Genomic DNA, 69426 nt, shown 5'->3' on the forward strand with positions numbered 1-69426 from the left:
TGGAAAGGGGAAAGAGGAGGAGTAGAGGAGAAGGGGAGGGGACTCTAGAGGAGTCTCCAGCTGCTCAGGTACCCCTGCCACCTGTCTGTATGGGACACTTGAGTCCCAGGGCATCAGGGAGCTCCATTCGTGGGCACAGCAGAGCTCATGCTGGGACGGAAGAGAAAGGTTCAGGGAATTGGTTCCTGTGTTTAGACCCCATCCCCAACTCTCACCCACCCACACAAGTACACCCACACACATGTACACCCACATACATGTACACACCACACATACACATGCACACACACACACACATGTACACATACACACACCAGACAACTTAACAAGAAAATTCTTGAGAAGGTCTCACTTGGCCCACCTCAGTCCCACTCTCATGAGCGCATTTTAGCATCCCAGATGCCTGCAAGGGCCCAGGGCCACACCCTCACCTGCCCCAAGACAGTGTCCTGCAGGTGCCAGTGGAGGTCCAGGGACACTTGGTAGAAAAAAGTCTGTGAAAGACTGAGTGGGGATGGGGAAGGCCATTTGTCTCCTAGAAGCCACAATTCTTTTCTTGAAGTAGAACCAGAGGGACACACCTGCTAAGATGTGTGTGTCTTGGTCCCCAGCACCCATAGCCAGAGTGAAACCCACAAAGCCCCACATCCATCAAGATCCCCAGAGGCCCCTAGGACTCCCCACCCTTGCTGGACTACAGTGCAACCCTGTTCCAACTGCCTCAACTCCTTAACTAGTCTCTCCCTCGAGCTTCAGTTCCCTCCCAGGCAAGTAATTTCACTCCCACTTTGCAGGAGGAGGTCCAGACCTAGCAGGTACAGGGAGCTTCCTGAAAGAGAGAAAGGCCAGAGCCAGGTGCTCAGTCAAGGACTTGAGCTCTGAGTGTGTTGTCCCTGAGCCCAGAAAGGAGGCCAGAATAGCTGCCTAGAGGCTACAGTGTAGGGTGTATGCATAGAGGATGAACAGAAGGATTGATGGATGGATGGATGGATGGATGGATGGATGGATGGATGGATGGATGGACAGAGAAAGAGAAATGGAGAGAAGGAAGGAAGGAAGAACAATAGCTGAATGGAGGGAAAAACAGATGGATAGAGGGAGGAAGGGATGGATGGATCGATGGAGAAACAGATGGGCAGAGAGATGAATGGATGGATAAATGCACAGAGGGAAGTACAGACAGATGAATGATAGATGAGTGAACAATAGGAAGGAAAGATGGATGCATGGATGGATGCATGGATGTGTGGGTGAGTGGGTGGATTATGAATGGATGGTAGATACATGCAGATAAAAGGATAGATGAACACATGATCAAATGGTGGATGGGTGCTGATAAGGAAGTGGACAGATGAAATTCAGCTGGCCATGGTGGCACACACATTATATAATCCCAACTACCTGCATGAACATAATTCCAGCTACTCTGGGAAGCTGAGGCTGGAGGATTGCAGGTTCAAGACCAGCCCCAGCCTGTTCAAGACTGTTTCAAACACTCGCTTAGCACATGCAGACTCTGGGTTCAATCCCCCGGACTGTAAGGGGTAGGGCAGATTCTCAACAGAGCCATTGCTGGTGGAAATATGACTAGAGTTTGTTTAAAGTCTCCTCCAGGGGCTGGAGAGATGGCTCAGCGGTTAAGAGCACTGAGTGCTCTTCCAGAGGTCCTGAGTTCAATTCCCAGCAACCACAGGGTGGCTCATAACCATCTGTGATGGGATCTGATGCCCTCTTCTGGTGTGTGTCTAAAGACAGCTGCAGTGTACTCATATAAATAAAAATAAATAAATCTTTTAAAAACTAATAAAGTCTCCTCCAGGGTTCAACTCAGCTAATCAAAGGGACAAAGCACATGAGAGTCATCAAGACATAAGGACGCCCCTTCTCACCCCACCATGTCATTCTCTCCCTCTCTGCCATCCACTCTCTTCCTTGTTTCTTTTATTGATTCTTCCATCGATGTCTCTGTTAATGTCCTGCTACCTCTCCAGCATCTAAATTCAAAAGTAAAACGCTTCCAAGAATTAAAAGGGCTGGAGAGGTGGCACAAGAGGTTAAGAGCACTGGCTGCTCTTCCAGAGGACCTGGGTTCGATTCTCATCACCCACGTGGCAACTCACACCTGTTTGTATACTCCATGTGATGGTTTGTATATCCTTGGACCAGGGAGTGGAATGTGATGGTTTGTATATCCTTGGACCAGGGAGTGGCACCATCTGAAGGTGTGGCCTGGTTGGAAGGGGTGTGTCACTGTGGGTGTGGGTATAAGATCCTCACCCTAGTTGCCTGGAAGTCAGTCTTCCACTATCAGCCTTTGAATGAAGACGTAGAACTCTCAGCTCTGCCTGTACCATGCCTGCCTGGATACTGCCATTCTCCCACCTTGAAGATAACAGACTGAACCTCTGAACCTGTAAGCCAGCTCCAATTAAATGTTGTTTTTTATAAGACTTGCCTTGGTCATGGTGTCTGTTCACAGCAGTAAAACCCTAACTAAGACAGGAGTTGGTACCAGGTCAACACAGTTCAAATCACTCCCAGCAACAAAGTCTTCCATATTCCTACTAGGATGACCCATTAAGCCCCATTTAAAGCATTCCACTGCTTTCCAAATCCAAAGTCCCAAAATCCACATTCTTTCAAATAAAAGCATGGTCCGGCCTATCACAGCAATACCCCACTCCTGGTACCAACTCCTGTCTTAGTTAGGGTTTTACTGCTGTGAACAGACACCATGACCAAGGCAAGTCTTATAAAAAACAACATTTAATTGGGGCTGGCTTACAGGTTCAGAGGTTCAGTCCGTTATCTTCAAGGTGGGAGAATGGCAGTATCCAGGCAGGCATGGTACAGGCAGAGCTGAGAGTTCTACGTCTTCATTCAAAGGCTAATAGTGGAAGACTGACTTCCAGGCAACTAGGGTGAGGATCTTATACCCACACCCACAGTGACACACCCATTCCAACCAGGCCACACCTTCAGATGGTGCCACTCCCTGGTCCAAGGATATACAAACCATCACACTCCAGCAGCAGATCTTCTGACCTCAACTGCCTTCACTTGGCATACATAGGGACAGACAGACAGACAGACAGACAGACAGATAAAAACAAAAATTAATCTTTAATAAGAATTTTTAAAGCCAAGTGATAGTGTCACATGTCTTTGATCCCAGCACTCAGGAGGGAGAGGCAGGCAGATCTCTGTGATTTTGAGGCCAGCCTGGTCTACAGAGTAAATTCTAGAACAAGCAGAGGTACACAGAGAAACCCTGTCTTAAAAAACAAACAAAACAAAGGAAAACAAAACAATTTTTACAATACCTATAGGTAAGGAGGTGGACCGGGCTCTGGCTATGTCCCCAGCTTTGGAAAAAGAAAACATCACCTGTACCCCAGTGTGCTTAGAAACAAGTGGGTCCTAGACAGTTAAATATTAACACTGGACATTAGTTAAGCCATTTGGGCTTCAACGCCAGCGCCAGCATGCGTGCATTTCTGCCATCCCTGTCCCCTGTTCCGCCGTTCAGAGCATTAGAGCTGACCCCTCCCCATCCTCAGGACTAATATTTAAAATGCAGAAATGGCTGTGGAGGGCTCTGCTCTCCAGCCTTGTCATGCAGTAAAAACATATAAACAGAATAAATTCCCTCTGCCGCTCTGATGAGGAGAGCGCTGGGTCCCTGACTGGAATGTTAAGTCCCGCCTCAGCCTCAGTCGCTGCGCCCCGCCCCCGCACAGCTGATTTATGTGGACCCGGGTGCTCCTCTGCATATTTCTCCTGCTCAGCTCAATGGCCAGGTTCCCCTTCCTATGCCATTAGCGTTATTAACACCTGGGCGGCCAATCACTGCAAATGGGCCGTTACAGTGATGGACGGAAACTTCTCCAGCCCTGCTGCCACCGTACCCTAGACAGCCCCATCCTGTTTAAGTTCAAGCGGAGAGCTGGGTCTGTCTCCATCTGCCCACCCGCAACACGGGAACTTTGGAGGGGCTTCCCTTACCCCCATCTTGTGCCTGTGGCTTCCTGGGGACGAGACGCATGTGGTGTGACTCTTATACATTTCTTCACGTAAATTTCTCTCAATTTTTCTATTAAGTTGTTACTTTTTAAAAAGATTATTTATTTTATGTATGTGAGTACACTGTAGCTGTACAGATGGTTGTGAGCCTTCATGTGGTTGATGGGAATTGAATTTTTTAGGACCTCTGCTCACTCCGGTCAACCCCTCTTGCTCCAGACGGCTCCAGATTTATTTATTATTATACATAAGTACCCTGTGGCTGCCTTCAGACGCACCAGAAGAGGGCGTCAAATCTCATTACCGGTGGTTGTGAGCCACCATGTGGTTGCTGGGATTTGAACTTAGGACCTTCGGAAGAGCAGTCAGTGCTCTTATCCGCTGAGCCCTAAGTTATTCTCTCTCTCTCTCTCTCTCTCTCTCTCTCTCTCTCTCTCTCTCTCTCTCTCTCTCTCTCTCTCTCTCTCTCTCTCTCTCTGTTGTGTGGGTGCTGGGAATCGAACTCAAGCCCTCTGGGAAAGCAGAAGCAGATCATTGTGCTCTTAATGACTGAGCCATCTCTTCATCTCCCATCTCCAGCCTTCTTACATGCTTTTAAATGTTTCATTATATTTGCTTACTGAAGGTGGGGGTTGTCCGAGGGCACATATGTGGTGGTCAGAGTGATAATCCTCTTTCCACCAACTGAGGATCAAAGTCAGCAAATGCCTTTACCCTCTGAGCCATCTCTCACACACACACACACACATTCCAAATGTTAATACTTCAGAGAATCTTCCAGTTTGGGGGGGGGGGGGGCATTTGATACACCCACTGGCCAGGGATGGAATTAAGGCCAAGGAAGGACAAGAGTGTGGCCTAAATTCTCATGAAGACTTCATGGTGGTTTTGAATCAGAAGAGAGATCTGCCAGCCTTGTGCTGTTCAAGCTATGACCCTTGGTGGTAGGAACCAGAACAACAGCTGCAGGGGACGTTGGGGGTGGGGGTGGGGGTGCGGACTGTGAGCTCCAGGGCAACCATAGGCATGTCATTGGATTATACATGCACATCCAAACATCACCTCCAAGCCCCTGCCATCTCTCTTTCTCTTGGTTCAGAAATGGCTCGGAATCCAGTCTGGGATGGGGCTCGGTGCGTAGAGTGCTCACGCGGGATGCATGGAGCCCTGCCCTCCATCCCCACCATTATATAAACCCTGAAATCCCAAAACTGAGGCAGAAGCAGGAGGATCAGGGGTTCAAGGCCATCCTCAACTACACTGCAAGCTTGAGGCCAGCCTGGGGTGGGTAAATGAAACCCCGTCTCATCAAAGAAAAGGGGTGTGGATGAGAACCAGAGAAAAAAGAAAGAGAGAGAAAACAAATGAGGTCTCCAGGCATGATGGTGCACGTATTCAATTCCAGCACTCAAGAGACAGAGGCAGGAGGATCTCACTGAGTTTAAGGCCAGCCTGGTCTCCATAATGAGTTTCACAACATCCAGGTCTATGTAAAGAGAACCTGTCTCAGATAGGTAGGTAGGTAGGTAGATAGATAGATAGATAGATAGATAGATAGATAGATAGATAGATAGATAGAAGATGAAAGATAGATATAGTAGGTAGAAAGATTAATAGGCAGACACAGACAGACAGAGTAGGTAGATAAATACATAGATGATTGATATATAGATGATAGATATAGTAGGTAGATAGATGATAGATAGATAGATAGATAGATAGATAGATAGATAGATAGATAGATAGCTGTCATTGTCAAGGTTATACGAGGCCACTTATATTACAGTCCTATCACAGAACCTCATGAGGTGGGCCTGCCACTGGGACCAGGTAGGGCTAACGATCTCCATTTGCAGTAAAGAGTGAACATTGCTGTCTGTTCAATTTCCTTCTTTGAGAAAATGCTTCAAACATTTTTAAGCCAGCACTAGCCAGGTGGGGCAGGGTGCACATATCACTTCTGCTCTCGGGAGGTTGGGAGAGGAAGGTCACCATGAGTCTGAGACCAGGCTGGGTGACACAGTGAGACCCCCCCCCCACTCTAAAATGATAAATGGAGGAAGAGTTCTCACCTAGCATCTACCAGGGCCTGGGTCTGATCTTAGCTCTGAAAAACAAAATCAGTAAATATGCAAGTGGCATTGCATTAGCTCCAGGGACCCAGTTAACAAGGCCCTAGCAATCAGGATCTTTTCAGAATTTATTTCTTTCCACTTTAGTCCCTCCAGGGGATATCATGGGGTGAACACAGCCTACCCCATACATTCTCTCTCTCTCTCTCTCTCTCTCTCTCTCTCTCTCTCTCTCTCTCTCTCTCTCTCTCTCTCTCTCTCTCTCTCCCTCCCTCCCTCCCTCCTTCCCCAGGGTGTCTCTGTATAGCTCTAGCTGTCCTGGAACTCACTCTGTAGAGCAGGCTGGCCTTGAGCTCAGAGATCTACCTGCCTCTGCCTCCCAAGTGCTGGGATTAGATGTGTGCTCCACCACCATCCAACACATTTATTTTCTCACTATTTACCTATATATGTCAGTTTATTGCTGTTCTTTATTTATTTGTGTGACCAAAATAAATACCCCAAACAAACAAAAACAAACTACTAGGGTTTCTTTAAAGAAGACAGATGCCCTATGCTGAGAGCCGCAGGCTCCCTGGTAAATGCTGGGCCATTGTCAGTTTCAGCTCCCAGCTACAGATAATGTCTGCTTTGCATGATGCCCCGGATCGTTGACATCAAAAATCAGCATCATCGGCTAAAGCCTCTGTTATCTGGACAACTGGGCTCCCGCAGGTGGAACAAGCCCCACTTGAGTGACTGGCATCCTCAGAAGGCCTGACACCCCAGAAGGAAGTCTCTCATCTCTATTTTCTGAGCCTTCTGGCTGCTTAGAGCAAGGCCCTGGCGGTGACAAGGTGTCCTCTGTGTCCCCAAGGCCTCCTTATCAAACATGCAGAGGGCTCAGCTTGGGAACGGCTGGAAGCTGTGAAGTCACCTTCCTCATCCTCCCTGTGTCTGATGTACAGGATTGCCGAGTTCTAGGAAGGTGGGTTTCCAGTTTCCAGTAGAAACAAAGCTTTCTTTCCAAAGGGTATGGAGAGGAGATCTACGGCTGAGACCATCAAAGATGTGGCTCAGTAGTTAAGAGCACTGACTGGTCTGACAGAGGACCTGAGTTTAATTCCCAGCACCCATGTGTCATCTCACAGCTGTCTGTAACTCCAGTTCCAGGGGGGTCAGACACCCCCTTTTGGCCCCCGAGGGCACTGATACATACTCAGGCAAACACTCATACACCTAAAACCTTCCAAAAGAATCTTTAGAGATGCTGCAGAGATGGACAAGTCTTTGGAGGATTCATGGAGGCTGGAGGTGACATTTCAGGAATGTGCCTGTTCAGAGAGCTGACCCCTAGGTGGTCCACTGTGCAGAACTGAAACTATCTCTGTGCTGACTCTCCAGTCCTGCGACATCTCAATTTGAGACTGACTTTGGCACGGTTGTGCTGTGTTGTATGTATCTCTGGTCTCAGCTAGAAATCCTGGAGTCCTCCCTACCTGCCTGTCTTAGTCAGGGTTTCTATTCCTGCACAAACATCATGACCAAGAAGCAAGTTGGGGAGGAAAGGGTTTATTCAGCATACACTTTCCACACTGCTGTTCATCACCAAAGGAAGTCAGGACTGGAAGGGCAGGGCAGGAAGCAGGAGCTGATGCAGAGGCCATGGAGGGATGTTTCTTACAAACTTGCTTTCCCTGGCTTTCTCAGCCTGCTCACTCATAGAACCCAGGACTACCAACCCAGGGATGGCACCACCCATAAGGAATCCTCCCTCTTGATCACTAATTGAGAAAATGCCTTACGGCTGGATCTCATGGAGGCATTTCCCCAACTGAAGCTCCTTTCTCTGTGATAACTCCAGCCTGTGTCAAGTTGACACACAAAACCAGCCAGTGCACCGGCCCTCACACTCTCTCTTAACTACTCACCCAAAACCAGCCAGTGCACCGGCCCTCACACTCTCTCTTAACTACTCACCCAAAACCAGCCAGTGCACCGGCCCTCACACTCTCTCTTAACTACTCACCCGGGGTCCTGCAGTATGTGCACAGGATGCTCCTCTGGCTCAGGATACATTCTTAACAATTTGGCCCTACTGCATTATTCAGAGAAACACTATAACCATGAATAGAAGGGGCAGTAGCTGCAGGTGACAAGAAAAGAGGGTGACACCCAGTGCAGCGGCACACACCTGTAATCTCAGAAGTCGGAAGGCTGAGACAGGAGGATGATGAGTTTGAGCATGAGCATCTATGTTGGGAGGATGCTCTCCTGCCCTGGCCTAGGGATGCTAGCTTTGGGTACCACAAAAAAAGTCAGTAAACAAGATGAGTTAACTTTAGAATACATTTTCTGAAACAACAACAAAAAAAGAGCAATCTAGCAACATTTTAAGCGAAGGGGAATCTGCTTGTCTAGAGTTGAGCAAAGATGTAAGGCTAGGCAGACCCAACTACAATGATATAGATAGATAGATAGATAGATAGATAGATAGATAGATAGACACATATATATGTATATATATATATATATATATATATATTAATCCTATTTACTGGGAGGGGGAGGGGATAGGGAATTTTCAGAGGGAAAACAAGGAAAAGGGATAACATTTGAAATGTAAATAAAGAAAATATCTAATAAAAAATCCTATTTGCACTCTTTAAAAATTTGGGGGGGGTTGTTTTGTTTTGTTGCTTGTTTGTTTTTTTCTTTTCAAGGCAAGGTTTCTTTGTGTAGCCTTGGCTATCCTGTAACTTCCTCTGTAGACCAGAGGTAGAGATCCATCTACCTCTGCTTCCCCTCCCACCCACCCCACCCCCAAGTGCTGGGACTAAAGTCTCATGCATCACTGCCTGGCATGCTCTTTTAGAGTGTGTGTATCTCTGGTCTCAGCTAGAAATCCTGGAGTCCTCCCTACCTGCCTGTCTTAGTCAGAATTTCTATTCCTGCACAAACATCATGACCAAGAAGCAAGTTGGGGAGGAAAGGGTTTATTCAGCTTACACTTTCCACACTGCTGTTCATCACCAAAGGAAGTCAGGACTGGAACTCCTGTGTGTGTGTGTGTGTGTGTGTGTGTGTGTGTGTGTGTACCATGTGTGTCCAGGTGCCCACAGAGGTCAGAGAGGGCATTAGATTCTCTGGAGCTAGAGTTACAGAGGGCTATATAAGTGCTGTGAGATCCTCTTTCTGCAAGAGCAGCCTGTGCTGTTAACTGCAGAGCCATCTCTCCAGCCTCATTATTATTTTTTTTTAATGTACAGTGTTCTACCTGTGTATATGCCCTCAGGCCAGAAGAGGGCGCCAGATCTCATTATAGATGGATGTGAGCCACCATGTGGTTGCTGGGAATTGAACTCAGGACCTCTGGAAGAGCAACCAGTGCTCTAAACCGCTGAGCCATCTCTCCAGCCCCAGGCTCATTATTCTCTTAATTCATTCATCAGGTTTGGGGGCCACAGTTGGAGGCTCCTTGTATTTCACTGCAGGACAAGTTGTCTCCTTGTCTCTCCAGATCCAGATCTGAGAGTCAGGCTGCAGGCCAGAAGGGTCCACAGAGGAGACACCAGAGCCAAGGCCTGAATGAAGCCAAGTAGACTTTGCTGGGACCTAAGGGAACGGTGTGTCAAACAGAAGAATCCATCTAGCACAACAGTTCTCAACCTTCCTCACATGTGGACCCTTTAATACAGTTCCTCATAGTGTGATGTGACCCCCCCAACCATAAAATTATCTTGTTGCTACTTTTTAATTGGGATATTTTTGCTACAGTTATGAATCACAGTGTAAATATCCAGGTTACAGGAAATCTCATATTTGACCCCCCAGGTTGAGAACCACAGCTCTAGAGTAACTTTTGAGGTCTTTGGTGTTTGTGAGAAGACTCCAGGCACGGCGTGGGCTACAGTTCTGGCAGTCTGAGAGTAGAGATGGTTGTGAGATCAAGGGAGGCTAGATTCAACACGCCCTGTAGGCCAACATCAGGGACTGCCCCACATACTCAGTACAATGGGGGGGGCCTTCTGTAAGGGAGGGGCATCCCCAGATCTTCCTTGGGTTTAAAGTTCTCTGACATGGGAGAGATGGCTCAGTGGTTAAGAGCACTGACTGCTCTTCCAGAGGTCCTGAGTTCAATTCCCAAGCAACCACATGGTGGCTCACAACCATCTGTAATGGGATCCAATGCCCTCTTCTGGTGTGTCTGAAGACAGCTACAGTGTACTCATATAACTAAAATAAAATAAATCTTAAAAAAATAAAGTCCTCTGATTGCCCTGTAGCAAGCAGAGAGGGGTACAGGCAATGTGTACAAGCTGCCAGTCAAGTCCCCTAGTAGGGGACACACTATTCCAAGAAGCTGTCAATCAAGATCTTATTTCTCACTCTGCAGAAGAGGGAAGTAGGGCTCTGAGGGGTTCATCCACCTGCTGTGGAAAGAAACCGTGGTCGGATTTGAACCCAGGTCACATTACCCAGCATGCTGTGTTTTCTGCCCATCTCCACGTCTCAGAAGAATGACCTGAGATGCGATGCCAGCGCGGTCTCAGTTTCCTCCTTTGTAATGGGAGACTAGTTGTCAAGCCTACCTCCAGGGGCTGGGGAGTCAAGAGACTGTACCAGGCTCAGCAAGATCTCCATCACTTTTACCTCCAAGGAATAAAAGAGAGTCTGCTTTCCCATCCCCAAGCCCCTCCCCTCCAGGCCGCTTGTAAAAAGAAGCAGCTTGGCCATTTGTTCTTCAAACACTGGATCTTTTTTTTTTTTTTTTCTTTAGATCTTTTTGGCGGGGAAGGGTTGGGGACGGCAATCAGTTTTCGGACTTAAGATAAAAAATCGCAGGAAAGGGGCCGCTTGACTCTCTATAATTAATGGGGCGGCCTGTAATAGGATTCTCCTGCCCGTGGCGCTCCCAGGAAACACCTTTTTACATAAGATATTGCCCACGCCGGAGTGGCAGTGGGTGATTTATGGGGTTCCCTGCTGCACAAAGCGTCTCCCGGGGTTGCCAACCGCTGGATTTATCAGGGAATTTGGAAGCCGGGCGCAGAGCCCGCCTGTGACATTTTTGGTGGAATTTAAACAGCACAAACACTGAGGAAGAGAGGAGCAGGTGAGGCAGGGAGAGGGCTCCGTGTAGACCACAGGGGCCAGAGCAGGAGAGTCCGGGCGGTGATTTATAGCCAGGAAGACACAGGCAAGAAAACCAAGCTCTAGACTGCGCATGCGTCTAAGACAGTGGGTTCTCAACCTGTGGGTCGTGACCCCTCCGGGATTAGAATGATTTATCAGAAGTGACTTCTCAAATATTTACTTTATACTTCATAAGAATAGCAAAATTACAGTTATGGAGTAGCAACAAGATAATTTTATGATGGGGCGTGGGGGTGGGTGGAGTCACCACAACAGGAGGAACTGTATCAAAGGGGCGCAGCATTAGGGAGGTTGAACCAGTAATCTAAGTCCTGAGTGAGTTGGCCTGGGTGGGGCCCCAGCGGCTGGCTGTTATTTCAGATCCTTGTGAGAGTGAGTGGTCATCCAGCCACTGTGGCCCACACATACCATAGGGTCACTCTACATTGCGTGCAGCCAGTCTTTCTAGTAGCTGAGAACTAACTTTACCCTCCTGTAAGGAGTTGGGGGGGTGTTATTTCTTTGTCCATTCAGTGGCCAAGTTTGCTCAAGATGGAGAATGAGTCCTAAGCTGGACACGGGGCTGAAGAAGGCAGCCCATGGGTATGGGTCTCTGCCTCAGGACCTTTGCACAGCTGTTACTACAGCTCTTCCCATCCCCCTCCCCCAATCCACCTCGTTGTTTTTGAGCCTTGGTACAAATTGTAACTTTTCAGAGCTGTGGGTGTGTCTCAGTGATAGGGGGCTTGCCTAGGATGTGTTAGAGCTGGCTTGGCTCCCTAGTGCTGTCAAAAGAAAAAAAAATCAAAATGGCTTTCCCTCTTACCTGCTAGAGACTCATATCAATGTAGGTTATGAGCTAGCCCATCAGAAGGTCAGAACTTATTTAAAGATTCCATCGTAACCAAAACGGCCTATGTGGCTTCTGCATCACCCCCTCTCCCATCTTCCTCTCCTTTCTTTAAAACAGCCATCAGTAAGACATTGTGTGTGTGCACATACGTGTAATGAAGAATGTGTGCGCGTGCGCATATAGAAGCCAGCGGTCACCCTCAGGTGTCATTTCTCAGGACGCCATCCCAACTGAAAGGGCCAAGCAGCTGCCAACTGGCTCCGCCTTCCTCCCTCCTCCTTCCTGCTCCAGGGTGACAACAGACCCTTTGCCAGACAAAGCTTGAAGATGAGACAGAGGGTCTAGATGAACCCTGGTGTATGAAGAGAAGAACAGTGGGCAGCCACAGCAAGGCCAGCAGGATGCATGTCAGCAGGAACACATATTTGGCAGACAGAGGATGCAATGGCCCTGGATGGCCCCAGGCAAATACGCTCTGACCTGGATCCATTCCCAGGCTCCATTCTCCTGAGAGCCCAGGGTGTCAGAGTCAATGTCCACCCACTGCCTGTGCCTGGCCCTGTCACAGCAAGTCCTAGTGGCAGGGCTGCAGTGTCCCCAGTTCCTTTGTCTCCAGGTCCCCTCCCTGCTTTCAAATACCTTGGGTGTCAACTGGAGAGTCTCAGCTGAGCTCAGGGGCACACGAGTTATCAAGATGGGTCAACAACCCTCTGGGGGCTCTTATCTGCAACTCCAGAGGCCAGGCAAGGAGCAAACAACAGCTGACAGGTCTCCCAGAAAGACAATCACCAGCTGAGGCCAGACCAGGGAGGGCTACCTGGGGTCTGGAACACCTGGACAGAGACAGAGTCTGCCACTCAGACACGGGGTCAGGGGAAAGGAGGAACATTGCCAGCCTGGGCAGTCCTGGGAGGCTTCAGGGAGGAGGTGGCCATAATGGAGGGCTTGAGGGATATATATGAGTCAGAAGCATAGAGAGCAAGGTCAGCAGGGGACACAGGCTGAGGCAAAGGGCAGGGGTAGAGGTGGGGAGAGTGCACAAGTAGAGAGTCTATACATTGAGCTGTGTGGCCCAGACAAAGTGGTTCAACTGCTCTGACTCAGTTTCCTCCCTTGAATGAAGGTAGCAGCTGTCCATGTCACATGGGTCATTATGGGATAAAAGTCCTGAGCACAGTACAGGTGCTTGGTAAGTGGTTGGACCCTGGGTCCTCCTGACTCCCACGGTTGGTCTTCACAGTGGGAAAGAACAGCCACTGAAGGACACATGTGGCGGATCCAAGGTCACCCACTCCTATCAGGCTGTGTCACAGTCCAGAATACAGGGACAGTGAGAGCAAGAGCGAAGGGGAGTAGGGAAGAAGGATGAGGAGGAGAGACAGAGACAGAGACAGAGAGAGAGAGAGAGAGAGAGAGAGAGAATTAATTAATTAATTAATTAACAAGAATAGATGTCCTCAGGTCTGTCCCCATCCAGCTTCAGGACTCTTAGCGCCAAAATCTCTATCCTGGCATAGTCACAATTTGTGGCTCCAAGGAAATGGGATTGGCTCCCCCAGGTGTCTGTAGGGGGATTCTTGGGAAGTGAGGGCCGTCTCTGGGGTTCAGGAGAGAACACAGCACAGACAGCACATTTGAGAGTGGAGGTCACTGCTGTCTGTGGCCTGTACGATGCAGGCCCAGAGAGGATAGAACACTTGCCCAAGGTCACACAGCCCATGGGCCCAGGGAACTGAGTCTCACCCTGGGTTGTGGTTACCCAAGCTAAGCTCTGTCACCTGGCGGGCTGTGAGGGGAATCAGAAGATCCCATACAAAGACAAGGTGGGTCCCAGCCACCTCTAAGGCCTCAGCACCCGCCCCCACCCCACTCTCGACACACACACAAATACAAACACACTTTGTGTTAGAGCCAAGGGGGATTCCAGGGTTGCGGGACACAAATCCACCTTGAGCCGGCTTCCCCATAGGAGACACTCTGCTGCCCCCTTGTGGCTTTAACAGAGTTGACGCCATCTTGTTTGCTACAAGATTTCCTATGTCTGGAGGGCCTGACCCCCACAGGGAGACACAGGACAGGACTCTGCCCCAACCCCCGCTACCGCCAGCACCCACGCTGATGTGACTAACCTAGTGACACTGAGAATTATTGTCTGCACCTGGCTGGGTCACATGACAGCCACATGACCTTGGTGCATTGTGTCACCTACTCACACATACTGTGGCAGGGTCTTGTTGAAAGAGGATATTGAGAAGGACTCAGGAGATCTTAGAAAAGTTCCTGAAGCATGTGAGGAGGGCTAGTGACATCACCTCCATGGAGGGACACATTTCAAGGTCCCGTGGAACGGCCCATGCTGTGACACAGAGGCATTTTTCTCAAAACCTACTTTCGGGTTGTGTAGCCCGAAGGAATAAAAACACAGAACCCAGGGAGCCACAAGCTCAGCTCAGTCAGGTTTATTCACTGGACATCAGGGAGCCACTGAGAGCAACCCAGGAGGGCTACCTGGAAGGAAGAGGGCAGGACCACTGGAACCGAGGTCCCGTGAGTGACCACCAAGGTGTCCAGGAACCTCTGGGGGAGCCCCTGGGATTCTTCAGCTGCAGCCCAGCTGGATTTTCAGCTCCTGAAGCTGTTGGCTACTAATGTTGTTGCCACCGCACACGATGACCACAACAGAAGCCAGGGTGGAGCTCAGGCGGCCCTCAGCCTGGAGCCTCCACAGGATGCCCGAGTAGATGGAGGCCAGGGCGGCACCGCAGGCAGGTTCCACCAGCATGCGCTCGTCATCTGTGGGGAGGACAGGGTTGGGGGAAGGAAGGGGGGAGAGCTGTCGTCAGTCTCAGCAAGAAGCATCCATCTATCCATCTCTCTCCTCCGACATCACAGGTCTGACTTTCTACAGATCTGCTCCATCACTTGTCTGTCTGTCCATCCATCAGTGTAGCCTTTGTCTGAAACACCAGCCATCCAACCAGGAGCCATTCACCCATCTCCTACCCATCATTTGATTGGTCATCCATCAGACTGTTCGTCAGTGTGTCCATCTACCCACCAATCAATCCACCCGCCTGTCAATCCACCCACCCACCCATCCATCCTCCCGTCCATCTATCCACCCACCCACCCATCCATCCTTCTTTCCCTCCACTGCCCATCTTTCCATTACTAATCTTCTCCACTCATACATTCATCTATTCATTCAACAAACACCTCACTCTCTGCCTGGCTTTGTGCTAGGAAGACCTAAGAGACATAATAGTGGCTAAGACACAAAGCCTCACCCCGACCCAGCCACACCTCATCAGAAGATTAAAAACTAGGCAGCTGTAGACAGCAGGGTTAGTGTATTGGAGCTCTCTTGTTAGTGAGGTGGTGTGGGGAGATCAGGGTGGCTTCCTGGAGAAGGCACCATAACGGATAACTCGTCATCACATGGGCAAGCAGTAGGGGATTGGGTCAGGACAGACATCTGGAGACAGGAATGTGGGAAGGGCACGTGCAAAGGTCCTGAAGCTGCTAAGGCTTTCTCCTCCTCCCATCCACAACTGGACACGCCCCCGTGACATCACCACTGGACACGCCCCCATGACATCACCACTGCCCAGCCAGCCCAGTCCCCAACACTGAGGACAAGGTTGAGTGAACAGAGTGCCAGGCCTCGCTCACCCAGGAACCTCTGCACAGCGCTGACAGCCTCCCGGTCTTCTACCACCTCAGAGAGGACCTCACACTCCTTTGCACACTCCAAGGTCCGTGCAGCCACCGTCTTGGCTCCGAGGCTCCTGGCTACACTGTGGGATGGGGGAAGGGGGGTGGAAGAGCAGACACGTCAGAGCCCCACCCTGCTGTCCCCAGGTCACCCACATCAGGTCAAGCAGACCTATGGGGTGCCTGCACCCCCCAAACAGCTTGGACGAATAGACCATAGGATAAAGACGCCCCATCCTCTACCCCCTCAGATGCCCACCCAGGCTTACCTGGTGATGTCTGGCAGGGTGACCGGCCTGCCTGCCTGCAAGGCCGCATTGAAACTGTGCGCCCCGCGGGTCTCCATGGCAACGATGGGCACATGCTGCCAGCCCACCTCCAGCAGGCCAGCAGTCACACCTGCCAGGAGCCCTCCGCCCCCCACGGCCAGCACCACGGCACCTGGAGGGGTCCCTAGTGACTCCTTCAGCTCCCGCACTAGGCTGGCATGGCCTTCCCTGTGGGGTTTGAGGGTGATACATGATGGGACTTCCGGAATAGGTGACCCCTCCTTTGCCACTCAGAGGCAACATGATGCAAGAGGGGTCCCCTGGACTTCACCCTTGCTCTCCATCCATTCATTTCTTCACCCACCCACATGTCTCCCCATTTTTCTCCCAGTCTTTCTTGCCTTTCCCAAGAATATCCTTATCAGTTAAGAGGGATCAGCTGGAGTTCTGGAAGCAGCCCCATGACCAGCTGTGTGCCCTCGGGCAAGTGTCTTGACCTCTCTGTGTCCCAATGGGCTTCCTAGTAGCTACCTATTCCTTACAGAAGAGAAGCAGGCAGGCAATAAGGGAATGCCAGCAGCCTGTGCACCCGGCCCCAAGGACATGTTCAACAGAGGATACTTCATGTTACAATGTCCAGTTCACCAATGGGGAAACTGAGGCACGGGCCATGAGGTGCTTTACATAAAACACAATTCCCAAGAGGCCAGGTTCGAACCCATGTCTGCCTGGCTTTGAAGTCTCTTCTCCTTTCTGGGCCTCAGTTTTCTCTTCGGTCCAGTGAGGGTCCTCCTACCCCCACACACTCTGGCTTCCTAAGAACATAGTTGCAGCCTTACCATATAAGGGGATGGTCAAACGGGGAGACGTTCACCCAGCCGTCCCTTGTGGCCAGTTCTTGTGCTTTTACATTGGCTTCATCCCAGACCTGAAGAGAAGTAGAGGCCCCACAGAGACTCCACAGAGACTGTGGTGAAGCCCCCCCCCATTTCCTATGGGTCCCCCTGAATGACACCACACCTCCCAGGATAAGAACGGCAACCTCCAAATGGACCAAAGGACACCACACATCTCCCTCAAACTCAAAGGGACCCGAATGCTGTGTGACCCACAGGGCTAGAACAGCTCCAAGGCTGGTCACATAGAGCCGACTTTAGACCCACAGGAGGGGACAAGTCTCTCACACCAACCCCGCAGATCAGCTGGGTCCCAGCGGCTGATCCATGAAAGTCTTTGTCTCCTGATGGTGGCCCAGGGTGAGCTGAAACACAGGCAAGCCTGACCCTGACCCCTGTGCCCACCCTAAGTCACCCAGAGGTCACCTTCTGGGCATCCCCTAATCATGGAGCTTGCCTGGGGTACGGCCAGGGTGGGCTGTGAATGCCGGGAACATGTGCCTGGGACAGACTCCACCCATAGGATTGAGGGTTTGGGAGAAGCTGCTGTGTCCCACTCAGGGCCACAGCCCTGCTGAGCCCAGAGGGATAAACCCCAGGTGTATAGACATGACTGCCCTGTTCCAGAATAGATGGATGGATGAGTGGGTGAGCCAGTGATTGGTAGAAGTGAGTGGAGCGTGGTGGCGCATGCCTTTAATCCCAGCACTTGGGAGGCAGAGGCGGGTGGATCTCTGAGTTCGAGACCAGCCTGGTCTACAAAATGAGTTTCAGGACAGCCAGGGCTACACAGAGAAACTCTGCCTTGGAAAGCCAAACCAAACAAAACAGAAGGAAGCAGAGGAGATGAGGAAAGGGCTGGGGTGGTGCCAGGGGCTGCACAGTGTGTTTAGAGGCTGATTTGGGCATTATAGCTCAGGCACAACTTCAAGGGAGGTCCCGTTATTTCCTCCTTGGGGTCTCAGAACAAGAAACGGCATAATCACTCAGAGGGTCTTGTCTTATCAACTGCCAGCCTTTCAGGTCCCAGTATGCCTGAGGACAGGGGTTAGGGGGACACTCCCAGGCCTCTGACAGGAGTCTTCTCGGGGTGGGGCAGAGGTCCGAGCCCTCAAAGTGCAACACTCCTGTCCTGCCCCTTCTCCCTTCTCTCTGCCCTCCCGAGAGAAGATTGAAGACTAAGACACTGTTTCTGGCCAGTGTTCACCCACAAATAAATGGAGGCGATGCCCTACAGTGGAGTAGAAGAGGACACAATCCCGCCCTCAGCCCCGCCCCAGCCCCGCACCACCTCCTTACTTTCCCAGTCAGCTGGACCTCGGCCCCTTCCCCCTCCAGCCGCCTCACCACCTGCACGGAGGTGCCCTCTGGGAGCACGATGGTGACAGGGATGCCCAGCTTATGAGCCGAGTATGCAGCCGCAATGCCCGCATTGCCCCCTGGGAACAGTGAGGAAAGGAGTTCCTCAGGCTTCTCGTGCCCCCCTTCTCTCCCCCTCCCTCCTTTCCCCAAACCTCCATAAGTCACCTGAGTATCTGTGCCCCCCACCCACCCACCCACCTTGCTGATTTACGTCAAGCCAATCAGAGAACGCAACCTCGGTGACTGCTACGGACATGAGAATGTCGCCCAGGCTACTGTGGGACCAGGACGAGAGGAGAGGGGAAAGGAGAAGCAAGAGACTGAAGGGCTGGATTCAGCGGGGCCTGAAAGCCATTTATCCAAAGAGTGTTCAGAACTTGGAGCCCCTGGTCTAAACCTCTGTGAGGTGGGTCTCTGCCGTTTGTGACCACCACAAGTCTCAGATTATGGGGAAGGGACTTAAGAGCAGATGGTATGGCTCTCTGAGACTTTGACCTGATGAGGCTAATCCTTAGTTGGGCCTGGTGATGGAGATCTGTAACCCCAGCGCTCAGGAGATGGTGACAGGAGAATCCAGAATCCTGTCAGCCTGTAACAAAGGGAGGAAGGAAGGAAGGAAGGAAGGAAGGAAGGAAGGAAGGAAGGAAGGAAGGAAGGAAGGAAGGAAGGAAGGAAGGAAAGAAGGAAGGAAGGAAAAGCCAAGCCCTGGATATTAACCTTTGCTCTGGCTGGCTCCCCTGCCCCAACCCCAGTCCCAAGGACTCCCAATAAAACAGAAAGGGGATGAGGTCACCTGAGGAGCACACCAGATGTCTGCATCCCCTCTTGGCCATCTGGAGAGAGAAAGGATGGAGTTGGCGTCACTTCGGTCATGGAAACCTTTATGGGATGTAGCCCGGTGCTCCACCCACACCAGACAGTCCTTTCCCCCACCCCCATAGGTTCCCGCACTTCCTCCACAGTCCTGTGCCCACCCTCCTTCACCTGCTGGCAGAAATGACCTATGCCCCGGATCTTGAAGGAGCCAGCTATCTGCACATTCTCGTATTTGAGGAAGACCGGCATGCCTGCCACCTGAGACAGCGCCCAGCTCTCCAGCAGGGGCGTGACCCTGTGGAAAGGCTCCGCCCCGACGCGCTCTGCCAAGGCCTCCTCCATTCCAACAGCGTGCTGACCACCTGCAAGGAGGCATAAAGGGTTTGCACCCGGTCAGACTCTTTAGCCATGACAGGGGGAGGAGAAGGACGAGGCCCCTGAGCCCGACCACCGCAAATCTTAGCCAGCATCCAAGCTTCAAGGTCCAGGTGAGTATCTGACCATCTCTGCACCCTGGTTTCCCAATCTGAACAAGGCAGATTGTCCTGGGCGCCCGTTACTTAATACCTATGACTGCCCATAGTGCTGAGGACACAGAGTGTAACCAAAGAATAGTAAAAAAAAATCATTCATTCATTCATTCTTCATTCATTCATTGTTTTGTTTTGTTTTGTTTTTCATTAAAACACTGGTTTAGCGGGTGCCAGGGAGTCCAGACCCTTCCGTACTCCTTCACCTTTGCCCATGGCAATCTTAAACCCTTCTCCCACTTATCCATTCTGTAGGAGCCACAACCCGTGTCTCTAAAAGCAAAGATGCTTTTATTATAGTTGCTGTTGAGGGATAGCCCAGGCTAGCCTGGAATCCACCATCCTCCTGCCTCCACCTCCTTAGTGTTGGGATTATAATGGTATGATACCACACTGACCCATAAGGTTTTGTTTTGCCTTTTAATGTAAATATGTATGTAGCTTTACAATGGTTCACATTGGTCCAAATGTGTGGAGGTGATGGCTTTATATTGGCTACATAACAAGTTTCAAGCTAGTCAGGGCAATGCAATTTGTCTCAAAAGGGGGGTGGGGGGCTAGAAACATGGCTCATCTGTTAAGAGACCTTGATGTTCTCGCAAAGGACCCAGGTTCAGTTCCTGGCACCCTTTGGGGTGCTCACAGCCTATGGCCCCAGGGAGCCATAGAACCAGTGGATGCCAACCCAGAGCAGAAGTGGGATCAAGTTGTGTCCAACCCCAAAAGTCTTGAGATGGGAAGGAGTTGGACCACTCCCTCCCTGCCTCTCCCCCAAAGGTTTAAGAAGCTGTTGTTCTCCCCTCCCCACCCCAATTAAAGGAGCTGCTCCCTGAAGCCTGTCTCCCTAGAATTCATCACCCTGGTTGTTCTCCGAATCCCTCCAGTTCTAGGGGTCTGGTGCCCTCTTGTGGCCTTTTCTGTCACTGCATGCACCTGGTGGGCAGACATACACACCGGCAAACACATGTATACATACAAATAATTTATAAAAGGTGTAATAAAAGGGGTCTGGTGAGATGGCTCAGCAGACATTCCCACAGGAGCCTGATAACCTCGGATCGATCCCCAGGAACCACTTTAAGGTGGAAGGAGGGAGCAAATTTAAAGGAGGGGAGAAGCAGCCGTAGTGAAGGATACCACCCATCCCACAGGAGGCAGGAGCAGGCAGATCTATGAATTCAGGAGCAGTCTGGGCTACAAAGTGAGTAGCCTCAAGGCTAGCCTCAGTTACGTACTGAGAAAACTTTGTTTCAAACTACCAAACTGAAGCTGAAGGGACGAGAAGAGAAGAGAAGAGAAGAGAAGAGGAGAGGAGAGGAGAGGAGAGGAGAGGAGAGGAGAGGAGAGGAGAGGAGAGGAGAGGAGAGGAGAGGAGAGGAGAGGAGAGGAGAGGAGAGGAAAAGAAGAGGAGAGGAGAGGAGAGAAGAGAAGAGGAGAGGAGAGGAGAGGAAAAGAAGAGGAGAGGAGAGGAGAGGAAAAGAAGAGGAGAGGAGAGGAGAGGAGAGGAGAGGAGAGGAGAGGAGAGGAGAGGAGAGGAGAGGAGAGGAGAGGAGAGGAGAGGAGAGGAGAGGAGAGGAGAGGAGAGGAGAGGAGAGGAGAGGAGAGGAGAGGAGAGGAGAGGAGAGGAGAGGAGAGGAGAGGAGAGGAGAGGAGAGGAGAGGAGAGGAGAGGAGAGGAGAGGAGAGGAAAAAGAAAAATTACCCTCTTTTTGTCTCTATAGCAGAAGATTGGTCAGGCCCTTTGCAGTTCCAAGGTCGGCCACCAGGGGGTGTGAGCTGCACCCCATCTCTCCTGCCCAGGAACCCGGACCTCTTATTTAAGTGACTTGACTGGGGGTCTGTTCATGAATCTGAACCTTTGTCAGGATGGCCCTGGAACTCCCCAGACAAGGCAAACAACGCAGACCCTTCTCATCCCCTTCAGCACCCCTCCCAGGGAAAGGGGCCTATGAGCTGTACCCAGTCTCCAAACTCCTGTGCTGGCAAGTTTTTATGTCACTTGACACAAGCTAGAGTCATTTTTGAAGAGGGACCCGCAACTGAGAAGATGATCCTACAAGATGGGAAAGCCCATGGTGTATTTTCTTCATAGGTGATTGATGTGCGATGGTGCAGCCCACTGTTGGCGGTTCCATCCTTAGGCTGGTGGTCCGGGATTCTATTTCTATTTTTTATTAAAGAATTGTGTGTGTTCACATGCACAAGGGCATATGTGTGTGTGTGTGTGTGTGTGTGTATACTGTAGCTGCCTTCAGACACACCAGAAGAGGGCATCAGATCCCATTATAGATGGTTCACAACCATCTCTAATCCTAGTCTCATAAGATCAGATGACCTTTTCTGGTGTACATATAGATGTATATACAAAATAAAGCATCCACATACATAAAATAAATCTTTTTTTTAAAAGTCTCCTTTGGGTATGGAGTCAGGAGAGACCTCTTGGACCAGAAAGATAAGAATGAGCTAATTATGTACCACACCACACACTGGGCAGCTCTGGGCAGCACAGGGTCCTTAAGAGGATTAAGTTCAACCATGAAAAGGAGGTGTCTGTCCACTGTACCCTGCATTGCTTGATAAGGGCTAACTGTTGTGTGGGGCTGGCTGGAAACTGGGCACGATGCCCAGCTCCTTCCTTCTTATCTCAGAAGGCACTGAGAAATCCTGACAGAGGCCTGTATTTAACTCCATTTTGTAACTGGTGACCCAGAGGGGTTGGTACACAAGGCCACAGGCTCAAAGTTCCAGTGCAGGTGTGGGGGTTTCCACACTGTATGGCATTGGTTTTTCAAGACAGGGTTTCTCTGTGTAGCCCTGGCTGTCCTGGAACTCACTCTGTAGACCAGGCTGGCCTCAAACTCAGAAATCCATCTGTCTCTGCCTTCCAAGTGCTAGAATTAAAGGTGCGTGCCACCACTGTCCAGCCACTGTGTGGCATCTTATCTACTGGACTGTTCTTTTTCCTCTCCCTCCTCCTTACCACCATCATCATCATTCATTCATTCATTCATTCATTAAAAATGAGACTATTTGGTACCATTGGCAATTATCCATAAGAGTCGCACACCTTCAATCCCAGGACTCGGGAGGCAGAGGCAGACAGTTCTGTGAGTTCGAGGCCAGCTTGGTCTATAGAGTGAGTTCCAGGACAGCCACACAGAGAAACCCTCCCCTGAACAAACAAAAGCAGCAAGGGAAAACTGCTGAGAGCTCGGCTCTGTTCCCAGGCCTCTCTGCTCCTCCTGAGGGGCCACTTCACCACTGTCACCCAGCTGAGCCAAGACCCAGGGATCCCACCTCTCACCACTGAGGCAGGTGCTGGAGCTGAGCAGTGAGGACCCAAGTTCAGCTCTCCAGCACCCACATAAAAGGGCTTGAACAGCTGGGGCCCTGCGACTTTCTTACTGGAACCCACTTGTAAGGATTCTCATCTGGTCTAGTCCTCACTCCGCTCTGACAGTCCTGGGGTCCTTTCCCCATGGGCCATTTAGTGGCACACGACAGCTAAGTCAGGAAAAAAAAAAAGACTAGAAAGCCAAGCTAACTGACCGCCCCTCCAGCCAGCACACCCTGCTAACTACCCTCAGGGACTGCAGGGCCTGCCTTCTGTGGGGTGACAAGATAGGGCAGATGCTACTCGACTGATAACCACCCTTACACCCACTCACTGCCCAACACACTGCCCCACGGTCCCCAGCCACTCCCACAATGCCTTCCTTACCTTCCTGAAGGACAGCCCAGCCAGGACCAACCTGGACTCACTGGCTACCAGATCAGCTTCCGGCTACCAGGGCCTGGCCCCTCCTCCTTGTTAAAGGGACAGCTCCTGATTCTGGGGTCCTGGTGAGAACTCACAACAAAAAATGACCAAGATGAACCCATGGGGGTATTCAATCCTCTCTGTCTTCCTTACGCAGCTCATGGCTCGTGAACGACCTGGGCTCATCTAGCAAGTGTGGAAATGGAGGTTCAGAAAGCATACATTAGCAGGGGCTGGCCAGCAAGAGGTAGAGTGTACCCCTCATCGTGGACTCCTTCAATAACATAGGCACACCCCAGATCTGACTTTGTGTTCAGAGCTGTTGCTGGGTCAGGCCACTTTGCCCGGGTTCACACTGGGGTCAGCTTATGTTTGAGACAAGATAATAAAGATGCAGGCCAGGCATGGTAGCACACATCTTTAATGCCAGTACTTGGGAGGTAGAAGCAAGTGGGTCTCTGTGAGTTCAAGGCCAAGCTGGTATATACAGCAAGTTCCAGGACAGTTTGGGGCTGCATAGAGAGACCCTGTCGAAACAAAGAAAGAAAGAAAGAAAGAAAGAAAGAAAGAAAGAAAGAAAGAAAGAAAGAAAGAAAGAAAGAAAGAAAGAAAGAGGAGGGAGGGAGGGAGAGAAGGGGAGAGGAAGGAAGGAAGGAAGGAAGGAAGAAAGGAAGGAAGGAAGGAAGGGGAGAGAAGGGAGGAAGGGAGGAAAGAAGAAAAAAGGAAGGAAGGAAGGAAGGAAGGAAGGAAGGAAGGGGAGAGAAGGGAGGAAGGGAGGAAAGAAGGAAAAAAGGAAGGAAGGAAAGGGAGAGAAGGGAGGAAGGGAGGAAAGAAGGAAAAAAGGAAGGAAGGAAGGAAGGAAGGAAGGAAGGAAGGAAGGAAGGAAGGAAGGGGAGAGAAGGGAGGAAGGGAGGAAAGAAGGAAAAAAGGAAGGAAGGGGAGAGAAGGAAAAAAGGAAGGAAGGGGAGAGAAGGAAGGAAGGAAGGAAGGAAGGAAGGAAGGAAGGAAGGAAGGAAGGAAGGAAAACAGAAAGGAGACAGGATGAGCCTAGCCAGCAGTTGTCCCGTTCTCCAGTCTGAATAGGAAGAGTGACTCTCACATCATGTTCCCGTCCCTAACATTTCACAGTCAGCAGAGGAAGCCTGGGTGTTATTTACTGTTCAGAGCAACAGCTGCTCACGCCTTCCTGCACTCAATAAATAAATATTTACCAGACACCTATCACCCGCCAAGTCCCAAGACCTTTAACCTCAAACAAGATAGTGTGTCCCTTGCCTTCCCACAGGCCCTTGCTGTAGGAGGTGGGAGCTGGTGGGAGGTTGGGGTGGGTGTTGTCAGGCAATGGAAAGCCATGCTGAGTTCTAGGGTCACAGAAGGACTGAGGAGAGTCTGAGGAGATGGCATGTGTGAAAACCCCAGTATGGCTCTCCAGCACCCATGTGACAGGGCCAGATGAGGTAATGTGTCTATAATCTCAACACTACTAGAGTAGAAGGAGAAAGATGTCTGATTTGATTGGTTAGCCTAGTCAAATCCGCGTGCTCGGAGCTCCACGGTCAGACTCTTGTGGCCCTTCTGAAGGCTGAGACCCTGGAGTGCACCCTCAGCCTCAGTTTCCCCAGATAAAAAATAAGAGGCAAGAGTCAGGAAGGACCAGACGACACAGGTGTCCTGTGTCTTCCTTGGGGTCTTGTGACCTCTCCCCTCCCAGGATTGATGGTTAACCCCTGGCTGCCTGGAGCGAGGTGGAGCTGCTTATCCATGACCTATAACTAGGACCCCGCCCAACTCACCTCTGCCCTCACGTCATCCCCTCCCCCATCCTTGATAAGCGGCCAGTCTTGCTCAAGTGCCTGTAAGATGGAATCTGGAAAAGGCTTCCTGGAGGAGTCCCTCAGCTGTAGACAAGAATCTGCACTTATTATGTGCCTACGGTATGCCAACAGCAAACTTCCAGGGCTCTCACGCATGAGACTCGCTCTCTACCACAAAGCCTCTAGGAATGGAGTCTCTTTAATGTTTCCTGAAACAGATCTTGTGTAGTCCAGGCTAGCCTTAAACTTGCTATGCAAATGAAGATGACACTGAACATTTTAACTTCTCACCTCCACCACCCACATGCTAGAATTACAACTACATACGTGCACTCACGTGCACACACCTGGGGGTGGGAGAGCGGTGCTGGCTAAATGACTAAAAGCTAGTGCTACCCTTGAAGAAGACTCAGGTTCAGTCCCCAGCACCCAGATCAGGCAGCTCGCCTGCAGCAGCCTGTAATCCCAGTTCTGGCGGTTCTGATACCTCCATGGGTGCCTGCACTCACGTGCACACAAACATACATGCCATACACATGGTTAAAAATAATAAACTAAGCCAGGCGTGGTGGCGCATGCCTTTAATCCCAGCACTCGGGAGGCAGAGGCAAGTAGATTTCTGAGTTCGAGGCCAGCCTGGTCTACAGAGTGAGTTCCAGGACAGCCAGGGCTATACAGAGAAACCCTGTCTCGAAAAACTAAAAAAATAAAAAATAAATAAAAATAAAATAAGCTGGGCTGGGGTGGTGCACACCTTTAATCCCAGCACCTGAGAGACAGAGGCAAGCAAATCTCAGTGAGTTCGAGGCCAGCCCGGTCTATATAGAGTTCCAGGGCAGCCAGGGCTGCACAGAGAAACCCAGTCTCCAAAAACCACCATCATCATCATCATAGGGGTGCAGGGTTTCCCTATATAACCCTGGCTGACTTAGAACTCACTATGTAGATCAGGCTGGTCTTGAACTCAAAGAGATCTGCCTCAGACTCTCAAGTACTAGGATTAAAGGCATGCATCACCATGTCAAACTAAATCTTTCTTTTTTTTTTTTTTAAGATTTTTTAAATTTATTTTTATTATATGTAAGTACACTGTAGCTGTCTTCAAACACCCCAGAAGAGGGAGTCAGATCTCATTACGGATGGTTGTGAGCCACCATGTGGTTGCTGGGATTTGAACTTCGGACCTTCAAAGAGCAGTCTGGTGCTCTTACCCACTGAGCCATCTCACCAGCCCAAACTAAATCTTTCTTAAAAGAAAAAAAAAATATATGTGCAGTTTGTTCTTCATGTGGGTCCCTTAACAATTAGAGTAGAGGCTGTCTCTGACTCTGTTGCCTGCCTTTGGATCCCTTTCCCATAGCTGGGCTGCCTTGCCTGGCCTCAGGGGGAAAGGATGTCCTCAATCCTACTGTGACTTGATGTGCCAGGGTGGATTGGTACCACAAGGGGCCTCCCCTTCTTTGAGGAAAAGGGGGGGTTGGGGAGGGGTGGGAGGGTGGGACTGGGAGGGAAGGAGGCAGGGGGCTGTAATCAGGCTGTAAATTGAATAAATAAATAAATTGGTGAGAGAATAAAAGAAAAGAGATTAAGTAATAGAACAAGCCAAGTGCTGGTACACCTGTAATCTCAGCACCCCGGAGGCTGAGACAGTAGGATTACCATGAACTCCACATCAGGAATTGCTGCATAGCCAGACTGTCTCAAACCCTCCCCCGACACACATATATATACACATATATTGAGATGGTTTGCCAGGTATGAATACATGTCACCAACCTGATGACCTGAGTTCAGTTCCCAGGATCAACATGGTATAAGGACAGAATTGATGCCAGAGAAAGACCTCTGATCTATGTGCACACGCGCGCGCACACACACACACACACACATACATAAACATGCACATACACACATGCACACAGACATACATACATATAAACACACATGCACACACATATACATACATACACACACATATATATACATGTACACATACACCCAAATACATACACATGTACACACATACATACAAATACACACATACACACATGAATATATGTATACACACACACATACACGTACACGCACATACATACAGAGAATATATAAACAAATGTAATTTTTTAATTTTCAATGAAAACAGAAATGAAACAGCAGACTAGGCACAGGGCTCCTATGGGGAGGCCATGTGCTCAGCATTTAGAACACAGATCTTGGAGCCAGGCTCTGCTGCACCACTTCCTGGCTAAGTAACCCTAGGGAAGTCAGACAGCCACTCTGTGCCTTGGCTTAGCTGTAGGGAGAGATACAGGCCCCTCTCCTGGGAGAGCTGATGTGTGTGAGACACTGGGGCTGCAGCTGGTGCTCCGTTGTCACTCTGATGGTCGTAAAAGAAGTCACCTGAGACTGCAGCAGAGGTGGCAAAGCCACTGTGATGTCATTCCTCCACACAACATACAACTACCTGGACGAAAAACATTCTGATGATCCGAACATGTTTGGAGAAACCAAGTCCACTGCTCAAAGTCACAGTTGCTGGCTGTGATGAGGGAGAGGAGGGGCTGGCGTGGACAGCCAACTCCTGTCCCTGACACCTCGGGCTACCAAGCAGCCTCCAGGTCCAGACCTCTGGGTTGTTCATTAATCTTCACCCCACCCCCGCAGCCCAGATGTGCACCCTGTTCCCAGGACAAAGGGACCTTTCTGCTGAGGTGGGTGGCCCAGATGTGCACCCTGTTCCCAGGACAAAGGGACCTTTCTGCTGAGGTGGGTGGAGCCTCTGACACCTGCCAGCCACCCTCGGTCACAAGCCTCACCTCATTCCCTTCCTTGCATGAGGTAAGAACAAGGTCCAGGCAGGTTAAGCCACCAGGGATCAAGATCTTCCCATACACAACACAGCATGGCTCCTTGGCCAAGTTCAAAGACTCCCCATCCCTAACCAAGAAGTTCGACCCCTGGAGGCCAGAGAATCCCACCTTAGGGCATTATTTCCATCAGCCACCCTGGGCCATACCATCCTCTCAGGAAGGCCACTGTCCTGGGGTCACCGCGTCCTCTCAGTCTCTTGCCACTCAGCCCCCTCCCAGGAGCCCTTGACTGAACTTGGGGTGCCTTTGAGTTTGAAACCTTTGCAGAGATACTTCCCCTACACAACTCATTCCCAGATCAAGGGAAGGAGTCAGGTGCAAAAAAGTTAATGTGACTAGTTGGGTCAGCCATCCCAGAGACCAGAGACTAAGCTCTGAGGGACATTTAATCCGGGTGTGCCTCCCAAGAGACTTAAAAACTCACTTACAGCTAAGCACTGGGTGTAGTGCTGCATGCCTGTAATCCTGGCACTTGGGAGGTGGCAGCAAGATAAATGGATATCCTTGGCTACAAAGGAAATTCAAGGCCAGCCTGGGCTACATGGTGAGATCCTGTCTCATAGAACAAAACCTCTTGGACTTTGGAGAAATGGAAAGAGTTTGTGACAGAGTTGAAAACAACTCTGGGGTGGAGGGGCAGAAGGGGTCCCCTGAAGGGGCAGCTTGGGCTGGAGGAACAGAAGGTCCCCAGGTAACTGAACAGTTACCACCCAGCCACTCTGACTTCTGTATGTTGCTGTAACCCCTAGGAGGAAAGAAACAACAACAATAAAACGACAATTTTGTCACCTCGAATTAAGCACCCACCTTACCTAAGAACGAAGCCACGTGAGACAGAATCAGGAAGGCCTCTTCTGCACGTGCTCTTGGGGTGTGAGGTTTTCTGTCAAGGTCTTCACTTGCCAGTGAGCCGTGGCCCGGTCTCTCACAGGGCGTTTGACCTGGTTGGCTCCCCACATCCATCGTGGGGTCACCATAGATCATGATAACCGCAGGGAGAGGCTCCGGTGATTGCCAGGTCCTGACCTTGGCTTGCTGGCTGATTTTACACATTAGCAAAGACTGTTTGTCCCTGGGAATGACGCACGGTGGGAGTCAGGGAGTCAGTGCCACCAGGAAAACCCAGGAGTGTTCTGGGAGGTCCCCACCTATCCAGTGAGGGTTGCAGCAGGTGACCTCAGGGGAAAGAACTTGACAGTTGCCTGGTCCTCAGCCAGTGCCACCGATTTGGACACGGAGTCCAAAACAAGGAAGGGAGAGAGACTTCATTGTTCATTTGACACAGAGTCTCTCTGTATAACAGCCCCGGTTTCCTGGAACTCACTCCATAGACCAGGGGCCTCTAACCCACAGAGATCCACCTGCCTCTGCCTCCTGAGTGTTGGGATGAAAGGCGTGTGCCACCACGCCTGGCTTCTTTTCCCTTTAAAAGAATGTTTTAAAAAATGGTTTTTAGTCAGGCAATGGTGGTGAACATCTTTAATCCCAGCACTTGGGAGGCAGAGGCAGGTGGATCTGAGTTTGAGGCCAGCCTGGTCTACAGAGTGAGTTCTAAGAACAGTCAGGGCTACACAGAGAAAGAAACCCTGTCCTGAAAAACCCAATAATAATCATAATCATAATAATATATTTTGTATTTATTTGTCGGGGGGGGGGGGTTCATGTGTGCTGTGGCACACCTGCAGAAGTCAGATGACAATCTTGTGCGAGCCAGTTCTCTGTCTACTGTGTGGGTCCCTGATATGGAACTCAAGTCACCAGGCTTGGCAGCAAGTGTCTTTACCCACTAAACAATCCTGCCAGCCATTTTTTAAGCTTTTTTTTTTTTAAAGACAGTCTTGTGTATCCAAGGCTGGCTTTAAAACCACTGGGTAGCTGAGGATGACCTTGAACCCCTGACCCTCCTGTCTGTGCCTCCCAAGTGCTGGGCTTATGGATGTTTGTCACCACACCCGGCCACTTTTTTTCTCTTTAGAGGCACAGTCTCTTTCTGCATCCCAGTCTGCTCTCAAACTTGGCAATCCTCCTGCCTCAACCTCCCATGTGCTAGGATGACAAGCGGGAGCCAACATGCCCATGAGACACCTCTGGAAGGGAGTATGTTTCAGTAGCAGTTAAATAAAACATGCTTTGTAAACCAGACTTGGTAGTACGAAGCTTTAATCCTAGCACTCGGGAAGCAGAGGCAGGCAGCTCTCTGTGAGTTCCAGGCTAGCCTGATCTACAGAGCACGTTTCAGAACAGCCAAGGCTACACAGAGGAAATCCTACATTGGAAATCAAAACAAACAAACAAACAAACAAACAACAAAACAAAACATGTTTTGTACACTTGATGGTAAGTCCTGGCTCCAGCACCAGGAGGAGAGAAGACGGAGTGTCATTCCTGTCACCTGGCGGAGTTCCTCAGATGCAGATGTTGAATTCTGGAGCTGCTTCATTTCCTGTTGTAGGACAGCCTCCCTGGAATTGCGTGTCTCTGAGCATTGATGTTCTTCACTCTGATGACACCCAAGAAACATCTCCAGAGATTGTCCAGTGTCCCCCGTGGGTACAAAACTCACACCGCCCTGAGGACAGCTGTTCTGGATCAAGGAGGTGTGGGAAGGGGGTATATGCAAACAGGTTAGCAAAGCTGCTGACTGTGGGGGCTGGGGATCCGGATCAGCTGGTAGAGGGCCTTCCCAGCATTCTCGAGGACCTGAGTCTGATCCCCCATACCATATGAAGTGGGCACGGTTGGCATGCCCCTGTAATCCCAGCATTCTGAAGGTGGGGGCAGGAAAATCAGGAGTTGAAGAGCATCTTCGGTTACTCGGTGAGTCAGAGGCCAGTCTGGGCTACATGAGACCCTGACTCAAAGTTAATCCAAAAAATGAAGTCTAGACCCTTCAGGTGTGTCCAAACTGGTTCTGCCCCGTTGTCACCTGTCCCCAGCCCAACCCTCCTCATCAGATCTGCACTCTCTAAATACTACAAGTCCCAAGTGCCCCCCTGGGTTCAATTCCCAGCATCCTCAGCTACCCTCTGGCCCTGGAGACTCTCAGCAAAGGCTGTCCTCCAAGCCTATCCTCATCTACAAGGGACAAAGGGAGCCCACCCGCTCGTGTGGCTTGACACACAGGAGCCACATGATGTGGGACCAGGACCCCGGTGCTCTGGCAATGAGATGCTGGTACAGAGAGCACAAGGTGGCTATGTCCACACATGGGCTTTGTGTCGTCCTGGCTTGCCTACCCCATGTCCCTGACCCACACCTGTGGTCATCCATGATGTGGATGATCAGAAGGAACAATGACACCACAGGGCAGAAAAAGAAGCAGTCAGGGGACTGGAGAGATGGCTCTCCCGTTAAGAGCACTCACTGCTCTTCCAGAGGTCCTGAGTTCAAATCCCAGCAAACACATGGTGGCTCACAACCATCTGTAATGGGATCTAATGCCCTCTTCTGGTGTGTCTGAAGACAGCTAAGTTGTTTATTGTATTTAATGTACAGTACTTAGTGTATTTAAATACATTAAATAACACAATAAATAAACTATAAAAAGAAGCAGATGGGCTCTGTGTGTGTGTGTGGTGTGTGTGTGTGTGTGTGTGTGTGTGTGTGTGTGTGTGTGTGTGTGTGTGCGTGCACCCCTGTGGACACACAGGCCTCTGCACACAGCCAGGTACATGCAGATGATGATGGTGGTGTGGTGATGATGATGATGGTTGCTAGTACAGATGCTGATAAGAGTGGTGATAGTGTTGACGGTGGTGTCGATAGTGAACAGAAACATCAATGATGAAAGCTACTAACACTGACTGCCTGTTCAACTTCAAGTCTCTCACCGAACACCAGGTTCACCCATTCAAAGCCTGGAGCAGAGGTATCTGTGTCATCCCAGTCTACACAGGAACAGAGGCTGTGGAGGCCAAGGTTCTTGCCCAGAGACAGGACTTGAACTCGGATCTCCTTCGTGTTACCTACCCATCTGCCATTTTATATGAAGAGGATGGCAGGGGGTGGTGGTAAGCAAGGGATGTCAATCACAGTGCTGAGCGTCAACCCCACCCACACAAGTCCTGCCTCTCACTATCTCTGAGAGGAGTGCCTCATTTCCACTCTGTACAGACCCATTGTATGGTCTGACACTAATTTGGGTTTAGGTGGCTGAGCCTAAGCCCAATACTCCCCGCCCCTTTTCTTTCTATTTTAAGACAGGATCTCACTCCTTAGTTCAGGCTCAAACTTGTAGTCCTCCTGCCTCAGCTTCCACTGTGCGGGGATCACAGGTGTGAGCTACCATGTGGCTAGCCTGGGGCTGTTTCTTAGCGATATACTACGTGTCCAGCAACTGCCCGGCTTTTTTGTTATTCTGAGACTGACCCCCGGGTCCCTGGCAAGGGCTTTTCAGTGCCGCATGCCTTCCTCCGTGGCCGCCCAGCCCCAGCCTGGACCAGGGGGCGGAGCTTGCTTGGGGGGGGGGTGGCCTGCCTGGGCCCTCATTGGCTACCCGGAGGCTCAGCCCTGAGAATAAAGCCCTGGAGTGTCCTGCCAACTTTGTACTCTCCCAGGACACAGACACAATCTACCCCTCTCGCTCGCTCTGTCCAGCTCCTCCTGTGCCGGGTATGTGGCCCCCAGCTTCAGCCTCACCCCAAGGTTGGCAGTCAGGGACAGCCAGAGCAGGGTACCCGGGAAGTGGAGAGGAACTGGGACTCATCCAGTTTAAGTCTCCGTGTTCAGATCTGTAAAATGGGACGAAGTGGTAGGACCTTCTAGATCAGGATGTCGCTGGGGTGGCTTGTGGCAGGCTGTCTTTGCTGAATGCTCGCATGAGCCAAATGACAAAGAAGGGACTTCTGTTCTGGAACCCATGTTGCACTAGACACTTTTGCCAAGACCCCCTGCACTTTTTTCTCTCTTGCAGGTCATACTATTTATGGCGCCGGATGGGACTGGCCTCTGGGGTGGGAATCAGAACAGAGTACCCTGCCCATTTCCCCCAAGGTTCCCAATGCTGCAGCCTGGGACTGGGACTGGTGGGGCTCCCCACAGCCACCTGGAAGGGGGTTGAGTGGTGGAAACTATCCACTAGCCAGAGGCTGCAACAGCTGGGCCTTTTGGGTCCAGAGAAGACCCACTATACCAGGATGGGACTAGCTAGGACAAAGCAAACACATTTGGAGGTACTCTTGATGTGTGCCATTCTTCCCGGCTGTCTTTCAAGAGGCCTTCTAGAAAGAGGAGTCTCTGGTGGGCTGGCCTATTATCCTAGCACTTGAGAGACTGAGGCAGGGGGAACACAAGGAGTTTGAGTCTCTCTCTCTCTCTCTCTCTCTCTCTCTCTCTCTCTCTCTCTCTCTCTCTCTCTCTCTCTCTCTCTCTCTCTCCTGAGGCAGGAGGATCACAAGGAGTTTGAGTCTCTCCTACACTCACACACATGCCCTTGAATACATGTGGATGCTCGGAAGAGACACCATCTGCCTGGGTTTGATCCCACTTGGCTCTGGATCTCTCTCGGGGCTTCTCGAAGGGCCCCAAGGTGACAGCAGCTGAGCCAGTGTTAGCCCAAAGGCTTCCTCACTGCCATGGCTACCAAAGGGACCTCGGGGTGCCATTAGCCAGACTTGAACTTGTCATGCTGTCTCTCCTGTGTCCAGGTTCCCTCTCAGTGTGGCAGCTTTGTGATGGGGTGGGCCAGGGTTCTCTGTTGTTTCTTCCCCATGTCAGAAAAAAAAATCTATAACTCTATCTTTTTAAAAGAACAAGGTCCTTTCAGAGCTCAATACTGGACTTCCAGGTCTTTTGGATTTTTTGTTTTGAAACAGGGTCCTACATAGCCCAGGGTGGCCTCAAACTCCCTACATAGCCAAGGTTATGAATGACTAATTCTCTTGCCTTCGCCTTCCAAGTGATGGGATTACAGGCCTGCCCCAAACCCAAAAGGCTCTTGTTTGGTTGTTTTTTTTTCCCCGAAATATGTATTTGTTGAACGCCAGGCATGGCAGGGCACACCTGTGATCCCAGCAATTGGGAGACTGAGATAGAAGGACCCAACATTCAAAGCTAGCCTAGGTCACATGGTAAGAACGCACTGAGCTTTTTTCCTTTTTAAAGGCATTTGTGGGGTTGGGATGTGGCTCCGTCTGCGAAGGGCTTCCCATGAAAGTGCAAGGACCTGTGTCCATATTCCCAGAATGGAGCACATAAAAATGCTGAGCTCAGCAATAAATGCCTGCCATCCATCACTAGGGAGCAAGAGACAGGAGGAGCTCAGGGAACCTCTGGGGACCTCAGGGGACCTCCAGGGAGCCTCCAGAAACCTTAGGGGACCTCCAGAGATCTCAGTGAACCTTGGGAGACCTCAGTGTACCTTGGGAGAGCTCAGTGAACCTCGGGGGACCTCAAGGGACTTCAAGGAGTCTCCAGGGTTCCCTTGCCAGCCAGTTGAACTGAATCAGGGAGCTCCCAGCTCAGTGCAAGACCCTGCCTCAAAAAATAAACTGGAGGGCAACTGAGGGAGATACTGACCTATGTTGACCTCTGGCCTCTGCACACATACACACGTGCACATGCACACACACACACACACACACACACACACACACACTGCTGAGCATAGAGGGATGCTGTGAACCCAAGGGCCACTCTTCACAGGTACTCCACTTGGTCCATTTCTTTTGTGTCTGCTGACATGCTCTGACCTCATGGGAATAGGTCAGTTGGGGCTGGTTCCTGGGGACTTTGCAGGAACAGACCACAGTTGACTCTGACTTTGCTTGGTCCCCATCTTGTGGCTCATTCTGAGACAGTTTAAACAAGCCCCTTCCCCTGAAATTGCCCAAGGATGTTTTTGGCCACTAGGTAGTCAGAGCTGAGATTTGATTCAGTGTCCTTTCTTTATCATTATGGGTATGAAAGAGGAGTCATAGAGCCCAGGAGGGCAGCCTCTCTTAACCCTCTGTATCTCCTCCCTGCTCCCAGCCATGGCTGCCCAGGAGTCCCTGCACGTGAAGACCCCGCTTCGTGACAGCATGGCGTTGTCCAAATTGGCCGGCACCAGCGTGTTCCTAAAAATGGACAGCTCCCAGCCCTCAGGCTCCTTCAAGATCCGAGGCATTGGGCATCTCTGCAAGATGGTACAAGGCAGGGTGGCATCCTGGCAGGAGGGGCAGCCCCTCCCACCTGACAGTTGTAGAGGCAGGTGTGTAGACAGACACCCAGGATTCCAAACCGAGTCAGGAAGGTGACAAGTGAACGGTATCCCAGAGTGTGTAGCAAGACCCCGTCTCTACAGAAATAATAATTTTAGGACCTGGGGCTTAGACAGCTCAGTGGTTAAGAGCACCGGCTGCTTTTGCAAAGGACCTGAGCTCAGTTCCCAGCAACCCACATGAGTTCCAGGAGCAACTGCACTCACGTGTATATAATCCAAAATAAGTAAACATTGGAATGAGGAGATGGCTCAGCTGTTAGGAATGCTTGGGGCTCTTTCAGAAGAACCACTCTCACCCTCAGCATCCAAGTCAGTGAGTGGCTCCAGCCCAAAGAGTTATTTAGAAAGCACATACATTTTATGTGCTGTCTTTAGACATCCCAGAAGAGGGCACCAGATCTCATTATGGGTGGTTGTGAGCCACCATGTGGTTGCTGGGATTTGAACTCAGGACCTTTGGAAGAGCAGTCAGTGCTCTTACCCACTGAGCCATCTCACCAGCTCAACAAAACAAATCTCTTTTATTGTTATTATTTATCTTATATATATGATGAGTACACTGTCACTGTCTTTAGACATACCAGAAGAAGGCATTACAGATGGTTGTGAGCCACCATGTGGGTGCCAGGAATTGAACTCAGGACCCCTGGAAGAGCAGTCAGTGCTCTTAACTGCTGAGCCATCTCTCCAGCCCCAACAAATCTTAAATAAATATTTTTTTAAGAAAATCATTTTAGAATAGGTTACACATATCAGGCTCTCTCTGGCTAAGGGGTGTCCACCCATACAGGTCCCTAGAGACTGACACCTGCCTCCTTGCCCCAGTTAATCTCCTTGGGAAAGATATACCTGAGAGAGAATGGTTCAGATACTAAGTGGGTAGGTTCAGCTTAAGATAGAAGATGTTCCAATGGGAGGGATGAACCTAGGCTGGGACTGGGGTGTGGCCTGACCCTCCCTCTTGTCTCCACAGAAAGCAAAACAAGGCTGTAAACATTTTGTCTGCTCTTCAGGTAAGTGCCCAGTTAACTTTCTTTCCCTTCGTAACCTGGTCTGTGCGTCCTGTGGCCCAGGACCAGGCACTGCTTCTCTCTGGGCCCCGGGACTCCGCACCAGTGTATCCATTCATCATCACCCAGATTTGGGGTTCCAGAATGAAGCAGAAGTCCCTCTGGAGATGAGCAGCCCCACCTGGGGTTCCAGACCCTCCTCCCTGACACGCCCTCTCCACTGACAGCTGGCAATGCGGGCATGGCGACCGCCTACGCTGCCAGGAGGCTGGGCATCCCAGCCACTATCGTTGTGCCCAACACCACACCTGCCCTCACCATTGAGCGGCTCAAGAATGAAGGTGCCACAGTTGAAGTGGTGGGAGAGGTGAGTGCGGACCCGTCGTGGGCAGGAGGGCTGATAACTAGATGGAGACCCTCATCATCTCAGTCTCTCCCCGCCCCGCCCCTTGCAGATGCTGGATGAGGCCATCCAACTGGCCAAGGCTCTGGAAAAGAACAACCCGGGTTGGGTGTACATCTCCCCCTTTGATGACCCTCTCATCTGGTAAGTTGGAGCCACCCCACTCCGTTCTGCCATGTGTGGTTTCTGCTCATGCCCTCTCCGGCACACCCAATGTGTGCAGGAGAGAACACACAAACGCACAGATGTACACATCAGCGATGAGGGGTCTCCAGGTGCAGAGACTCAGGGAGATCAGCTCATCTGGGGGTGGCTAGGAACAAACGGGCTAGGGAAGCATCAGTGGAGGTGGCTCTCGAGTGCCAGCATCTGTCTGCCATGAGCAGACAGAAGCTGGGTCCCTGGGAACCCTGGGAGTCGGTGGGGAGTAAGCATCCAAGGATGTAACCACTGGTGGGCAGGAAATGGGGATTTATCCACCAACACCCACAGCCATCTCCTCTCTCCATGAGTGAGGGGGCGGGGGGGGGGCTTGTCTCCTACACAATCAGTGTCCTGTGAGGAGGGCTGGGCAGCAGAAAGGTCCGAAGCCAGGTTCATCATTGCCTGGGATAGAAGGAACTAAAGACCTTAGTCAGCATCTTTGGCCAGCCATTGTGTCTTCGTGAAGCCCTGGCCTGACCCTGCTACCCTTCTCCTGTCCAGGGAAGGCCACACTTCCCTTGTGAAGGAGCTGAAGGAGACGCTGAGCGCCAAGCCCGGGGCTATCGTGCTATCTGTGGGCGGTGGAGGCCTGCTGTGCGGAGTGGTCCAGGGGCTACGGGAGGTGGGCTGGGAGGATGTGCCCATCATTGCCATGGAGACCTTCGGTGCCCACAGTTTCCATGCTGCCATCAAGGAAGGAAAGCTGGTCACCCTGCCCAAGATCACCAGGTGAGCCTGGGGCACCTCTCCATCACATGAGCAGTGGGATTGAGGCTTCGGGAGCTGGGCGCCCATGTGTGGCCCGTCTGACACAACGTGGGGGGAGGGGGGAACCGCCCTCTTTGCCTGCAAAGAATTTATAACCAACCCCCACACCAGTAGCTTAAACCAAATTGAACTCTAGTTCTATTAGGGGCAACTCCTTGGAGCAGGAGGCTGAGTTCCTAGAGTCTCTTCTCCCATCATTCTGGGTGTGCTGACCTAGGGTCCAAAGTGGCTGCTTTTGTGCCAGCCACCACACCCACACTCCATCTGAGAAGAGGAAGGGAGAGCAGAGGGATGCTCCTAAACTTTAAAGACAAAGTGGAGCTGCTCTCCAGCTGACAGCGGGGTCACACCCAGCAAACCAATCATTAGAGCTGAGAGTGTTGGGAACGAGTTGAACCAGGTCTGCTGAGCACCTTACCTAAGCTGTTTGGCACACAGTATGGAACTGGCTGTTTCTTGCTGATAGGCTGATGGAGAGCTGCCACCCAGCATCCCAAGAGTGAACTGTACTGCAAACCTATAGTCAGGGTGTGTGTGTGAGGGGGTGTGTGTCAAAGCTCAACTCTCTAAGTCTATTTTGTACCAAGTGTGGTTTGTTGTGCCACCACATTAAACTCTCATAGACGAACTATCAAAAACCAGAGCTGTCTATACTTGCTCCTATCATGCATTGGGCAGAGCTGGGTCGCATGTCCACACCTAGCTGCAAGGGAGGCTAGGTAAGGTTTGCCGTAGACATCTACAAGTATGGCTAGAAGGGATTTCGAGGGAGAAGACGGCTCTGTCATAGATAGGGAACACTGAGATTCTTTCCGGATTTCTGGGCACCATGTCTCTATTGGGACTGATGCTGGTCTGCTATCACTACTCTTTCCTGCCAGATGGAATATGGGGTGCAGTAGTTGACACTCCAGCAGCCATTTTGGATCCTGAGTTAATATGACCCTGGGGCAGCTATTGCCTAATGTTTCCCATTCTGTACAACTGAGCTTGGAAAGAGTGTGACACCTGACATTTTTGGAAGGACTAGCTCTCCCTGTTCATTAGGTGGGGGGGGGGGGCTGTCTGAGAACCTCAACTAATCCATGGGATCAAGGAGTCCCTCTGGGGGGCTTCCTGGAAGAGGAGGCAAGTGAGCAAAGCAGGCAGAGGTTACAAACTGGGGTGGGGGGCAGCAGGGCCTTCAGGCATTTGAGTCAGGCCAGTTTGATGCCCTAGACCACTGTGCAGGATCCCAGGGCTGGGCAGGGGTTGCCACTCCCACCACTCTTAAGTCCTCGCCTCTCACGTGCACCCTTCTACCTTGTCTCTCCCCCTGTGCCGACCCCCCTCCTCATCCCCACCTCCCAGTGTTGCCAAGGCCTTGGGCGTGAACACAGTCGGGGCGCAGACCCTGAAGCTGTTTTACGAACACCCCATTTTCTCCGAGGTCATCTCAGACCAGGAGGCTGTGACTGCTCTTGAGAAGTTCGTGGGTACGTTCTGTGGAATCTTTTTGCCCCTTGACTTTCTCCCTCCTCAGCCTAGACTGTCTCATGCCAGTCCCTGGTAAATGTGAAAGCCACTCACGAAAACGTGAGTGGTAATCATGATAGCAGTAGCTGGGATCAAAAGGGAGAGGACCAAGATAAGCTGGGCTTGGAGATGATCTTTAACAGAACTCTCTGGGGTCAGCCTTGAAGATGGCCAAAGAGAACAAGAGTCAGAACACTCACTGCCATTAATTATCTCAGCTTGCTGCCACACGGGAGTGACCGTCTCAGGTGCCTGAGTGCCCTTAGCACAGGCTGTAGGAACAAGCAGTCCTAGCCACAGGGCGATGTTGAGAGCTGACCAACCCCCTTCCCCTCCGCAGACGATGAGAAGATTCTGGTGGAGCCCGCGTGCGGTGCGGCGCTGGCTGCTGTGTACAGCCGCGTGGTGTGCAGGCTGCAGGATGAAGGCCGGCTGCAAACCCCACTGGCCTCGCTGGTTGTCATCGTGTGTGGCGGCAGCAACATAAGCTTGGCGCAGCTACAGGTACTCAAGGTGCAGCTGGGCCTGAATGGGCTGCCCGAGTGATATCTGCTGCTGCTGCCCTGGCCACCCTCAGAGGGGTCACCGGCACCCCCGAGTGGGGTGGGATACACTTGACAGTGGCCCCACCCTCCTTTACCTGTGTTTAATATGTGCACTTTTCCATTGTAAATAAAAAATAAATATATATTTATAGAGCAAAGATCTTTTGAGCTTTGTTTGTTCTTGACATGGGGGTCTATGTGCAGCCCAGGCTGGTCTCAAACTGGAGATCCTCCTGCCTCATCTTCTGAGTGCCGGGCAGACAGGTGTTAGCTTCCTTGCCTTGTTCAGTCTCTCTCTACACCCAGCCACATCGTCCCTGGCCCTCAGAGGAGTGGTGCTCCCCTCTGGGGTCTTGGGTCTCCCAGTGGACTGACTGGTGGAACCCACACATCCGTAAGTCAGGAGAGAGGACCACCGCTAAGCCACTTTAGGGATCTAGGGTGGGGTCACAAAGCAGCTGGGAGATGCACAGGCTAGGCCACCACGTGCTAATATGAAGTCCTTAGGAACAGGACAAGGCCATCCTGAGACACCAGTGGCCCCACCCTGGTGTCTGGAAAACCAACCCTGTGCAGGCATCTGCAGAGCAGGGAAGGTGGAGTGAACCTGACAGGAAGCCCAACCCCTGACTACCAACGAAACTCAGAACACATGGCAGGCCTGGACTGGCTCGGGTAAAGCTACCCACACATCTCAGGGCCTCTGGTTCACAGGCTGTGAGCTCTCTGGGTCCCACACAGGGGACTTGGTTTCATGTGGGTCTCTGGGTCTAGGATTTAGGGTCTTAGTGGTCAGCAGGGTGGGCCAGGCTAGGACCCAGAATACAGCACTTGAGACAGATGCTGAGCAGAAGGACTAACAGGGATAAATGGACGGAGAGGTGGAGGAACAGACAGATGAGTGGGCTGATGAAAAGCAGAATCAAGGCACGGCAGCCTGTACATGGAAACCCAGCATGTGAGGGTGAAGGCGGCCAGCCACAAGTTCAAGGCCACACTGAGTTACAGAGCAAAACCAAAATGAAAAGGGATATGCAGTTCTGGGTGGACAGACTGACAGACGGGCAGGTGGATGGGTGGGTGAGCAGGTGAGGACATTCAGATGAAGAGGCAGGCAAGTGGACGGGTGGGTGGGCAGACCACTGGCTGAGTGAAAAGATGGTAGGGTGAATAGGAGAGTGGATGGATGGGCAGGTGGCTGGTGATGCAGATGAACAGTGGGTACGTGGACGAGAGAAAGGACAGATGGAAGGAGACAGCCATGGACAGTCAGGGTGTGGTGCCACCCCATAAGGCCTGTTTAACAGAAGCACAGCTTGGGCTTCGCTGCCCAGAGCACACAACCAGAGGCACCTACCAGGAGGCCAGGGGCAGGCTTGGCTAGGAGTAGGGGTACAAAGTGTGGGGTGACGGTCCATCCCTCCTGCTGAAAGAAAACTCAAGGCCCTCCAGCTACAAGCAGCCAGAAACTTTGGTTTTGTTCTCAGGCTCCTGCACTTAGGAGAGCTGCCCAGAAGGGCACAGGGCTGCCTCCCGAGGCGATGGGCCCGCAGGCCAGCAGTGACAACCATAATGTCCTCTGTCAGTCCACACACACGCTGAGGGACCAGCACTAGGAGAACATGTGCCCCGGATCCCACCAGGCCCACAGCCAAGCATAAGCCCCAGCCTGCTGGTGACAGGGACAGGAAGGATGAACCATGAAGGGGCAGAGAGGGCTCAGGGACAGAGGCAGCTCTGAGCCCACTGTGTTGTGTCCTTGCGAAGGAAGCCGCTAGGACCAGAGTCTAGTGAAGACAGAAGCCCGAGGGGTGGACGGCAGGTGTGTGACCCACTGGCCACACAAAATGAAGGCAGCTGGGCGGAGGCAGACTCTCTCTCAGTCCCATGGAACCCTGATGGGTGAGAATGTCCAGAGGTCAGGCTGGCCCATGTGCAGCATGCTGTGGAATGGCGATTTGCTCCACTGGAACGGAGGACACTGGTCCCACGTGGGGCCACTGGCCGCCAGCATGCTCATGTACTTGGCCAGGGTAAAGCTGGTCACCTGGGGGTCAAAGAGCACACACTCAGCTGGTAGGGCCCAACTCTCACCAGACCTTTCTTCAAAACACCATTCTGAAGCTTACCCCAAAGTGATGTCCCCTTAAACCGACCCAGCTTCAGCCCAGGTCTGACCTCTGACCCTGCACCTGTCCCACCCATCCTTCCCCAGGGCATGTGACAACTGGCTTAGGTGGTCGACCTTCACATCAATGCCACCATGGGCGCGCTGATGCAGGGCCTGAAATGGGTAGGAGCCATTGGCGGGGTTGAGGTCAGAGCGGGCAGAGATGGCGTTCTCCGCATTAGGCTTCGGGTTGCAGGCTTCACACAATGACAGAGGGTCATGAAGGAAATCATTATACCTGGGTGGGAAAGAAGGGATGGCAGTCACCCCAGGGAGAGGCCAAGCTCCTCTAGCCTCACAGTGGCCCTGAAACATCCTGAACTTTCTGGGCTTATCCCAACCCCAGCTTTGGCTTGAGCAGGGCCAGATGAAGACCACCCTCACCCCTCCACCAACTGGGTCACCCCAGCCTTCCTGAGGAGGTTTCTCCAGGATCCTCCTCCACGCAGGTCAGACCCCGGTCTGTTCCCTGACAGCATCTGCAGGGACTCAGGATGCCCTGCCACACTTCAGCTCCAGTCTGGGTTCTGGGCAGGCATCTCCATCTCCTAGGAGAAAGGCACTCCCCAAGGATGGTGGCAAGCAGGCCCCCATCTGCAGACCAAGGCTGGCTGGTGGCAAGGTTCAGTGGTACTGTCATGCAGAGGCAGCTCTCTGTACCAAGCCGGGGTGTGCTGACCCACCTCATAAGCCGGACCATGGTGTCCATGTCCTCCACCAGTGACTGGTCCCTCTGGAAGATCTTGGCTCGAGGGTTCTTGGTGTAAGAGAACCAATCTCCATACTGGGCCACCAGGGCCTGCAGCCCACTAGCGTTGAATACAGTCTCAAAGTACCTGCTGGGACAAGGGTGGTCACCCACGACTCCCATTAGCCACACAGCTGGTTGTGGCTAGCATGGGAGTGGGGGTCACTGTGGGAAAGCTGTCACTGTAGTCAGGTTGTGGCAAGACCCTCTTGTCCTGTAGGGGATGAACCTGGGCTCTAGAGTCAACTCTCACTTCACTATTCTCTGAGCAAAGAGGATCCCTGCCTCAGTTTCCACATCTGTGGAATGGGAAGAGACAGCTGCACTTACGTTCTCATGGTCATAAGGACCCAACGCCAGCCTGGGAAAGCACAGGACATACGGTAGCTCTGAAAAATCCAGCTAAAACTGGCTTCATGGAACTGAGGCTAACCCAGCATGCTTCAACTTCAGCCTGGGTACTGCATGGGCATCTCTACCTCCAGGAGGTAGGGGCAGATCCAGCTGAATGCCTGTCCCAAGGTGTGGCCACCCCAATCTGCCCTGCAGCAGGTGCTATAAATGAAGGTCACAATACGATGTGGGGCTTTCCCAGCAGGAGAGGGACTGTTCTCCTTGCTCAGCATGTTTAAAATGTCACCTAGGGAAGGACCCTGCCTCAGGGAGGACAGACTTGGGGAGAGGGGGGCGACATGAAAAAGCAAGGCCACATACGGGATGTTGTAGCTAGCCCAGTAGGTCGTTTTGTAGAGCTCTTCGGTCTTGTCGGCCACCACCACCATGCCCCTGAGACCGAGAGAGATGGATCAAGCAAGTCAGGAGACACTCAGGGGCTCGGCCAGTGGGAGGGCCTTGGCACCCTCGGCAGGAACTGTGTTGTGTGCCGCACCTCCTGTTCCCATCAGGGGTACCCCTCCTTTAGCCTCCCCTTCCCCCCTTTGCCCCAGGGACTCACGGGATCTGTTCTAGGATGGTAAGCACCCGGCTTCCAGGGCTGGGTCCATTGGGGATGAATGCCTTGTAGTCCACAATCATCCACTGGTTATTGTACCTGCCAGGAACAAGGAAGGAGCCGTGCCAAGCCTGGAAGCCTTCTCCAGTCCTGTCCAGCACCCCATACAGCCGGGTCTCAGGGACAACACCCTAACACTGCAGCTTGACTGGGAGCCCACAAAACCTTCTTGCTGCATGCCTACTCAAGTAAAGCGCACGGCTCCCTAGAATTTCCTAAAGGACCGGTCTAGTTAAGCACTCAAAGTCGTACTACTTCCGGTGCCTGATTCCCAGGCCCCGCCCCATAGGTGCTCTGAGACCTACCCACTTCCACTGCACTTGGTTCCTAGGCCCCGCCCCATAGGTCCCATCCCATAGGTGCTCTGAAACCTACCTACTCACCTCCCTCCCCTGAACTTGGTTCCTAGGCTCATTCCCTTCCTTTATCTGGGCCCCACGTTTATCTTCTTCCAAGGGGTCAGCCCCAAGAGGAGGAGCTTACAGAAGAAGAAAAAAAGACAACCCTTGCTTTCTTGAGCCTCAGTTTCCCCACGTATAAAACAACCCAGTGAGCACCTGAAAGAAGGGGCTGAGCACAGGGCCCTGGAGCCCCATGGGTCCCCTCTGGTCTGAGTACTAAATGGTCCACAAGTAGAGGCCGTGGAACAGGGTCACACTCACGTGCCGCTGTTGAACCGCTTAAAGACGTCTGCCCAGGTGGCCCCATCCAAGGCCAGGCGGTTGGCCACGACGTTTCGTATCCACTCCAGCACACAGCCCTGGGGCTGCACGTACTTCCACAGGGCTGGGTTCTTGTTGCCAATGGTGGTCTCCAGGGTGACCTGTGAGAGAGACAAGGTGGGCTGCAGGCTCCATGTGGCAGGCCTGCAGGTCTTGGCTCAGAAGTCAAGTATCTATGTTTTCCTCACAACTCTAAGCTGCTTTGGTACATACCCCTCAGGGGTTCCTTGGAAAAGTACTTGGCTTGGGAGAGACTCAGGATCTTGAACCCAGCTGTCCTTGGGGACCAGAGTGCCATTCCTAGGTGCCTCCCCATCGTAAGAGAGCACCTCCCCAAGAGACAGCATCCTACTCTTCCATTCTGTCAGCTCTACAGGGAGAGGCGATTCACCTGGAGCCCCAGCAGCCAGAGACCTTGGGAAGACCTCAGTCCACCTTGCTCTGTCTCAGAGTCACCAGCCATCCACCACTGCTTATGAAGCCTCTCTCCTCAATGTCCCTGGAGCCCTCGTCTGTCTGCATAAACATGCCTTGTTCTCATTAGTTAAAGCCAGCACAGCACTGGCCTGGCGTGGTGGCACATGCCTGTAACCCAGGACTCTAGAGGCAGAGGCAGAGGCAGGAAGGACTACCACAAGTTCAAGGCGAGTCTGGTCTTAAACCAAACAGAACTTGGATCAACAGAGCCCGTGAACCTTAACTTGCAAAAGGCCACCTCCTGGCAGCTGGTGGGTGGCCCTGCAGTGGGAGAATCTTGACAGCTGAGTCCCAGCCAGCTCTTCTCACCCTTCCCAGAGACACAGTAGGGCATCAAGAACCAGCTGTCTGTGGCTGCTGAGCAGATGGGCCAAGTTCCTATCAATCCCCTGTGTTTAGTCCCCTGTGCACCTGAAGGGTGCTGGCCTGAGTCTTCCTTTATACAAGGAGGCTAAAAAGAGCCGAAGGCTGGCAGGACCCACCTAAGAGTATTTTCAAGTTTTACTTATTTTGGAGGCATTTACAGTCTCACACCATAGCCCATGCTAGCTTCAAACTCTTCTTGGTTATTCTCCTGCCTCCACGCCCCAAGTGACTGGAGTTCAGGTGTGAGCTTAAGCCAGTGTTTTAAAAAAGCCATCAAGGGCTGGAGAGATGGCTCAGTGGTTAAGAGCACTGACTGCTCTTCTAGAGGTCCTGAGTTCAAATCCCAGCAACCACACGGTGGCTCCCAACCATCTGTAATGAGATCTGATGCCCTCTTCTGGTGTGTCTGAAGACAGCTACAGTGTACTCACATATATATATAATAATACCTTTACCCTAGCACTAGGGAGATGGAGGCAGGAGGATCAGGGGCTTAAGAAAGCCACAGCTAGCCAGGCGTGGTGACACATGCCTTTAATCCTAGCACTCGGGAGGCAGAGGCAGGCAAATTTCTGAGTTCGAGGCCAGCCTGGTCTACAAAGTGAGTTCCAGGACAGCCAAGGCTACACAGAGAAACCCTGTCTCGAAAAACCAAAAAAAAAAAAGAAAGAAAGCCACAGCTACATAGGTCAGCCTGGGCTACATGAGACCCTGTTTTAGAAAACCAGAATGAAAAATATAAAGAGAAGAAACATAAGAACGACATCTAAGCCAGGCCTGGCACGGGTCTGTACTTTAGTCTACCTAAGAGGCTGAGGAAGGAGGGTTGCTGGCTGGAGCTACATACTGAGTTCCAGGTCAGCCTGAGCTAGAGAGAGACTCGCTGCCTTAAGGATAAAAAAGCCAACCAATCAAACCAACAAGTATACAAAAAGAAAAAGGGAGGCTGGGTTTAATGGCCTGTACCTTTAAACCCAGCGTTTGGGAGGCACAGGCGGCGCGATCTCTCTGTTCAAGACCAACCTGGTCTATAGGGCAAAGTTGAAGGCAACCAGGGCTATGTAGTGAGACTGTGTCTCATAATAAATAAAATAAGTAAATAAATAAGAGAGTGTGAGGAGGTCACCAGCGTCCTACATTGTAAAGGGGTCTAGGACACAAACACAAGGAAAGGCAATGGGTTCCCTGGCCTCCTGTGCTGGGCCAGTACCGAGACCCAAGGTTTCATTCCCCACCTCTTTCTCTCCCTCTCTGCCTGTCTCTCTGTTTGTCTCTGTCTTTGTCTCTCTCTGTCTCTCTCCAACCCTATGGGAGGTGGGGGAAGCTTATTGGTCCGGGAGTCCTGTGACTAAGGTCCCCAGGGGTTGCCTCTGCCACAGCAGGAACACAGGGACATGAGCCCCACCATGCCCAACAGTGCCCCGCATATCCAATGTGCCCAGGGCACACACTACAGCTGAGTGAGTCTCTTGGCAGCATCAGTGTGAGATCTCAGGCGCCAGCCAGGAACAGATTTCTAAAGGGGCCTGGATGGCAGCCAGAGGAGCAGGAGAAACAAAAACGCTGTAAACAGCAGCTCCTCAGGACAGGGCCAGGTTAGGGGTGGGGGTAGGAGAAGGCAGGGCAGAGCAAGGTCACTGACTAAAAAGGAGGTGTCTGCACTGAACAAAGAAACAAGGTCACTGCACTCAGGCTCTGCAAAGGGCCCCAAGGGCTAAAGAGCTCTCAGAGCTCAGAAGCCCTGCAGGCCTCATCTTCTTCTCGTTGTCCCCAGAGCCTCTATGTCTCATGTCACCAGGGAGCATGTGACTCAGCCACTCACCAGGCCACTGCCCAGGATGTAGAAGTCATCTCCGGAGAAGATGGTGCCCGGGTAAGACGAGAAAACCAAGTTGTTGCCAGCAACCAGGGGGTACTCCTCTGGGGGTAGTGGGGGAGAAGTTGGTCAGGTGGGCTCTGTAGGTCACCCATCCCCCATCCCACAAGGCTGGGGCCTCAAGTGAGAGATAAGCAGTCCTCGGGAGGCCACTCTCATCCCTTCAAATGAAATGTGTGGGTGGCACCTGACTGGAATGCCACCATCAGGAGGACCCAAGTTCAAAGCCACCTGGGCTACATGGAGAGACTCTGACTCAGAAAGGAAGGGGAGGAGGTAGAAGAAGAAGAAGGTGAGGAGATAGAGGAAGGAGAGGAGGAGAGTGGGAGGGGAGAAGGGAGGAGGAAGAAAAGAGGGCAGGTGGAGGAGCTGGGGAAGGATTGGGGGAAGCACCCTGCTGCAGGGGACTGCCCTGCTGACTGTCTCTACTGGTCCTGTAACAAACTTGCAATGTGATGAACAGCAAGATACTCCTCAGTGTAGCTGGAAACGAGTTTTCCTTAAACACTGCTGAATGGTGAAATAGGTTTTTTTTGTTTTGTTTTGTTTTTCGAGACAGGGTTTCTCTGTATAGCCCTGGCTGTCCTGGAACTCACTCTGTAGACCAGGCTGGCCTCCAACTCAGAAATCTGCCTGCCTCTGCCTCCCGAGTGCTGGGATTAAAGGCGTGCGCCACCACGCCCGGCTGGTGAATTAGTTTTTAAAAGGTGCAAATAGATATATTCATTTAAAAGTGTAGATGGATCTAACTTCATCAAAAGGGTCTGTGCGTGGGGAGCTCCGGGTGGGGCAGGTGTCCCCTCTGGACCCATGAGATTTGCGACTGTTGACAACTGATACTACAGGAGAAACAAAGCAATGCAAAATCGAAAGGGACCTTAGGATAGCACAAGAAAACAATCAGCAGTGGTGGTGCACGCCTTTAATCCCAGCACTTGGGAGGCAGAGGCAGGCGGATTTCTGAGTTCGAGGCCAGCCTGGTCTACAAAGTGAGTTCCAGGACAGCCAGGACTGCACAGAGAAACCCTGTCTGGAAAAACCAAGAAAAAAGAGAAAGAAAGAAAGAAAGAAAGAAAGAAAGAAAGAAAGAAAGAAAACAATCAATCTGCGGGAGGACCTCCCAAGGGCTGTGGGCAGCACATTACAAGAGGGCCTCACTGCTTGGCAGGATTTCCTCTACACACAGCTTCCACCAAGTGTCAGTGGTACTGTTTCAGGGAGACCTGCTCAGGCAGGCAAGCATTCTGCCATGGAACTCTATCCTCAGCCCTTAAACAGGAAATGTAAGAAATCTTGGTGAGTGCCTGTCATCCCAGTAAGACAGAAGCTGAGGCAGGAGGATTCCTAATTCAGTGCCACCCAACTATGAGCAACCGTTTTCTCCCCATTGCCTGTTTGCCTCACTGGGAGATGGTCTATGTTGGGTACACACTAGAGTTCAAGGCCAGCTGGGGCATGGAGCTCCACAGCACAGCGCTTTCTGGGCAAGAGGCCCAGGAATAGAAAGAGCCAGGAGAAGGTAGGAGGGTAGGTGCAGGCAGATGCAGGTAGATGGTTGTGGTAACCTTGAGAGCCAGCTGAAAGAAATGCCTTGCTTGCCAAGTAAGAAATCCCCCGAGCTGCTCCAGAACTTCGCTCAAAGCCTCACCCCTGTGTGCATGCGCAAGCCCACCCTCTCTCAAGGATGCACCCTCCTCCCACCTTGCGGCCCCTCCCGGAACTGCAGCCGGTACTTCTTGATGATGCGTAACATGTTCTGGTAGGAGTTCCACGTGTTGTGCGCCACCAGGAGGTCATGCCCACCAGGCAGCAGCTTGATGAGGGCAGAGCAGGAACCGGAGCCCAGGGAAGGCTTGGTGTTGGTCTTATTCAGGGCAGGCTCTAGGTCTTCCAGGTCTCCGGAGATCTGCAGCAGGCTTAAGAGGGAGGATGGGAGGGCCAGTGGCTACTTTGCGCCATGTCATAACTGAGGCTTTCTGGGTTCTGGGAGTAGAAAGTGGCAGAGCTGGCATGGAACTGGGACAAGTATGAAGTTCATGGTTCCTTTACCCACCCTGCACAGGCTGAGGGGGGGCACTTACAGGAACCCCAAGGGTTTGATGGTGAACCTCCCAGTTGGGAAGGTTAAACGGCCTTCATAGCTGTCCTCCAGGCCTTTCAGCTGCAGGAGGGTCAGCCGCACCTAGGGGAGGGGCAGAGGGAGAATGAGCCCTCCGCCCCCCAGTTCACCACTTCTACATAATAGCAGGGGCTCTGACCTGGTTCAGGGGTGCTCCACAGGCTCCAGCCAGCCCTGACTCCTCTTCTGCTTTCAGTGAATAAACACTATGACATCCTCATGCTGATCCCAAGTCACCCTCAATTAAGGACCTGGTCAAAAGCCATCTCTTCCACAAAGCCTTGCAGTTTGGCCAGAACCCCTGTCAACACCTCCCTACTCTTAGATGCTGGCTGTGTAGCTGCCCTGGCACCTGTGCCTGCTCTACCTCAGCAATTGAACTGGAGGCATCACAGTGATCCTCACTGGGTCCTGACTGGGGCTGGGCATACACCAGGATCTTAAGTACAGACAAGATAGATGGGCAGACAGGATGGGAATGGATCAACAGGAGGGAGAGGATAGACAGATGGACAGACAGACAGACAGAAGGGTGGGTGGATGGATGGATGGACTGACAGATGAATGGGACAGAAGGGAGCAGGCACATGGGATAGACGGGTTGCTGTGTGTTGGTGGGTAAGCAGACATACGGAAGGGTGGGTAGGTACGTGAGGGAAGAGAATCTGAAACAGCGAGGGCAGGAGATGGGTCGGCAGGGAGAACCATGTGTGGGGGGAAAACAGCGTGAGCACTAGAGGGCACGCAAACAGACAGCAGGGTCATCCACAGAGGCCACTCACTGCCTGTGCCGCACAGCTAAACCCTCATGCCTGTAGAGAATTCACAGTCTGTGGCTTTTGCACTGACAACCGCACCAGCAGCCCAGGACCTGGGCCTTAGCATCCAGTCTGTCTAAGCTCAGCCCAGGGAGGGAACGCCAGGCTTGGCTATGATGTGTGCTTTCATCTCTCTCTTCCCTCTTCTGAAATAGTGCTCGCCCATGTCCAGCCTTCTGCTGCCTTCCTGACAGTGAGAGCCGCATGCCGCCACTTAGCTAGGTTCTCTGACAGCAGGAAAGCAGGACTGGGCATCTGGGCCAGAATGGGCAGCTGGAGGTCCGTCAAGCAGACAGATGGAAGGATGATGGCTTGTGGGGGAGGGGTGCAGATGCAGACAGACACTAGATTGGGCTGGGTTTCTGGTTCACTCAGGGCCAGCCAGGGACTGCACAGGAGACAAGTACACCCAAAAGAGCCACCTTCCTTCCCGAGAGCAGGGTGGCCTGGCCCACCTGGTGCCAGTACGGAGAGTCCGGGTTAAGCTCCATTTCCCTCTGCATCCACTCCAGGTTGGCCTCCAGGAAGCTCTTAAGCTTCTCACAGTAGCCGACTTCGTATTCGAAGGGGCCGCAGTAGTTGACCACTGTGTTCATCCAGTGCATGTAGATGAGCTGTGGAGAGAGGACAGGCCAGCTGCTCTCTGTGCAGGACCCCGAGGAGCAGCCCCCAGGCTAGAGGATTACCACTTCTACTCCGAGGCTCTCAGCCCCCTCCTCTTAGGTCTCCCTACTCTGGGGCCTGTGATTTGGAAGGTCTAGACTATACTGCACCGCCTCTGTTGCTGGGGCCTGGATTGAGCAGTGTGCTCTGCCATCAAACATGGGGGTCTTGGGTGGCTTCTGTCGGTGGTTATGGTACTGGAGATTGGACCCTGGGCTTCAGGGAGGCCAAGCAAATGTTCTGCAAGGCCAGCGGCTACTGGACCCCAGCCCAGCCCACGAGGTCTGATTTTGCTTTCCTCTGTTCGGAATTGTTTAGAGGTGCGGTCGTCCACATGCGAGACGGGCCTTAAATACCTAATCTTGCACCTGCAAAGTGCTGGATTACAGGTGTGCACTATCAAGCCTGCTTATACAATGCTGGACATGGAACCTGTGCCTGCCAGGCAAACTCTCTGAATGCAGCCACATCCCCAGCCACTGCTGGGATCTTTAGACAGGCTCACACGCCTTAGCCTTAGCCTCTGGCCTGCTAGGGTGACTCCAGACACTGCAAATGAGTACCAGACTCAGCCAGAGGAATGTGTGCGGGCAGCTCCCTGCTCTGTTCCAAGCACGGAGGAAACAAAAACAAGTCCCCCTGCTGACTCACTGGGCCAGAGAAGTGTGCCAGGCTGCTGGCATGCCCAGGTGCGGTGTGCATGAGCTCGGGCTTGCCTGCTGGGGGAAGGAAGCCACAGCCAGCATACCCTGTCCTCCAGCTGCTGGATGTGAATGAGGTTATCCAGGCCACCCAGCCAGCTGATTGCCGCAGCACGGATGAGCCCACCAAGGTCAGCCTCACCCAGAATGGCCAGGGCTCACAGCCGATGCTTCCTGGGAGTGGGAGTGGGATGGGGGCTGCTGACCTGTGGCTCAGGCCAGTGAGCAGCATCAGACAGTGGACATACTGCAGCCTCCAGTGCTGAGCGACAGGGTAGGTGCCATCCCCACACAGTGGCCCAGCCTGGGCTCACTGTTCAGAAGCTGCGAGGGGTCAGTCCACTGGGTGGCACTGCTGGGAGGCAAGGGCTAGAGGCACAGCCTAAGCCTAAGGTCTTTGAGGCTTGTCCTGGAGGGGACTCTGGGACCCTGCTCTCGTCCTCCTCCGTGTTTGCCTTCTGCCCCATGAAGGGAGCCTTGCTCTGCCAGGTGAACCATAAGAGCCACGAAGCTTTATGAGCTCCTTGGCTTGGGTATTTCCTTTCAGTGAAGTGAAACCAACATGTCCACTTTACAGCTGCAGAAACTGAGACACACTTGGGTGGGCAAGTACCTGTGTCCCCAAAACACCCAGACATCACGTCACAGGCCTGACTGGGGCCCACGCCATGATGTGGGGGTTGTTTGTTTTTTGTTTGGTTGGTTTGTTTTGTTGCAAAATGCCAAATCCCCACACTCTCTGGGCAGCTGCTGAAGGTAACTTCTGGCCACACCCCACCCCACCCCACCAGAAACCTCCCCACAGGGAAACGTACCAAATCCTGCTCATGCCCAGGCCCCACTAGCGCTCCCTGCCTCCTTGTACTTTGCAGGCCACTGCCCACTGCCCTGCCCTACCTGAGGGGCTGGGGTTACACAGGAGCCCGACCCATCCGCAGGATGCAGCAATAGAGCAAACTGCCCTGACTGGAGTCTTAGGCCAGACAGAGCTGGATTCAAATGCTACTCCCAGCTTGGTTAAAAGGCTGTTCAACCTTAATGAGACCCTTCACCTCCCAGGACCCATGCCCTGCCCCTGTCACTGTCAGTCACTGCTCCACCAGGACAGGCCTTCAGCCCGGTCCCAGCTACATAGTGAAGAGTTTGGAATTTTGGTTTCTTTCAAAAAAACCAAGTATTATTGTTAATGTTTTCATTTTAACCCCAGGTGTGGGGATATGGGGCTGCTTCAGACTGTCCACAGCAGCTGACTATGATTTGCCTCGTGATCTAGCAGGGATGTGATTTTGCCAGCAGCCAGTTGTCTACAATTGTGTGACATTTGGAATTCTGGGAATTTTTCAGAGGCTATATAAATACTAGAGCTCTGAGAGGCAGGGTGGGAGGTTGTTGGTTGATCAGGAGTGTTGGTTGCAGCTTGTTAGTAGTTGTGCTCAAAGAAGAAACAAGAAAGAAATTAGATTCAGGGATCTCTCTCTCTTTCTCTCTCTCTCCCTCTCCCTCTCCCTCTCTCTCTCTTTTTCTCCCTCCCTCCCCACCCCCTTCGGGGGTGAGGAAAAAGGGTGGGAAAAAGAAGAACCCACAAAGTAGCAGTGACCAGCTACACATCTGCCACATTGGGTGTTCTTAAAACCACTTGGGACACCCCTTGCATGTTCCTGGGTGACCAATAGAATACAAAGTCAAATAGTGGCCACTGGACCCTGAGTGGATTTCAGTCTATAAGTTGATAACTAGTAATTTCTCAAAATGAGTATCCACTTCCCACACAACCCAGTGTAGGCAAAGCTGCTACCCACAGCCAGGCTGATTTCTGATTGGTGGAACACCAGACAGTGACTGCTGTTTTGATGGTTCCACTCTTTGGAGACTTGACACATGCAGGAGAGCAAGTTTAACAAAAGTAGGAGCTAGGTGTGGTGATGTCTATCAGTGCCCGGGAGGCTGAGGCAGGAAGGTCACAAGTTCAAGGCCAAACTGGACTATAGAGAGAGTTCAAGGTCAGGCTAGGCAAGCTTGTGGGACTGTCTCAAACAGTATGAAGAAGCCTGGGAGTAGAGATCAGTAGGAGAGTGCTTCCCCAACATGTAGGAGGTCCCAGGTTTAATTGCCAGTATCAGGAAGGTGGTGGTGGGGGCACACCTCTGTAATCCCAGCCTAGGAGGCTGAGGCAGGAGGATCTCGAATTAGAAATCAGCCTGGGCCACCATCTCTAAACACCTTAAAATCGGGCTGGAAAGATGGCACCGTGGCGCTTTCTTCTCTTGTGAAGGCCCAGAGTTTGGTTCCCTGCACCTCTATAAAATAACACCAGCTCCAAGAGATCTGACATTCTTCTGGCCTCCTTGGGCACCCAACATTTTTATCTATCTATCTATCTATCATCTATCTATCTCCCCTTAATATAAATAAATCTTTCAAAAAAGTCCTGACCTGGGGGAAACAGACATGAAGGCAGAGGGGAACTATGGGCCACTTAGTTGAGAAGGGGGCACCAGGGGGGTGCAAAGAAGAATAGAGAATGAAGAAGGGGACACAGGTAAAATATAGAAGCATGTATGTATTAAATGTTGTATTGGGGCCACTGGAATGGCTCAGCAGGTAAAGGGGCTTGCGGCCAAGCCTGATGTTCTGAGTTCGCTCCCTAGGGCTCACATAATGAAAAGAACAGACCCCAGAAAGTTGTCTTCTGACCTCCATGTATGAATCCTGACATACATGCACTCACCCACCCACCCACAGACACACGTGTACCCACCCACGTGCAGACACAGAAATGCACAAAATATGTAAAAAGGCAACCATCAATTTTAAAATGTCATCAAGAAACCTATTATTTTGTACATGAACTAAAAATCATACCTGTATAAATCTATAAATTCAACAACAAGAAAAGAAAACATTATGCCAAGTGACAGTCATAAAAAGGTTTTCACTTCCCGGCACGCTTGATGTACCCTGGGCTCCATCCCCACACTGTAGAGACCAGGTGATGTGGCCTGGCACTAGGGAAATGGGAGTCAGGAGAATCAGAAGTTCTGAGACGACCTTGGTACACACAGAGGTGTGGCCAGCCAGGGCTACAAGAACTCCTATCTCAAAACAAACACCAAGGCCAGGAGGAGGTGGCACCCCGTACTTCTATGAGATGTCAGAATGACAGAATCCACATGATAGCGCTGGCCTAAGGGGATAGAACCTGAGGCTGGTGTTGCTGGGCTGGATAGGATTTCCTTTTGCAGTGATGAAGACACTCTAGAACTGGACAGTGGTCCAACTGTACAACCTTAGAACTGTACCCCAAACCAATAGATTACACTGGTTCCCCTTTTTTGGGGGTGGGGGTGGGGGAGTAGTCACAGCTGGTTCTGATCTCCTGACCCTTGTCTTCCCTCCATCCCCCAGTGCTAGGACAACAGGCATGAATCATAGCCTGGAAGTTTTTGTTGTTTCTTGACTCTAACCCAGGCTACCCTTGAACTTAGCAGTCTGTCTCAGCCTCCCAAGTCATGCAATTGCGGGTGTGTTTCACCAGGCCCAGCCTATGTGCTGTCTTTGAAGAACAGGGCTCTTTTTCTCCCCTAATGGAGGACAGGAGATGGGGACCCTTTCTCAATACATGCATCAACCCCTCAGGATGTCCAGGCTTGGCCAGGGGCAGGCAGCTGGGACCCTGGACTCCCACACTGGCCTTACCTCCTCAGACACAGAGGCCTCCACCACACCAGCTGCATAGGCCTGCAGGCTGTCATTGTACCTGCCATTTGTGCTCAGGTCCAGATAGGCCCACCTGGAGGGGAGAAGGACAGTCAGTTAGCAGCAGGGACCCCTGCAAAGCCAGCCACACAGCCAGACCCACGGCTGTGGGCAGACTCAGGTGTGGCTTTTTATTCCTTACACTACGGATGGAGTCCAGGCCCTCGTGTGCCAGGCAACTGCTCCAGCCCTGGTTTTGTTCCTGTCCCCTTTTCAAACATGGTCTCACTTTGTAGCCCAGGCTGGCCTGGGACTCCAATCCTCCTGCCTCAGCTTTCCAAGTGCTGAGATCACAGATGTGTGATACCATGCCTGCCTAGTCTCTAGTTTTAGACCATGAAAACAGCCTGGTGAGCAGCCGCCACCCATACAGATGTTGGCCTGCCTGTCTGCACCTGGTGAGCAGCAGCTGCCCATACAGATGTTAGCCTGCATGTCTGTACCTACATACCTGCTGGGCTACATACCTGAGACAGGAAGTGCTGGGGCAGAGGAACAAGGACTAAACCAGCCTCCTCTCCCCGACCTATTCCAATTGATGTTCCCAATCATGCTGGCCGGCCCTTCTGAGCTTGTCCGATTTGTCCTGTGGCAACTCACAGTCCTTCCAGGTAGGAACTGTTAACTGGCCCCACCAGGTGGAGGAAGGGACTGAGGCACAGTGATGGATGCCCTGTGTCCTCCTGCTTTGTGAGGCTCTGCAATGTCCCTACCCATGACTGTGTGCCCTTCCCATGTGTCCATCTATGCTGGGTCACACGTGTGGCTTGCTTTGCCCCCTTGGGACAGGGAAGAACTGACACATTGCTGTTAAGAAGAACAAGAGGCCTCATGACTCCCCGAGGTCCTCCTGTGCCTCTGCTGCTATCATGGAAGGACACTGTCTTTGTCTGTGGGTTCCGGGGATGGAAAATACCCAGAGCAGAGCAGGTCTGCAGACCTGAAGCTGGATGGCTTTAGGAGCTCAGCTCCTTGAGGGTCAGCAACCACTGGGACTGTTATTATGGAGCACTGCTGCCCAATGCCTGGATGATATAGGATCAGAGGTCACCAAGGACAGAACAAGATTCCTGTCAAGTCAAGCTACCATCTTTTTTTTTCTTTTTTTTTTTTTTTTTTTTTTTTTTGAGATGAAGTCTCTCACTGAGATCTAATTTCCCCAAATCTCCACCTCCCCCCAGCATGGGGGTGTTATAAATTATCCCCTCCCTCCACTGTTCTCAGTTTCTTTATAGACTTGCCTTTAAAATATTTCTCCAGAGGCTGGAGAGATGGCTCAGCAGTTATGATCGTATGCCACTCTTTCAGAGGACCCAAGTTCAGTTCCCAACACCCACCCCCCATCAGGTAACTCACAAGAGCATGTGAGTCCAGTTCCAGGAAATCCAAGGCCCTCCTCGGGCCTCTCTGCAAGCACCTGCATGTACGTGCCACACATAAGCTCACACAGACAAAAATAAATCTTTTGTTTTTTGTTTTGTTGTCTTTTTAAAAATATTTTTTTAAAGATTTATTTATTTATTATATGTAAATACACGGTAGCTGTCTTCAGACACTCCAGAAGAGGGCGCCAGATCTCGTTATGGATGGTTGTATGCCACCATGTGGTTGCTGGGAATTGAACTCAGGACCTCTGGAAGAGCAGTCAGTGCTCTTAACCACTGAGCCATCTCTCCAGCCCTGTTGGGGTTTTTTGTTTTGTTTTGTTTTGTTTTGGAGACAAGCTTTCTCTGTGTAGCCATCCTGGAACTCGATTTGTAGATAGGCTGGCTTTGAACTCCTGAGTGCTGAGATTTAAGGCATGTACTACCACACCGTGCTTAAGTAAATCATTTTAAAAAGGAGATGAGGGGCAGCTCAGGTGGCACCAAGCCCTGGGTTCTGTCCCCAGCCCTGCATAAACTGGGCATCATGGCACAGGACAATATTCTCAGCATTCTCAGGAGGGGGACATATAGAATCACAAGTTCAAAGTTACCGAGAACAGTCTGAGTTCTCGAAACAGTCTCAGGACTGTGTTGGGTGGTGGGCCAAAGTCAGACTCATGGGCCAGCAAGATGGCTCAGTGGGTAAAGACGATTGTCACCAAGCCTAATGACCCGAGTTTGCTGCCCAGGACTTACTGGAAGAGAGACATGATTCAAGTTGTCCTGGCCTCCACATACACCATAGTTCATGTGACACCATCCCACATACCCCATAAATCAATCAATCAATCAATCAATCAATCAATCAATAGAAAGCCAAACTCAGAGCAGCAGAAAGGGAGGAGAAAGGGGGGGAGGAGGATTTACCAACAAAAATCCTAGAACTAGCAAGGGGGGATACTAATTCCAGGAGAGTCTAGCTCCTGACCTCTGCCTCAAAAATTGTGAGCCAGACACCCCCCAGGCTGGAGCTCCCATCGACCGGGGACCAGGCCAGGCCAGATGGCTTCTGTTTGACCCAAGTCTTCAAGGGTCTGTTCCCCTGCCTGTAAACTGAAGTCTCCCACCATGAACTCCCTATAGTGCTGGGGTCTCACAGTGAAGGGACACGAGCCATAGGAGAGGAAAGAGAGGACAGGAAATATACCAGCATGGTGATGGGCCTCAGTTTCCCCAATCGAAAAATGGCCGAAGGGACCCTTACTCCTTTCCTTCCCTCCTCTCTCCTCACATCCACAGTGGAGCTTTCTAACTCCCAATGAAACTGGGGGATCCTTTGAACCCCATCTCGGGCAAGAAAACAGGCTCAGAGAAGGGGAGCCACTCACCCTGGATCACACAACAGTGGATTGGAGGCTGCAGGAAATTCCCAACACAACAACCAAGGAAGACCCGTCCCCACTCCCATGAGTCCTGTAAATGGAAGCATTCTCAGTCTCCTGAGTGCCCCCACCCCACCCCACCCCCGTCCTTCCCCCTCCACACACCTCCTGCGCCTCTGCATCCAAGCAGGGGTCCGTCATACCCTCTCAGTTCTGCTAAACAAGCAAACCTGGATTGAGTCAGCAGAGAACAGACCGCCAGATCGAGTCACAGGGGGTGCCCCTGATGCCGGCCAGAGCTGTGGGTCCCTTCAAATAGCAGACAAATCAGCAGCCTTCTCTCCCTGGAAGCCTTCCCAGATTAACCCCACCCAGCTGTGATGTCTACAGCAACCAACCATCCAAGGACCACCATCACCGGAGATGCCCAAACCTGTGAGAACCCATGCTGCAGGAGACTGTGCCCCCTGAGAATGAGCACATGGAGGTCCGATGGGGACACACAGGTTCTGGGTGCTCCCCTTACACAGCCCAAATCTGGGTTTCCAGGCAGATTGCTGGCTCAGGCTTCCCGTGGGATTTGCCCATGTGTCTTCCCTCAGCCTGAATCTTGTTTGGCTCTGGGTCCTCGAGACCACATGCCAAGATAAGAATAGCTGAGCACAAGTCGTTATTCCCAATGGTGCAGACCCCGGCAAGAACCCACGATCAAGTTCTGGGTTCACAGTGGTGATGTGGGGACCCAGAGAAGTAGGGGAATTAGTGAGACAACAGGTCACAGGGCCAGCCTAAGTTCCGAGAGTGATAGGGATCACGCTGAGCACCTAACTCAGTGAAGCATCGGGCCAAGAACTCGTCCCTGGGACGGGCAGGGTCAGCAACATCTAACAAGGATACTGTCCACGCTTGTGAATTTAGGGACCTGCAACTTTCCCTCTGGCTTGGAGCCTGGCTCACTCCAGCCGCCCTGGCTCTGGAGGGAGACAAGGGCCTGGGGCTCCTGACAACTGTCATTATCCCTCAGGCTAGGGACAAATGGGCAGCAGAGTAAACATTTAGTCCCAGAAGTCCGGAGGCAAAGGCAAGCGGGTCTGTGTGTGTTCCAGGGCAACCTGGTCTACATACCGAGTTCTAGTCCAGCTCGCCTTAAGTGCGGGGACCCGTGTGGACAGAGGGCAGGTCCCCTGGCCCCTCGGGGAGAACCCCTGTGGTTGGGGATAGGAGTTACTGAGTCAGCCACCAGCCCTGGGCCAGACCTGGCTGTGGACTCCCCAGGGCGGCAGTCCAGGGCCCCTGTCACCCGCCAGGCCGTGGCGGGGATGGCCAACCCTTACCCGGTCTCGCGGATGGCGTTGGTGAGGTTGGCCCAGGCCACCGCGTCGGGGTGGAAGCCATCCTCCAGGCGCAGCTGGCCCGACGCGGCGTCCAGCAGCAGCGAGCGGGTGCGGGAGACCGGCGGGTCCGGGTTTTGGCGCTGCCAGCCGGGCCCCAGGGTAGGGAGAGCGCCCGCCGGGCCGCTCAGTAACAGCCCGGTCAGCGAGGCCAGCAAGGCCAGCGTGGTCAGGGAGGTCAGCGCCAGCGCCCGCCGGAGCGCCCGGGCCGCCCGGCCGCCGGAGCTCCCGTCCATGGGGGCCGCCATCGCGAGCCGCAGCCGGGCCACGTGATTGCGTCCCGAGGGGCGGGGCGGGGCTTGTATTTGGGCTTCCGGGATGGGCGTGGTCTGTGTTCCTGGAGAGGCGGGGCCTGCCTTAAAGGGCTCGCGCTCTCTGAGGGAAAAAACCAACCAAACAAACAAAAAAACACTCAGCAGCCTTCCCTCCCAAGGAATTTCTTTCTGGTTTTTTGTTTGTTTGCTTTTGTTTTGTTTTTAAATTATCCTTCCTCTTCCTCACCTTTTTACTTATTCTTCCTCTTCCTCACCTTCTTTTTTTTTTTTTTTTTTTTGGTTTTTCGAGGCAGGGTTTCTCTGTGTAGCCTCGGCTGTCCTGGAACTCACTTTGTAGACCAGGCTGGCCTCGAACTCAGAAATCCGCCTGCCTCTGCCTCCCGAGTGCTGGGATTAAAGGCGTGCGCCACCACGCCCGGCCCTCACCTTCTTTTAATTTTTAATATTTTTAGATTAGATTTATGTGTATGATCTGCATGGTGTGTGTGTGTGTGTGTGTGTGTGTGTGTGTGTGTGTGTGTGTGTGTGTGTGTTTGGGAATGTGGATGCAGGTGGAGGTCAGAAAAGAGTGTTACATTCCCCGAGGCTCTGTTGTGAACTGTCTAAATGTGGGTGCTGGAATTCGAACTCAAGTCCTCTGCAAGAGCATCGAGCCCCCTTTACTGCTGAGCCATCTCCCAGCCCCGCAACTTCTTTTTCCTATTTGTCCATGAATGAAGTAGTCCCAATATATTACTCAGGCTAGCCCGAGCTACAGAGTTAATTCCAGGCTAGCCTAGTACACAGTATGAGGTCCCGTCTCAAAATAATTTTTTTATTACGTATTTTCCTCAATTACATTTCCAATGCTATCCCAAAAGTCCCCCATACCCTCCCCCCCCACTTCCCTACCCACCCATTCCCATTTTTTTGGCCCTGGCGTTCCCCTGTGTGTCCAATAGGCCTCTCTTTCCAGTGATGGCCGACTAGGCCATCTTTTGATACATATGCAGCTAGAGTCAAGAGCTCCGGGGTACTTGTTAGTTCATAATGTTGTTCCACCTATAGGGTTGCAGATCCCTTTAGCTCCTTGGGTACTTTCTCTAGCTCCTCCTCAAAATAATTTTTATTTAAAAAGCTGGATGTTAGCCGGGTGGTGGTGGCGCACACCTTTAATCCCAGCACTTGGGAGGTAGAGGCAGGTGTATCTCTGAGTTCGAGGCCAGCCTGGACTACAAAGTGAGTTCCAGGAAAGCCAGGGCTATACAGAGAAACCCTGTCTAGAAAAACCAAAAAGAAAAAAAAAGAAAAAAGAAAAAGCTGGATGTTGGAGGACCTGTACCTGTGCTCTTGAGGTTTGCAAAATAGTCTGGAATAAAAAGTGAGAATCTGTCTCAAAATGTAACACAAAGAGAGGCAGTGATTGGCACTTCAACCAATGCAGGTGTCAGACTTTCAACCAGCAGCCCCAGGCCCCAGAAGCCAAGGGTATGAACATACAAGCTATCCTCAACGCAGATCAACATCTTTGGTCAAGTTGCTGGCCAACTTTGCCTCTGGCCAACCAGTGACAAATGCCATGGGTTCACGCATACAAAGTGACTCACACCTACGATTCTAGCACTGAGAAGGACTGAGGCAGGAGGATTGCAAGATGTCCAGACAAGCCTGGAGTACAGTGTGAGTGAGACCTTGTCCCCATACCAAAAAAGAACTCACTCTGTCCCTCTTCCCCTACCCTGATGCATATCCTTTCTAGAATGTTTCACAGAGCAGGAAAGGCGCTTCCTGAGGGACATATTTAAAGACACACCTGTAAGTCCGGCAGTTACTGGACTGAGGTTGGAAGGTCACCATCTTGAGACTTACATAGACTAAATAAGTTCTCATCATTAAAAAAAAAAAAAAAAAAAAAGGATATGAATGAGTGGTTTGCCTGCATGCACGTCTGGGCACCAGGTCTTGCTCTCTTGGAACTGGAGTTACAGATGGTTGTGAGCCACCGTTGGTTGCCGGGAATCGATCCCAGGTCCTCTGAAAGAGCAGCCATTGCTCTTAACTGCTGAGCCATCTCTCCAGCCCAGTCCTGTCTTTAAAGAAGAGAAAAGTTTAAGATGCCTTAAACTTTTTTTTTTTTTTTTTTTTTAGTGCATGCTTGTAAACCCAGCACTCTATAGGCAGAGGCAGAAGGATCAAGAATCCAAAGTTAGCCTCAGATACACACTAAAGTTAAAGAACATTGTTATGGGGACATTAGATCCTACCTAAAAAACATAAACAAGATTCTACCTAAAACCTCACAACTGCCTGCTTACCCTAGAGGTACTCCCCTGGCATAAATCCGAGTCACTTCTGTCATCTGTTAATCCCTTACTGCAAACACTTTCTGTCGCCAAGTCCCTAACAGGCTGGGGAAACTGAGGCCCAAGCAGATTAAAATGACTTCTAGTCACAAAACTAGAACCTTCAGCACCGGGAGTCGAACAGTTCGAAAGCACGTGGACGCTGCCCTTCCCAGCCACCAGGGGGCAGACACAACCACAGCCACGCTCGACTTTCCTGCCTCCCTAGGGAAGGCCAGGCCCTGGCTGGAGGGGGAGGAGTCTGCTTTGGGTTCCAATCCTTCCTTCCTGCCATAGGTGATGTCACGATTCCGAGTCTCGCTGGACTCGCCTCTGCAGCCGACTCAGTGAACACAGCCTAACCCACAGGAAAGCTACCAGATGCTAGGCACACGAGAGAGGCACAACAGGGGTGTGTGATCGCTGGGGACTAATATACACAGAGCACGCGCACAGGTGCACAAAGGCACACACTCGCTAACGCAGGTCCATGCTATTCCCCAGCCTGCGTGCCTTCTAAGCATGTTGTAGTAGTCCAAATCGGTGACTCTCAAGCCTTTAATAAATTTCCTCATATTGTGGTGACTCCCCTCCCCCAACCATAAAATCATTTCCTTGCTGTTTCTTAATTGTAATTTCACTACTGTTATGACTCATAATGTAATGCAAATATCAGATATGGTACGTGACCCCTGTGAAACGGTCATTCAGCCCCCACCAAGGGGGCGCGACTCACGGGGTGAGAACCACTGCTCTAAAGCGCCTACACAAGGGAATGCATACAGAAGAACCTAAGTTAAGCCCCCAGCACCCATGTAACAAGCCAGGCACGGTCTTCCATACACTATAATCCCAACGCAGAAGAAGGCAGAGACAGGAGGGTCGCTGAAGCTCACCAGCCAGCCAGGCTTGCTGAATGACTGTCCCCCATGCTCAGTAAGATACTCTCTCAAAAAATAAGATGGAGCCAGGCATGCTGGCTCTCTGAGTTCCAGGCCAGCCAGGGCTACATAGAAAGACCCTGACTCAAAATAGTAGTAGTAGTAATAATAATAATAATAATAATAGCTATTTACATAATATATAGACAATATATTTTATAATGTAATTTGTAATATATTTATAATATATAAATATTTTATATAAACTATATAATATAGTATGTTAATAAAATATAATTCTTAGCCTGGAACTTACTTTGTACGCCTGCCTGGCCTAGAGCTCACAGAGATATTCCTGCCTCTACCTCCCAAGCTGTGGAAGGAGAGGTGAGTGCCGCCATGCCTGGCTGTTATATGCTTTAACATCACCGTAGCGGAGTCCATAGGCAAGCAGCAGTGTTCCCATCAGCGAGCAGCGGTATTCCCATCCAATCCCCTGAGCCGAGCACTTGGCTTACTTCCGGTTATTGCACAAGGGTGCTGTACCAACTGTTGCAGCCAGTGCTTGTGATCCACAAGGGTCGTTTTCAACAGTTTCCTGAAGGGACATTCCAGCTGAGGAGCACGCAGCAGCCAGGCAGGGCCCATGAGAAGTTTCTCTCACATAATACCATCTGCTACTTCTCCAGCTCCCGAGACAGTAAGGAGCTCCTGTGACTCTCTGCCCATCATTTGAGAAGGGGACTAGTTAAGGTAAGGACATCACTGAGAAGGGTACTAGTTAAGGTGAGGGCATCACTGAGAAGAGTACTAGTTAAGGTGAGAGCATCACTGGGAAAGGTCCTAGTTAAGATGGCATCATTGGGAAGGGGACTAGTTAAGGTGAGAGCATCACTGAGAGGGGGACTAGTTAAGGTGAGGACATCACTGAGAAGGGGACTAGTTAAGGTGAGGACATCACTGAGAAGAGAACTAGTTAAGGTGAGGTTCATGAATCTTTAAGGAACCTCTTGAACTTTCTCTTAGATTGAAATAGAAAGTTCCATTTCTCTTTCCACTTTGGCTACCCCTGACCACTTCTGCTAGAACTGTCCCCAGGTTCTTGTACTATGTCCCAGCTGCCACCCACAACCTGATCTTCGAAACCGGTGGGCATGCTGAATAAGTATGGGGGCAGATTTGGCTTTAACCTGTGTGTAAACCAGGAGATCAAACCTGGAGGGGAAGACATGGCTGCCATCCAGACTTTTCCTCTTCCCATTGCAAGCCCTGGGGACAAACACTTCATCTCCACCCCACCCCACCCCCAACAGCTGCTTCTCCCATTAGTGAAATGGAGATTACAGCTCCCCTCCTGCAGGGCACATACACACAAGTATTGTGGGTCCCCAGTCAGTAGCTGCAGTTTGCTTTGGTTGCTTCGTTTTGGTTGTTGTTGCTGCTGCTGTTGCTGTTATTGCTGTTTGAAACAAACAGGGTTATTGTGTAACCCTGGCTGTCCTGGAAGTCCCTCTGTAGACCAGGCTGGCCTTGAACTCAGAGATCCACCTGCCTTTTGCACCCAAAGCATGCAAGCGCTCTTGCTGCTGCCCACCACCACTACTACCCAGTTTTGTTTTGAGGTTTTTTTTTTTTTTTTTTAGATGGAATCCTTTGTAAGCCCAGGCTGCCCTTGAATTTACTCAGTAGCCAAGGTTGACCTAGACCTCCTATAATGGCTATTCCTGGTTGTCAATGTGACTATATCTGGAATGAACTACAGTCTAGTACTGGAGGGCACACCTGTGATCCAGATCTTGAGGCTGGAAGACGCAGGTTTCTGACATCTTGGCATGGAGATGGTGAGGCATAGTGGCTATGAAAAGCTTAGGCCAGGGCAGGATAGTATACGCCTTTAATCCCAGGAGAGGAAGGCAAGGAGACCTCCGAGTTCAAGGGCAGCCTGGGACAAAATAAATACCAGATCTAGGCATGGTGGTACACACCTTTAATCTGGGCCACTTCTCCTGCTGGAGACCTATATAAAGACATTGGAAGAAGGAAGATCTGCTCTTCCTTGCCTGCTTGCACTTACTTGCTAACACATCTGTTGGAACCTATTTCTACAGAAGACCAGCTGAAACACCCAGCCTCATGGGACTGAGCAACTGCTAGATCCTTGGACTTCCCATTCACAGCTGCCCATTGTTGGGGGTAGTTAGACTACAGACCATACATCATCACAACAAATTCCCCTCATATAGAGAGACATTCCATATGTTCTGTGACTCTAGAGAACCCTGACTAACACACCTCCCAATCCTCTTCTGAGCGCTGGGATTACAGGTGTGCCCTAGCACGCCAGGTTTATGTAACAGGGGCGATGGAACCCAGGGCTTTGATGCTGGTCAAATAAACTACAGGCCAGCCCAGCCTAGCTTTTATTGACTTGGGGTTACTTCCTAAGGGACTGGGGTTAGGAGCTGCATGCCTGCATGTGCCTGTGATGTAAGCACTCAGGAGGTTGATCAGGGATCCAAGGCAGACTGGGCTACACAGAGAGAGCTTGCCTCAAAATAGAGACTGAAGACAGGGCAAGCCCACACATGGTGCCCTGGGCAGTCATCCTCTCAGTGGAACTTGGGGTCTTTCCTTTCCTGACACACAATATAGTCCCACTCTGGTCCTCATGAAAGCCCCTGCTGGACACTTCTGTGGACCAAAACACAGAGGCAGCAGATACTTTCCAAATATGGTCATGGCAGAGTCTTGGTCGTCTCACATGCCCTGGGAGAGTCAGGGGCTGTTTCCCTCTCCACAGTGGCTATGGGGGAAGTGGCACTCTTAACTTCTGCCATAAATTCCCAGAAGGGGGTATAGCTAGCTCCCCCTTTGCTCTCCAGTCCCCTGTACTGACTCCCCCTGAGGTATCATATGAGCACACATCTACCCTGGCATAGCCTTGTGCTGGGGAAGCCCAGGAATCAGCTATGTAAAATGAGGAGTCCACAGGGGAGAATCCCTGAGGCTATGCAGAGAAAAGCAAATGTCTGAGCAGCCTCAGGCTCGGGCTGGACATGCAAGCAGAAGAAGGGCTTGGGTCAGAACCTTTACACAACAACTCTCCCCAAATCATGCCTCTCAGACACTCAGACATATATTAAGATGCTGGTGGATTAAATCTGTGACTTTGGGAATGGTTGTTATGCAGCAATAGCTAACTGATACATGTTGGAAATCTTCCCCTTCCAGAGGAGGAATTCAATACTGCCCCCCCCCGCGCGTGCGCGCCCCTGCTCTTTGTGACACGTGACACATTTGAAGCAGGTCCTGTGCACTCGAGAATGTGGTGAGGATGGTGAGCCTTGGTGGTACGCGCCTTTAATTCTAGCACTAGGAGGCCAAGAAGACAGATCTTCTGTGAGCTTGGTCTATATGGCTGGTTCTGGTTCTACATAGTGAGATCCCATCTCAAAGCAAGCAAACAAAGACACAGAAAAGCATAGTGGTGCGGGCAACCGGGGTTCTGGCAGTTCTACCACTCAACTCTATTTTTATTTTATTTTATTTATTTTACATCCTGACTGAAGTTTCCTCTTCCTCCCACCTGTTCAACTCCTACCATGACAGATGAAGTTTACTTAATACATTACATTTTCTGTGTGTGTGTACATGCATGCGAGCACATGTGCGTTCATGAACATGTGTGTGCTTGTGTCTGTGTGTGTGAGTGCATGTGTGTGTGTCTGTGTGTGCATGCATGTGTGTGTGCGTGTGTGTGTGTGTGTGTGCACATACCATGGTGCACATGTAAACCATGGAAACCAGAGGACAACCTCCAAGATCTTCGGCACTGTTGGGTTCTAGGGATCAAGCTCAGGTCGTGGGGCTTAGCATCAGTGCCCACCTTACCCACTGTGCCATCTCAGCAGCCCCGGTGGGCATACTCTTTAATTAATCGTGGTTCTGGGGACTAATCCTAAGGCTCTGAGAACACTCAGCAAGCACTGTGCCACTGACTTTCCCACCGCACCTAAGCCCCCTTTTCACTTTGCATTCTGGGAAATGGCCTTACTAAATGCCGATGCTGCCCTTGAACTGGAACCTGGTCAGGCTTTTTGAATTTGTTTTTAATCCCGCCAGCCTCCTGAGAGAAGCTGAGGTTGCAGGGCTATACCACTGCCCATCTTGATGTTTGCTGTAGTCTTCTAGGTTGGGGTGCAGCTCAGTGGCTTGGTGTGTGCTGGAGAGGGGAATGCTGACAAATTTCAGATCCAGGCATTTCAGGCTCTACAGCCAGACTGCTTGCAGGCAGCAGGAGACCGTTTAAATCATCACCACCACCATCATTATCACCATCACCTTTATCACCGTCATACTGAGAAAATGTCTTGCTGGGATGCTCAGACTGGCCTTAATATCACAATCCTCCTGCCTCTGCCTCTGAAAGGCCAGGACTATGGGCATACACCACCACCATGCCACGCTTCCCCTTACTTTACTATAGCTCTCACCCTTCCATACCACGCTCAGTAACAGAAACTCTAAGCTTCCCCCAACCCCCCTTAGACTTCTCTCGGGCCTCCTGAAGTCTATAACCCACGTACTTTCAATATAGCATCTACCTGAAAGCAGAAGTGACAGGCTGGGGACAGAAAGCAGGTGGAGAATGGGGAAGACTGAAGGGAACAGCTCACAACCCCCACCGTCGGCTGGGAGGCTGTGTCTTTAAGAGCTGAGGCGAGGCGAACCTTAAAGGGCGTGTCTTGGGCGGGGACAGAGGGGCCCGGGCGTGGCCCGACTGGTAAGTAGGCGTGGTGGAGGTTGTGGGGGCGTGGCCAGGCTGCTCCGGGCCGGGACTCTAGGGGCGGAAGGTTGTGGCGCTGTCTATCCGGCTAGAGCAAGACTCTGAAGTCGCGGATCCAGGCCCCGCCCGAGGTAAGAGGAGCTTCGCAGCCTGTGCACTCGTCACTCCAACTTCAGCTTCTCAAATCCGCTTCCAGCTGGGACCCCAAAATCAGAAAGCGCTTCCCGATTCCCAGCCCCATCCCTCGCCGTCAAGTCTGCCCACTTCACCGCACACAGGTGTCCGCATTGCCGGAGGCGCTTCATGCGTGCTTATTTGGAAATGAGTAGAAGAAACCGGTGTGGAGGTGACTTGTGTTGAGGACGCGATGTCTGGCTGTCCCTTGGGTCAGCGCTAGAGTCCATTTCACAGATGCGGACCCAGAGGCCATAAGCCCAGCCCCCCCCCCCCTCAGGCTGCCCACCCAGAAAATGCAGAGAGGGAACTGGAGGGTTGTGTGTTTTTCCACTCCACGCCCGTGCCAAGTGGAGTAGCTAGAAAGCAGGGGGAAGAGACTCCTTTTCTGTCAACAGGTGAGGAAGCGGCTGTATTCCCTTCTTCCTCTGGGGTCCCATCTTGTCCTATTCCCTCTTTCCCCCCGGGGGTGGCGATTTAGAAATGCTTGTGCAAACAATCACACACCCTCAAATAAAGCTCAGATGGCCTTTGCCTCCCGGCTTGCAGAAAATAAAATGCACAAAACACTTGGGGCAGCCTGCCTAAGATTCGGAGCCAGTTTTCTGCTTGGACAGAAAAATAAAGCTCTTTCCCCCTGGCTGGAGGAAGTGGGTTATTCGTATTGCAGCCCCACCCGCGGACTTGGCTGGTCCCAGTTTAGGCGGCTTTGAGCAACTCACTTCCCTCCTGGCCTCGATTTCTCCATCCAAGGACAGTTGGCTTTCTGGTTTTCTCCCTTGCCACATGACTCTGGGGACAGCCTGGTGAACACTCAGAGAGGGCAATGTGGTGTGGCACTTGAGCTGACAGTGAAAAATGAGAGTGAGGTTGCCTCCCGGTGCCTCAGTTTCCCCATGGAAGGATACCACAGCAGGTTGTGAGGTGTGATGTACTGTCTTTGATCACAACCAAGTCCACCTCAGAAATGTGCTTTTAAGGCTGGGACCCAGGGGCTGGTGCACATCTGACACCTCAGCCACTCAAGAGGCTGAGGCAAAAGAAATATGCGCTCAAGGTCAGCCTAGCAGATAGAGGAGACCCTGCCAGTGACCCTGCACACGCCTTTAATCCCAGCACTCAGGAAGCAGAGGCAGGCGGATTTCTGAGTTCCAGGACAGCTAGGGCTACACAGAGAAACCCTGTCGTGAAAAACAAAACAAAAAGTAGGAATAAGGGTAGAAGCGGGTCGTGCTTCAAATTTATAATCCCAACACTTCCAAATTAGAAGCAAGAGGATGGTCACTAGCTCAAGGGCAGCCTGGGCTACCTAGTGAATTCCCAGGCTAGCCTGACTCAACTAAAAATCACTGGGATTATAGCCCAGTGGTAGAGTGCTTGCCTAGCATATATAAGTCTCTGGGTTCCATCTTTGATGTCCCACCCAAAAAAAAGAGAGAAAAAAAAAAAAAACAAACAATTCCGAAAGTCTGAGTTCCTAGTTCTTGCAAGTGAATATTTCTCATACTGTCTGGCTCGTTCCCTAAGCTTCTTGCAGGCCTGATGTCCTGGTGAGGAGCTGATCTCAGGGAAACACCTAGGGGTTGGGGGTGTGGCGCTCCAGAACAGGAAGCACGTGATGCAGGCCCAGGAGGGCTACGGAGTGGAATGGGGTTTCTAAATGGGTGGATAGGGACTTG

General features: G+C 51.6%; 4 protein-coding genes across 4 annotated transcripts in view; 2 read left to right on the forward strand and 2 right to left on the reverse strand.

Annotated features, from left to right (window-relative positions):
• Positions 1–14507: 14507 nt before the first annotated feature.
• Sdsl (serine dehydratase like) lies at positions 14508–29087 on the reverse strand. Its single transcript, XM_021162663.3, has 8 exons — positions 28909–29087; positions 19289–19482; positions 19098–19137; positions 18242–18381; positions 16886–16974; positions 16047–16274; positions 15736–15860; positions 14508–14856 (listed from the first exon to the last, which is right to left on the reverse strand). Exons 1-8 carry the CDS (start codon positions 29078–29080, stop codon positions 14663–14665), a joined length of 1182 nt encoding a protein of 393 aa, XP_021018322.2. The 5' UTR covers positions 29081–29087; the 3' UTR covers positions 14508–14662.
• Positions 29088–32621: 3534 nt separating this feature from the next.
• Positions 32622–39900, forward strand: Sds (serine dehydratase). Its single transcript, XM_021163574.2, has 8 exons — positions 32622–32707; positions 35066–35220; positions 36271–36310; positions 36535–36674; positions 36763–36854; positions 37416–37643; positions 39033–39157; positions 39538–39900. Exons 2-8 carry the CDS (start codon positions 35068–35070, stop codon positions 39741–39743), a joined length of 984 nt encoding a protein of 327 aa, XP_021019233.1. The 5' UTR covers positions 32622–32707; positions 35066–35067; the 3' UTR covers positions 39744–39900.
• Positions 39901–41006: 1106 nt separating this feature from the next.
• On the reverse strand, positions 41007–59589 carry Plbd2 (phospholipase B domain containing 2). Its single transcript, XM_021163573.3, has 12 exons — positions 59254–59589; positions 55111–55204; positions 50506–50664; positions 49195–49295; positions 48815–49029; positions 47060–47157; positions 44335–44495; positions 43616–43711; positions 43375–43446; positions 42596–42748; positions 41988–42150; positions 41007–41789 (listed from the first exon to the last, which is right to left on the reverse strand). The coding sequence occupies exons 1-12, from the start codon at positions 59556–59558 to the stop codon at positions 41622–41624; spliced, it is 1785 nt and encodes a 594-aa protein (XP_021019232.1). The 5' UTR covers positions 59559–59589; the 3' UTR covers positions 41007–41621.
• Positions 59590–67610: 8021 nt separating this feature from the next.
• The window catches only part of Slc8b1 (solute carrier family 8 member B1), a 23255-nt gene continuing 21439 nt past the window's right edge, over positions 67611–69426 (forward strand). Inside the window, exon 1 of the mRNA XM_021162882.3 lies at positions 67611–67704. The gene's annotated coding sequence lies outside the window, so the exon portion shown is untranslated. The remainder of the gene's footprint in view (positions 67705–69426) is intronic.

Source organism: Mus caroli, unplaced genomic scaffold, assembly GCF_978045245.1.
Source record: "Mus caroli unplaced genomic scaffold, Mus_caroli_1 scaffold_4, whole genome shotgun sequence".
Lineage (NCBI taxonomy): Eukaryota > Metazoa > Chordata > Mammalia > Rodentia > Muridae > Mus > Mus caroli.

Bases quoted from the DNA above. Each gene is read 5' to 3' on its own strand.
- Sdsl (XM_021162663.3), bottom strand. From the start codon at position 29,080: ATGATCTATGGTGACCCCACGATGGATGTGGGGAGCCAACCAGGTCAA. The intron at 19,483-28,908 runs GTAAGGTGGGTG...GCCTCCTTGCAG, and splicing joins TCACGTGGCTTCGTTCTTAG to GTGGTCAGCACGCTGTTGGA. The intron at 18,382-19,097 runs GTGACCTCATCC...CACTGTTCCCAG, and splicing joins ACATCTGGTGTGCTCCTCAG to GGGGCAATGCGGGCATTGCG.
- Sds (XM_021163574.2), top strand. From the start codon at position 35,068: ATGGCTGCCCAGGAGTCCCTGCACGTGAAGACCCCGCTTCGTGACAGC. The intron at 36,311-36,534 runs GTAAGTGCCCAG...CTCCACTGACAG, and splicing joins ACATTTTGTCTGCTCTTCAG to CTGGCAATGCGGGCATGGCG. The intron at 39,158-39,537 runs GTACGTTCTGTG...TCCCCTCCGCAG, and splicing joins TGCTCTTGAGAAGTTCGTGG to ACGATGAGAAGATTCTGGTG.
- Plbd2 (XM_021163573.3), bottom strand. From the start codon at position 59,558: ATGGCGGCCCCCATGGACGGGAGCTCCGGCGGCCGGGCGGCCCGGGCG. The intron at 49,030-49,194 runs GTAAGTGCCCCC...CTCCCTCTTAAG, and splicing joins ATCAAACCCTTGGGGTTCCT to CCTGCTGCAGATCTCCGGAG. The intron at 42,749-43,374 runs GTATGTGGCCTT...TTGTCCCAGCAG, and splicing joins TGGGCTAGCTACAACATCCC to GTACTTTGAGACTGTATTCA.